Source organism: Galleria mellonella, unplaced genomic scaffold, assembly GCF_026898425.1.
Source record: "Galleria mellonella isolate WM207_F2 unplaced genomic scaffold, CSIRO_AGI_GalMel_v1 utg132, whole genome shotgun sequence".
Lineage (NCBI taxonomy): Eukaryota > Metazoa > Arthropoda > Insecta > Lepidoptera > Pyralidae > Galleria > Galleria mellonella.
Genome location: NW_026441989.1, coordinates 5,709,192 through 5,759,920, shown reverse-complemented (window position 1 = coordinate 5,759,920; position 50,729 = coordinate 5,709,192). Strand labels below are relative to the sequence as shown.

Sequence of the window (50,729 nt, the reverse complement as noted above, 5' to 3'; positions counted from 1 at the left end):
ATAATAAATTTCTGTCCATAACGCCATCTAGTAATAACAAAAGTATTAACGGAGTACATAATAATTTTGGTATGTACTCTAATCATCTTTATGGGTCTCTACAATAGGAGTAAGAACTCTCTATCTCAGATTTTTTTTATACAACTTAGAATGGCAAACAAGCTGACGGCCCACCTGATGGAAAATGGTAACCGTCGCCTATAGACATGAGCAGTAGCATGGACATAACAGAGTATACTGTTTCGCCCATGATACCCCCCCTGCGCTGCCATTCCCGAGGACTCAGGTGTTATTTCTCCGTACCCAGTAAATTCACGCCATATCCCACCCTTCAAACCGAAACACAGCCATGCCAACACAACTGCTTTACGGTTGAAACACGAATGGGACAGAGGTACCCAAGCAATCGACTTTTGTACAAAGTCTCCCTCTGGTTAGAATTAAATTAGGTAAGAATATAAAACTTAGGTGACTTCTTAATTCAATGGTATTTTATGATTATATATTATAAGTTATTTTTGCCAGTTTCGAACTATTTTTAATAAATCTTTTTAAACAATTCAACAATATAGTTATTGTTTATTGAATGTATCAACTGTATTTTCATTAAGTAACAAGAATTTTTGAAAGCACACAAGCATTGGTTTTGTAACGTGAAAGCTGTGACTATTTTTTTTTAACAGATTGTCATGTTTATAATTTTAAATTCGATTCGAAACTTCCAAAGGCATGCACTTGACCATTATTTATTATATTAGAGGTCACGACTCACGATTGCATTAATAAATTACCCTGGATTTGAATAACAGTTATTTATAAAAATACTTAACTAACGTTAGCTTAATAGGTAATCAAGGCATTTCTGATAATCTAAATTATCTTTAAAGTAGTACATTTGTTATACACTTGAGGCGAAAGATAAAAACAGGATTTAAAAATTTTACCATGAGGAAGCGATGATAGTCACAGTTGTATACCTACATAGAAATTTGATACTTTCAGACTTTTAATATTAAAAAAATACGCAATATATACATTTTTGTAGTTTTATAAAACTGTCTACTTAGGATTGTGTATAAATAAAATCCAAAAAAAAAACAAACGGTCTGCTGAACTCTATCCCACTGATGTTTCTGCCATCAATCAGTTGTATTGTTGTTTTTCTGTTTGAAAGGCAGTGATACTATAGAGTACGGAGGCATAACAATACATAAAATTTAATAATATAAATGGTTGGTCCAATTAGAGCAATCATAGAACAACGGCAATAGGCGCTTACATGGCTATTTCGGTATAGTGGATGGGAATTAGTAGGGAAATTACAGGCTACGGAGGAGTAATACCATGCTTTTCGAGAATGGTAATACATGAGGTGTACTATGAACGTAATAAATTAATTAGTGATATCGAATGTGCTAAGAGAATGAAGCAGTTGTGTTTGCATGGCTGTGTTTCGGTTTGAAGAGTATATGGCGTGAATTTACTGGGTACAGAGGAATAACACCTGAGTCCTCAGGAATGGCGTGGGGGGTATCATGGGCGAAACAGTATACTCTGTTATGTCCATGGTACTGCTCATATAGGCGACGGTTACCACTTTCCATCAGGTGGGCCGTCAGCTTGTTTGCCATTCTAAGTTGTATAAAAAAAAAAAAAAAGCATAAAATAACTAATATAGCAAATGTAGTACGGTATCAATAGTTTAGAATTTACTTAGGAGTAATTATAAACCGTAACGTTTATCTAAATCGATTATTGTAAATGATCGATTTATAATCATGATATTGCATTGACACGAAAAGAAAACGTCCAGTATAGTACCTCGTTTTCCTCTTTAAACCTCACCGGTGATTACGGTTGTAAGCGTATATCATTGTAAAGCAGATGTACACAATGTTCTATACTGTATACTGTTGGCACCTCTAATCACTATGATATATGAGACAACTCAGTGTAATGGAACATCTCAAAAGATTCTGATCATACATACGTATAACGGAACACGTTGAGATTAATGACGCTAATAACGTAAGCGTTTAAATCTAATCGACTCGCTTGTTCAGTTCCTTCACGATATTTGGCTGCTATCTACATTCCGATCTTGTTTTTGTGATCTAGACAAACACACTGTGTGATACATGTGGGCATTAAGCTAAGTAGGTACGCAGTACTCAATAAAACAGTTACTATTGACAACCTATGTCGAACGTACACGAACATCGGGTCGAATATAATATTTTACCGCCAAAAGATCATTGACCTTAAGGTTTTTGCGATGCGTTACTTGCCAACGTTGAGATTAACATTTACTTATTTATCCTTAGTCTTATACTTGGGCCTCGGTCGTAACCTAAACAAGAAATTTCAAGACCGTCATGAAACATAAAATTATGGTAATGATTCATTATGGTGCGGCCTAATCAACTGTAGAAATTATTAAAAAGTATATTTTGAATTTAGGTTCAATGAGCTTATCGATTTTAAAAAATGATTCAACAGGTCATCAAACCTTTGTAAGCTTGAATACTTAGGTAAGTATAACTAAATCGCATCGCTTAAAGTGGTATTAGTCGCATACAAGATCACCAGGCAACACGAGACTGTTTGATATCCCATCCCAAACATTATTTAGAGCTGTGGTTGATAACTGAAAAAATATTAAACCTTCATTTTCAGTATATTCTAAAATTTTTCAAACTTTCAACATACAAAATTTTATTGTTTTTGTCAATGTGTGTAGATAAAGTATGTCTTCTTTCCTACTGATGCATTGAGCTTGTTCCCTTCGTCTCCTTTTACAACGTACTACACGGCGATATATTTATATTTTGTCCTTACTCGTAAACTAATTTATATGTAAATATAAAATTTATTAATATATGGTATATGAAACTGAAAAAAAAGTATAAATATAAAAAAAAATTGTTGAAGAAATTTTACAATTTATTGATATTTTTAATATTAAAAAAAAGGAAAAAAAAATTAAATTTATTACATATTATTAGTCACATCACATGGTTTGGCAGCAAACTATTTATTCTGAGTTCACCGACCCGTGCGGTGCATGCGCGGTGAACAGTAAAAATTTTCATTTTTTATAATTTTTTTACATACATACAATGTAAATTTACAGAACCATAATATGTTGATTTCTATGGTACCACTCATGTTTAGCAGCCCTAGATCCCTCCGGTGGTGCGGGTACTCATGAATGGGTTATGGCGTACTTACCATCAGGTGAGCCGCATGCTGGTTTACCCATGTGTTCTAAAAAAACATAGGTACTACCTAATAAATTCTGTCTCTATCTATCCGTAAAAGATGAGATGTGATTTCGAGAGTGTTACAAGAATTATGGTTTGTTTTAATAGAAATTAATGAAAACGCAAACAAATAATGGATCTGATAATGAAACAGTCTGCTGATATCTAATAGTAGTATAATCCAAAAATCAATTAATTGTATTTGTAATGTTTAAACATTAACTAATTCTATTTGAAATGTTTCTGTGATAATTTTAACAAAACTTGGTTACCTTTACATTATCTTCTATTGAAATAGACTTTAACTCGTAACAGTACATAGTAATGAAATATATGAGCAGCCTAAGTTCAATAATGGACGACGAATAGTTTAAAAATAATAAAGAAAATGATTAAATATCTAATTACAGCAAACGTATATAATTTGACAGAGTCAGGTATATAGTCCTCACATTCATAAAATTCACTTATTATTACAATACACATAACATACCATACAGTACTTTTTAAAAAAAATACACAACATAACAATGACACAATATTTATTTTCTCAGTTGTTTTCGTGACTATAAAGATATAAATGACGTCTTGAATTTATTTTTATTAAATATTTTGCATATCTAATAGAGTCATATACGTAATATAACGTACTAATAGACATAGTAGGTAAAGAGATGACTAAACAGACTCATAAGTTATTGGGTTTATTTATCTATTACGTATATGTTACGGAAAAGACAGAAGGAAAAGTAAAATTTACGTATTAAATTGAATTGCCTCAATTTATTTATATTGTAAAAATTAACTTGATTTTAGTGTTTACTCAATAGACAGAAATGAACGTTAATTCTTTAAATTTTTAATGGATAATATTGAAATGATAAGCCCGCCTGCGCTATAAAGGATGATAGATGTGGATGAAAGCAGGTCAGTTGGCTCATCGGAATGAATTCATTAAAGAATTATTAGTCACTACCTAATCATTAAGAGGAACCGCATGGAAATCAACCAGATATTTTGCTAGCAAAGAGGTGGTTAGTCCCCATTATTAAAACTCCATTCTTTCCGCTTAGGTACTCTTTATTGTCAATTTCCAATCTCTACATTGTATAAAATAAAGTCAGTTTCCGTCATCTATATGGCTAGATCTTTTAGACTGCAAGCGGATTTTAATACAATTTTCATTAATATATAGAGTGATTCAAGAAAAAGGTTTATACGTATAACTTAATATTGTTTTGTGTTAATGTGGTAAAATATCACGATAATTGTTCAAGATGTCAGAAGAAATCAAGTTTATTGAGAGTATTCATCAAAAATGCTGAAATATAACAGATTAATGTATTATACATTTTTCCTCTTTGTTAGGACTACAAAAAAGTCTTCGATGGCATTCTATATTATACACATTTCCTTCTTTTTTTTATAACTATTTTAATGTTAAGAAAAATTATACAAATTAGTAATAGATGATGACAATATTTAGATGGATACAATAGTAATATCACTTCACACTGACACCACATTATTTCTACGATGCACCCATGCGGTCACATAATTTTTATTTACGCGCTCATTTTATTCAATTTATATGTTATTATATAACTTATTATTTATTTATTTAAAATTCATTAAACTATTTAGGTTATGTACACGTTACGCTAAAGATCCGGTGCTTAAAATAATGTAACTGAATACGATGGTTAGCTTTTCCCTAATACTCGTGGATAGGTGCCACTTAAAGGGACTGGGTAGCTAAAGAATACTGCTATCGATTACGAAGATTTTATTAATATGTTATTTGTGATAATGGTTGAATATAATCAATTTCTTATAATTTCCAATTGTTGTTAAAAAAAAGTAAACGCTGAGTTTCTTGCCCATTCTTCGTTACAGACATCGTATTTTGAATTAAGTGGCACAATCGTAAAACATTAAAATTTACTTGAATATTAATTGTTTCGATTTTATAACAAAAAAAATGTTATATTCTTTTCTTCGGTGATACAGATACTCTAAAATTTAACGTACATTTTATAAACTTATCTACATGTAAATCTATTATTATGTACTTATTTACTCAATAATAGATTTTTACCGTCTTTCAAAATTGTAAAATGTAAAATGAAAAATTTTATGTTTTATATAAAAAAAAATAAAACGTATTAAATTAAGGATTCATAATTCCTACCGAGATCTGTATTCAACTAAAAAAAAAGCTATTATTTGACATGACGACCATAAAAGGTCCATCTGATAAAAACGGCGAAGTTGCAATCTTCTGTCTTTGTTCTTTTTTATTATTTAAAAAGCATTAGCAAAAGAATCGACATTAAAAACTAAAAATAAAAAAAATATGAAAAACACATCGCTCCTGAATATAATTATAATACACGAAGGTATAACTCTAATCGTTTACTCATTCCATTCCACTCACTGAAGTAGACAACAAACCGCAGTGAAAGAAATCTCACCAATAATTCAATGTTTATACTGAAGTGCAATAAGTACTTCACTAGAGATAACTTATCAATTTAAAGCTTTAAAGCTTTATTATAGCCATAAATTATCGCAGTGTTTACTAATTTATAATCGTTGATAAACACCATACTTCATAATAAAATTAATGGAAGTTCATCGATCCGCCAAAAGATTCTTTGTTGCAGGCACGTGAATCCAGCAAAAATAAACACAAACAAATCAATGCCCTTACGAACAACTGAACCGAATAGTTGTTATATTTTAAAAAGCTCGTTTGTGTCGGACGGCGAATGTCAGTCGATTACAAAAGGAGAAAAAGCTCTGTTATTTTTTCAACCTAATATAAAGCGTCAGTGTAAAAATATTATAAAGGCGCGGAGTTAAGACGCCGAAGCATTTTGCAAAGCGACTCCTTGTGGGCCGCACATCCGCGCGGCGTGCCGTTCTGCTTACCCCTTTTACTCTCTAAACATTCTTTATTTTTATGATTTAATTTCGTGAATGTAGTAATAACATTAATAATTAAAAACATGATGATAGGTATTAAATTAATATTATTTTGCCTAAATATTTTGGCGTCGATTACCGGGAGTGTTTCCAATGTTCGCAATGGATTTTCCGCAAGGGATGGCGCACTCTACATTGATGATGCAGTTATTATAGATGGTAAGCCTTTTGGATAAGTGTTTTAAAAATATTTTTACTAAAAATTTTCTGTAAATATATATTATTCGGTGTATCAAGATCAAGAAGGAAATCGATAATTATTGCAATCACTAAACAATAACTCTACCGGCTACTACATATATAATCTAGTTACTCCAGCCTACAGTCTCATATTTGACATTTCAGAGGTATGCGACCAGTTTTTTTCAATTTACTATTGACCTACGCCGGTACCTAGAATGTACAAAATGTAATGAAGGTTGCGTGTAAACAATATCTTCCATATGAAGTTTCATGTAACTCGTACAAACGGATATTATGAACCTACCCGCATTGCATATTCTGAAACATTAACAATTTGGACAGTTATAACCAGCAATGATGTTGTGCATATGTTAATTTTTTTTAAATATTTGTATTACAATATATTTTCTTTGGATGAATGGTTTACTTTTTTAATACTTACCATATATTTAAAACTTTTAATAAAACATACTTTCCCATACGAGGAATTAATAGTCTGTGGGATTTTTACTTTTATTGATCTAATCTATATCCACAGTAGGTAATACTCGTTTGTTTACATCAAAACTTCAGGGAAAGAGTTTAGTATTCGTAAGGTGTGAACTCAAAACAATGGACGCCACATATGTCAATATGAGGTTTCGAGGCTAGAGAAAGTTAAAATTTGCAACTGAGATGTCCGGTCACGGTGAAAAATGCGAGCAGATATAAATTATTTTTTGACATATTTATTACACAAAATAATTAAATCATTATTAACTTTAAGACTTTCGCGTTGCATGATTTATAGTTAAGAGACAGGAATTAACGCGATCATTTTGATAAAATGTCATTTACCTACTTCTGTTTTTTTTTAGTTTGACTATAGTCAGCTCGTGACTGCGGCCAGTGTAACTTGTTTAATACGTCGATATGACTAAATAAATGTTTAGGTGTACTTCACTTTAATGACCGCATGTTAATTCCTGTCTCTTAAGTCCATAAATTAAAACATCAACTTTATTATTAAATATAAGATTAATGAATAAATTATAATGTCTGTGATACTTAGAAATACAATAGTAGAGACAATTTGAGCAAAGGTAAACTCTCTTCTAAAAGAGGTATATTCTAGTCAACCTAATACAGTAGCACAGAAAATATGAGTGAATTATTCACTTGATATATTATATAATTACGATCAATAAGATTATTTTAACAGTTCATTCCGTTATTATTAGAAGAAAATTTTCGTTCTTCAAGACGGAATAAGTTCATATTAAACACGTGGACTATTATTCGGAGAACTCTTATTGAATCGATTCAATGCAAATCCATCCGCCCACACGCCTTGCGACGCAAGCGACCGCATCAATCAAAGCATTGTCCATACAGCGGTGACGTCCAAGTGTACATTTTTTGTGACTCACTTCGAGGACATTAATTAGATCGGAGACTGGAGATTGAAGTGGAGTAATACTGCTGACATTTCCTTCCATTCGAACGCTGAACCCGGAATCCTAACAATTAATCGTACTTATCACCATGATCTGACAAGTATAATCTATATCTATAAATCTATAACTATCAATTAACAGTGCGTTACCTGCATTTAATATAATATTTTAATGTGAATAACAGTATTGATGTTTATAATGTAGCTTGTAGTAATATCTTTAAGTCTTATTTCTACAAATAAACAATCGAAACCGTTATAACTGTATTCGCAGTCAGGAAAATGTCATTTTATTAATTTTCTTCTTAAGAGAACAAACATTTATATTCATGAGTATGACTATTTGTATTAATCGGGAAGTATTATATTTATCTATCTACCTATATATCAATTTTGCGAGTATACAAAATACTCGATTTAGTTGTAGAATAAATAAATATAAAATTTTAAAAATCTTAATCTTTGTGAAGAATATATCTCATTTACAAAATCGATTAGTTGTAGTCATCATATATAAAAATCAAGTATATTATTATGATATTATCATCGCCGCTATGATAAAAAATAGGAATGAGCTTTATAATATATATACGAGTATGTCACAATAACGTAAATCACTAAATCGTGGTATTACAATAATTTCTTCTTAATTTATTTTGCAATTTATTTCACATTAACCGTAACTTTTTGTGTTAATAAAGATACAGACGAAACTAAAGTTCATAAATTGTAAATACATATTAATAGATTACTATATGAATGTAATTTGTAATTATATACATTTGCAATTGTATGGCAAGTATTACCTACTCAAAGCAATAAACAATGTTGTGAACAATAGATTGTCAATCAAAAACTATGAGTTTTGAAATACAACTCATACACAGCATTCTTATAGCAACAATTGATGCAAGGAATTAGGATAAAGTTATTGTTTTTATTTTTAATTATATATCGTTATTGTATCTCAGAATAATTGCTAGCATAGATAAGAGGAAAACATGTAAACCATACTTTATTAAACATAAAATTTTAACTCTACCATACTGGAAGCGTGTCATTATGTTAAATGTAACATATACCTATTTCTACAATATACTCTCTCCCAGACTGCGAACTCAAAGTAGATAAGCAAGATTATTCTCGAAATAGCAATTATTCTATTTAAGCCCTTACGGAATGTCCATTAATTAATTAATATTAATTTACAATAAAATCCCACAAAATAAAAAAGGAAAATAATTTTAAGAAGTTTAAAATGTGTTTATAAAATATTTAATTGCAAAGGGTTATATACAGCAAAACTTTCAGTGAGGTAATTTAACTGTAATTGTATTTTTTTAATGTGATTAACTATACACATATAAAAACAAAGCTGTGTATTCTATATTACAAACATTAAATAATATAATTGCTGCGCCCTTACAGGGTTAGTGTTGATATTGTACCTCTAATGCTAAAAGCTTCGTAGTTATTTACAATCATATGTGTGTATTATTATTATCGTATATGGTATATGTATAAATATATAATATTGTATAAATAGCTCACTTACTAAACGTATATTATGATTATTCAATAGACTTTTTATGTATCGACAATTATAGGTAACAAGTCAATCGATCATAACAATTAAAATCTACGAAGTTAAATACGTAGAACAGTTCTACATGAATATACAAAACACTATTATAAAAAGCTGTCCTATTATACACAACAAAATTATAATTATTTTAAATACTATATTTAAAGTCTAATTCAGAACTATTTTGTACTAGTTCTGAATTAGACTATACTTATTTATTTATTTACGAGTATTATAGATATACAACATCGTATACATCATTCGTTACCAATTAGTGCAGAAAAGTGAGGAATTGCCTAAATTTTTAATTTTAATTTATTGCCTCAATAAATTAAAATAAATTAAAATACAAATTCTTAAATAATAACACTAATTATAAATAGTCTCCCAACGCACCACACCGAGGCAGCATACCCAAGATACTGGCAGCATTACCTCTTTGAAATTAAAAATGGCAGATAATCTTAAATAGCAAAGATATAGTAAGTACTTTACAAAACTTTACTAGAAATGTATCTAAGACAATAAACACATTCGTAGCAGGCTATTGCGCGTGCTATCCCATATTTAGGACCGATACACAGTGATATAAGCATACCAAAGATTTGAGTGACGGACATACATTTTCAGTTTAGCTTCTGAGATCCTTGTTCACCGTTTTGAATACTTCGTCGCTTGACGCCATCCACTTATGCATTTCGTCATGCATCCTGATAGATGCCCTTTGCTTAAGCAATATTTCCTTTTTTTTAATTAAAAAAATGGAGGATATATATACTAAAGTTTTAGATGGTCGAAAAGTTACCGTGGTGAGAATAATGAAATTAATTACAAATAAGCAACTAACATAATTAATTAACTAGTTACAAATAAGTCCCTGTTAAAACATTTGTAAAATTCTAACTGCAGTTGCCAATCCGACTGGCTGCCAATTGCTTTCAGCCGTTAACTGTCCACTGCTGAACATAAGCCTCCCCTTTGAATAGTTTTGCTAGTAGTTGCCATGCTTGGCAGGTGGATCGGCAAGCGCAGTCTTTAGAGATATTTAAAGAGGGACGCTGCTGCCCATCCCTTACCCCCACCCCTTTAGTCGTCTCTTACGACACCCACGGAAAAAAAAGCGATGGTTCATTCTATGCCTGGACACACGGCCTACACAATGACTATAAACCACATTAATCTATATGACAATAGGAGACTGGCTTCATGCTATGTTGTATACTATATGCTGAACGAAAGATAGGCATGTTGTATGCACGTTCACCACAACAGCAACAATCGACAAATGCCTTTGACTATTAGAGTGACAAAGTCTTGAATAAGTTTTTTTTTTATCGATTTTTCCCCATTAAAATGCCAAAAGTACAACACAACATTCAAAATGTGATTATCTCGCAGTAGCTAGCCAGCTTAAAATCTGACTTGATTTTTAATGTATATTCCATCCCGACCGACAAAAGTTTATATGTCAATTTTGATACCAGGATTTTTGAATGGATGCTAATGGCACGATAATCGTTCTTTTTTTTATACAACTTAAAATGGCAAACAAGCTGACGGCCCATCTGATGGAAAGTGGTAACCGTCGCCTATAGACATGAGCAATACCATGGATATAACAGAGAATACTGTTTCGCCCATGATACCCCCCATGCGTTGCCATTCCTGAGGACTCAGGTGTTATTCCTCTGTACCCAGTAAATTCACGCCATATCCCACCCTTTAAACCGAAACACAGCCATGTAAACATAGTTATGTTTGCATGGCTGTGTTTCGCTTCACGGTTGAAACACGAATGGGACAGGGGTACCCAAGCAATCGACTTTTGTACAAAGTTTCCCTCTGGTATTCCCTCTTATACCATCGGTATATACTAGCAGAGCACTAGTGAATGTGATGTCAATTAGCCTATAGTGACGAAGTCATCAAGAATTAACCATGATGATGATAACCAGAGAGAATCGTATGGAATTTAAATATAATAAAAAATATCTTCAGTTAGATAAAGTTCTTTACTCGTTATTTTATGATTATACTTTTTGGTTCGGAATGTTATTATTTACTAGGAAAAATCCACAATAAACTCAACAATTTTCTTAAAAACTCTTTTAACATTATGTGTATTTATTTTAAACTAGCGGCCCTATTTTTACATTTTAAAAACTGGCTATTAAGGCTGCACACGTGACGGAAGTTTAAAAATGGAGTAACTTCTCCCGTTTTCCCAACATTTTCCTTCACTGCTCTGCTCCTATTGATCGTAGCGTGATGAAAAGTATACTATAACCTGCCCAGAAGTATAAAGAATAATTGTACCATATTTCGTTAAAATTCGTCGAGTAGTTTTTGTTTCTATAACGAACGTACAAACAGACAGACAAACAAAAATTTTACTGATTGCATTTTTGGCATCAGTATCGATTACTAATCACCCCCTAATAGTTATTTTGGAAATATATTTCATGTACAGAAGTGACCTTTCTACAGATTTATTATAAGTGTAGATTATTGCCACCGATCTACTGGCAAATCAATTTATGTATAAATGTTATGTCCTGAAGACTTATGCTAGTTAGAACTTGTTATATGAATGTACTTCTGAAACATTCCTGTCATAAGTATCTATTTGTATAAAACTAGTACATATTACGAATAGTCACTACTCACACACTACACATCATATACTGTATACAAAAAAAACGCGTTGAGATCTTTTATTCCCTTTTATTTATTCTTTTATTCAAAGCTATTGATTGTAATAAAAACTATTGTTTTTCGCACGTAAAATAGGCAAGTCTTCAAATTTTCTCTTCTCTAAATACCTGCACCAAAAAATATAATTATTAGGATATATACAATTTACCTTAAACTACTAATATTGAGAGTTAAAAAAATCTTGTGAAGCTTACATGCAAAACTAAAACGTTGCCAATATTTAGTTTTGTTTTTTAACTTTAGTAGAAGTCATTCAAATCTCCTTGCATTAGCAGCATCGATAAACGATTTTTTATACCTTTGTAGGTATTTTACTTGTTAATTTATAAGTCATGTGTCAGCCAACCACAGATTATTTAAATGCTGCACACACAATGCTTTTACAATTCGAATGCCATTGGGCAACAATAAAATCGTTACAGTAAACCTAAAGGGGACCGTTATTCAGGGATACCAGATATATAACTTGCATGTTAACGGTACACATGCTCATAATGCGTACCTGTTTGGCCTTAATAAACGTTAAATAAAAAATAAAGAAAAATTCAAATCATGCTTCATTATCAGTTCGTGAGATTATTTTGATTTCACTCGTACTGTAGTTACACGTGCCATTACGGCATTCTATCCTCCTTACGGAATTAACGCTATTAAGTAGGCAAAATATAATCATTTAGCTAAGCTTATCTTAACATTTTGACTAGGTTAAAACGACTATAGTCGTGACCAAAGTATTTATATTTAACCTATATTATCGCGTAAATTTTTAGAATCATGCAATTCGAAAGTCTTAATTTAACCTACTATTTTATATAATTAATAAGTTACATATTTTTTCATTTATTTATTCTTTATTGACCATATTACACAAAATGTCTAGTACAAAAGGCGGACTTAATACTATATAGCATTCTCTCCCAGTCGTTCTCTGGCAAAACAGAAATATTATTTTGTGTTATTCTGATTTGAAAAGTCGACAATTTACAGAGTTAAGTTTAAAATCTAGACACAAAATATTTAATATGATAGACTGAAATCGCAACAAGACGTCTGAATTTAACGGAGTTGTTTAGTTATTTAATGTGCATTGCAACAAAAAAAATCATACGGCTGCACAAATTTCAAAACGTTTTTATTTCAATCGGGGTAGTTAAGTTAATCGATAGTAAGTTTTGATTTAATTTATAAGATGAAAGTGTATACAAGCATCGATTTTTCATTATCTTTACAATGTAAACATAGATCCTATCCTTAATCTTTTAAATATACCTAAGAAATATTTGTTACAACTTGTCATTATCAAACAGGTCTTAAATTTATTTTTCGTTTTATAATGAAAAATAATAAATAAACCTTTTATAATAATGGTCTATTGTTATTAATATAATAGGCCAGTATTGTTAAAATACTAATGCTAACTCAGTAATATTTTCAATATATTTTTTTTATTTACAATTTGAATATATGAAATGAAAAGAAAAATGTGTTAAATTGAAAATTACCAAAATACATCATAGTTTAAATAGCCTACGCTACTTCGTATTAAAGAACGTTTGTATGAAATCTACGCAACCAGATAATTGAACTTGAAGATTTTACACCATAAACTAGGTATTTTATGCTCAATATCAATATTTTGGGCAGAGACACATTATTATTATTATTAATTAAAAATTTATAAGTATTAACTAAAAAGTATTATCTGAAAATTTAGTTGAATTGCGTTGCACTCGTAAATGCTTTATATTTAATACTCTATAGCACCCCATAGTAGTATTGCTAAACTATCAAACTAAAATTGTCGTTTTAGAAGTAAATTCAGGTAATGGTACCAATCTCACTATGAATTTACTTATGTATATTCATTCATTTTATTGTTTTAGTAAATTGCTAGCTAGGAATTGACAGAGATTTATTACCACTTTAGTCAATTTAAGATAATGCCTTAAATTACTTAGCTGTTACTTACTGTACTTTAGCTGATGTTGATTTCTGTTCTGAATGTTCGAAATAGTAACATAATTATTATTCATATATCGTAATGGATCACGTGACGGTGCGATTTATTTATGTACATACATAGTTAAGATATTTTTACATTTCGACCACAATTCCTTGGGGAATATTGTTGTATTTCAATATCATTGAAATTTGAATTATCTATACATATATTTATTTTTTATCCAAATAATAAATACATACTTTATTTATTTAGCTACAATACCTAATTTGCTTTTATATAATAGTCTAGCATTCGATCTAGTAATTTCTACTTTTTTTTATAAGAAATCATAAATATTTATCTATTTTGAGATACCATAAAATTAACTATAAGTAATTTTATACAAATGCGCGACTATAAAATCAACATAAATAAATAAGAGCAGTCGTCAAACAAGCTTTTGTAAGTATCAACTGGTTTCGATGAAATATTTACCTACATACCTTTTTTACCTGATACCTATCATTACGGTACCTACACGATAACAAACACTAAAGTAAACATAGGTAACTGTAATTGTAGTGTCATGTAATATAAAACCAACATATTATCTTTTAAATGTAAGAAAAATCTCGTTCGATTTTTTATATTTATCGAGAATGCTATGCTGTTTCGCGATCTACTGGAATTTATAATCATGAGCAGCTAAGACGCGAGCACAGCCATGATATTTCTATTCTTGAATGAATCTTTTACTTTTATCTTTTACTTGATATTGGCCTTTAATTTCATCTATATTTTTAAATATTATTATTTGGATGTTAAGCGATTATTCTACTAATTGTGAATCAATTTCTGTCCAATCATTTGTAGGTAATATGAGTAAAATGTTAAGTGTTACATTTATATTACATATAAAAAAAATCCTACTCCATTTAGAGAAAGACAGATAGATCATATCTGTCCAAAGAATAACAATATCTTATAGGTTTATATCAACGCACAGAACAACTATTATTATTATTTATTTATGCTATAGAAACGTAATTTTTTTACATACGAATACTTATCTATAGATTCCATGATGACCATTATATCAACTAATAAATGAATAAAAAATGTTCCTGAAAACAACCAAGGGTCAGCTTTTTCTGATTTTGAGAGGAATTTTATTCTATTTAAAATATTTACTGGAATATTTGTAAATAAGTATATAGTTATCAATTAAATATAATTTTCATTATTATTTCTTATTAATTATAACTTATTAAGATTTACATTATTAATTTATATACATATATATCAATGATAAAATCTGTCAACACATGCATACAAACTATTTGTCTTCAGAAAAACTATTCTAACTGAAAAGTTGATTTTAAAGAGTAGAAGTTTACCAAAAAAAAACTTTGTTCAAGAATATCAGGTCAAAATATTTCCGTGCAAAATATTATATATTATTAATATATAGGTATATTAATGTACATATAAACTATTAATATATATATATAGGCGACGGTTACCACTTTCCATCAGGTGGACCGTCAGCTTGTTTGTCATTCTAAGTTGTATAAAAATAAAATAAAAATAAATAACTGCCTACGACTAATATATATTATTATAATAATTTTTGTTTCCATCTTTGTTAACCATATTTATTGCAAATAAATATTATTATTATTAATGAACGTAGTCCCAAATAATACCCAGGTATATTCTTAGTCACCACTAAATATTCAGGGAGAAAGGGACTTTTAGTAACATTGTCTGAAAGTCCCATTGCTAACAATATACCACCCTATCAGGTCGACTTGGTTCTCTCTGGAAATCATCGTGGTTAATTCCTAATAAATTCATTACGATGGGCTAGCTTTCATCCTCAACTAAATGTTCAAAACTTACAAGTAAAAAATTTAACATAATTTTTTTTTTGAATAATAGAAAATTATATATCAATTAATATACATACACATTAATTATATATACTAACATTTCAGCTCCTGTGAGCCGAGTAAGACGCCATGAATCGAACGGCACTCGAGACGCGAAGCAAATGTTATTATTACAACTGAGACAGGTATGTGACTAATTAACTTATCTATATATTATCATAGGTCAGTAATAAAGTCAGTTGTACAAACCGGTATAAAGATGGAGTTATAAACAGTCGTAGGGATATTTTTAAAGCTGTTATATTTTAGACCCCATTAATACATAAAATAAAATCAATAAAATTGCATTAACTCTTATTCGCTATCGCCATTTTAAAATAATATAATACTAGTACAGTAATTGATTAATAATATTTAAAGGACGGATAGTTTAGTTTGTAGAAATCTAGTCTGACTTGGAAACTCCAAGATAAACCCAGTTTAAAAATTTTCTAATATGTTTTGATATTGATAAATAGTCCTCCGATGAGTCACGAGGCCGATGAGCCTTGTGTATTATAAAGGCGGTTTAATAATCTTGACAACAAAAAGTCACATCAATCACACGATAGTATCTATTTAAATAAATCACTAACAATATTGCCATATAACACTAATGTCATCTGGCACTAAATCCTCCCTGTAAACATATTTTAATGTGTGCAAAAGTATAAATAAATAAATAAATATTTCAAAAGTCAAAGTGAGTTCATTTTTTTGTTTAATAGCTCTTAATGTATTTACAGGTTAAAAATGAGCATAATTTTTGACATGGGCTATTTTCTATTTTAACATATTTTAGTCATACATACAAGGTCGTTCTTAAGAGCTAGTAACTTTATATGAGCACAAGTATGATTTTTTTACCACAAGAGTAAAGCAGGAAAATTGTTCTCGTAGTAAACGAAAAATTGGTTTGAAACAAAGCAAATCATTCCAATGTATATATGTCTACACCTACCTTTGTACCAAACAAGTAATGAAACTATTTCTATGAAATATTGATATCTGAAGTGGAACAACAACTTATACTTTTGTTGACATCAATCTAAAGTACTTGTGACCTCAAAATACTCTTTGAGATACGAAATGATAACGTTAAAGATTTTTTTTATTAACCGTTAATTATTCATTTCTGATTAATTATTAATGTTCCTCACTCATGGAGTTGTCACAAGAAATGGTCCTAAGCCCTCTGTATTCATCGTTTCACTGCAACACATTTAAATGAAAGATCGTACACTATCTTTGACTGTACGAAATCATCACTCCAAAAATTATCTTCCCTTTTGAACGTTCGATATTCGAGCTATTTGGCTAGCCCATTGACATTACTCCATGCTTATTCTTCCTTAACTCTCTTTTGATTCTGACACGAAGCGAAACACAATATTATTTCGATGTCCCAAGATTTTATACATATTATTTTTTATTTCTCAATAGTCAGACGGCGAGTTTGGCTTGGAATGTGAGACAACACTCGGAAAGAAGGGCACGTGTAAAAGCTTCAGAGACTGCTATCCCCTATTCAAAGTGGCTGATTTATCCGGATGGGATGGATGGGTCATGGGTCACTACGATACATGTAGCTATATTAACAATGACAACACGGAGGTAATTACTGTATCTCTCTACTTTTTCAATTCAAAATTATAAGACATTTTAAAACGCTAATTAAGACAACTAGATACACTGCTTTGGTGAAAATATATTTCCATGAACCTGATCTGATGATAAGGCTCTAAATTAACCCTAAAACTTTTTAATAAAACAATTCAACCCTATCAAGATAAGAGTAGTTTCATTTAGGTATCTCGATGATTAGTGGCTAGCAAAAGCAAAAAATGTTATAGGCAAATTACACTGAGAATGAAGGTACTATCCCTCCATATCTAATAATTTCACTACCCTTTAAACCTTGTTAAAAACACGAATGAAAACAAGTACCTATCCATTTGGACAAATTTTGTACTAACACGCGTCTGTATATGTGTCTAAATCTACGAGTATATGAACATGTTACGTGCTTCATTATATTTTTGGAGTACAAAACCGACTAGTAATTATTTGTCTTCCAGTGATTAGATTTTCAAATATGAACCAGGTATTTGGCGTATGCTGTACAGAACCAGTAGGCACGCCTCCGCAGCAGGAACCTGATGTTCAACGACTGGGTATCCTTCCACAAGCTCTCCCCATGTCAATACCGCCTATGCATTTATCTGGGTTAGTATAAACTACAATATTAAAAATATTTTTTTATATTATGAGAGTAGCCAACAAACTGCTAACCATTACATCAGAGACTAAACTTGCTAGTAATATTCATTCATTTTTTATTCATTATATTACGGAAAAATAATCTACTCGTATATAGCTACTATGTTTCGATAGCTAGATGAAACCAGTGTTATTGCTTACACAGAATGTATTCAAGACAACAAAGAAATGTTTATGGTACGAGTTTAGATATATATTTTAAGATAGAATAAAATACAATAAAACACATACAAGAAAATTGGTTAAGCCACGAAATTATTATTGTTATTCACGACTTTTCTGAATTGTCATCATTCACCCACACACATTTCTGAATAGCTTAGAATATCTAATAATTGGTTTGGGATTAGAAATCTAATTGTTCTACCGTCAAGATCTATCCAAGAAAATAACACTCACATATAATCATATGACTAGCTTTATTCCTAATAGTCAGATATTTGTTAATTACGTCTATAATATTGTCTTTTACCAGATTTTCAAATGGCATCCTACCTAATCTCTTCCAAAGTCACATTAACGTTCGTCAAATCCCAGCGCAGTGGCCGCCGACGCTGCCACCATTACCAACACATCCACCTGATCACACTGCGCCGACGCACCCACCCTCATTTGGTAATTATCAATATTTATCATCTACTTCTCACATTTTAATGAATGAAACAGTTGGTTTCCAGGAAGCACACATGAAGTTTGACCCTGCGGTATATAGCTAACAATGTCTAACTAAATGGTATTAAAAATAAAACGCTCTACTGCTATTTCATTAGTGGATAAACCAAGAAATGAAAATATGTAAGAATTTGAGACCTTTGATATTTAGTTCTTAGTTTATCACGCGACAACCTTAGCATGATCATAGATATATTCTATTTAATATAGAAATGTATAATGGCAACTTTGATGCCCATGTGAAAACTATTCGTAACTCAACTATGACTTGACTATCATTAAATATTTTTCAAAGAATATTTTTTGTGCAACTTAGAATAAATAAATATTATAATTTTATTAGTTGCAGGCGTCACTACGAAGCCTCCAAGTGCTTCGATTCCGGGCTCAACGACGTGGGCCACGAAACCGCCAAGTACTACAAAACAGGTATATATCTATATTAAATCGTTGAACGTTTTAAGTTTTATTACAGTAAATAAAATTAATATAAGAATCCTTTTAAATATGTTAATTTAAATAAGTTTACGTGTGTAATAGAAGGTGACAGTTATCCAATAAAAGCTCAGAATGGACAAAATACGAGTAAATAAAGGTGGTCTCGAGGGAAAGTAACTTTATTTTATACTATATATAGTAATTATACCATATATAGTATAAAACAAAGTCACTTTCCCTCGTCGGTACGCTTAAATATTTCAAACTATCCAACGGATTTTAATGCGGTTTTCATTAATAGATACAGTAATTCAAGAGGAAGGTTTATATGTATAATACATACATATATATTATAATATGTATATACTATATATAGTAAAGTTGTACAAAACCGTAGCGGGTTGCTAATAGAAAAAAATGTACTAAAAACACTCCAAGTAGTGTGGTAATATGTTACATTTAAATTTAATTCATATTCGACGTAACAAGCTGATGCAGAAAATGTAAGATTATGTGCTCTACTATCACACTAACATACATACTCATATCTACTAACACACAAACATACATACTCATGAAATTTTTGCATTATGCCCGGATCGAATCCGCTACCATCGGATGAAGCAGTATTTAAAACCGCTTTGCAACTAAGGTCGTCATAGACATAGTAAAAGTACTTTATAATGGAACCGCCTAGTCCAACGATACCTACATCGAAATTATTCACTCAGACACTATAAATACCTTATATATTGAAATTGGGTCTTAATATAACGGTTATTTATAGACTTGGCCTCCAATGTATCCGACACAACCAAGTAAACCACCGACTAGGCCACCTACTAAGCCACAGCCCGCCCATGACGGCAGTTGTGGGGTGAAAAATGGCGCTCAAGTAAGTTATTATTAGTCTTTTAAGTACATACTTAAGCTGTTTTAGAATAAAAATCGTCTTTATTTAAATAGATCTGTTTAAAAGCTCTTTTAAATCACCACTTATGGTTCTAACGCTGGGTTCGAAAAATTATCTTTTGAGAAGAACCCCCAAGGAACTCAACAGTATCTCTTTTTAAACAGATTTTTGAAAAAATGTTTAACTGACCAGCAATGTCCATTACGAGTTGCTGGTTATTTCATTGATAAAAAATTATGGTATTATTTTAAGAAATAAATAATTAATTTTATAATCACAAATTTAATATTTCTCCGTCAGACTTACCTTCAAGATGAGGAACGGATTGTCGGTGGTCACAATGCAGACTTGAATGAGTGGCCATGGATCGTAGCTCTTTTTAACTCAGGCCGTCAGTTCTGTGGTGGATCTTTAATAGATGACAGACATGTCTTATCCGCAGCGCATTGCGTCGCCCAGTAAGTAGAATGGCATAACACGATGTAATCGAAATTGGACTTAATAGCATGAGCCTCACCTCCAAACTCGTCTTCCACTTACAGCATGACATCGTGGGATGTGGCGCGTTTAACAGCAAGACTTGGAGATTATAACATCCACTCTAATGCAGAAACAAGACATATCGAAAGGAAAATAAAACGGGTAGTGAGACATCGCGGCTTCGACATGCGCACTTTGGTACATCAGCAAACCTAGTTTAATCACGTGATGGTTTTATTGAACTACTAGCTGTATTCCACGGCTTTGTCGGCGTAAATATCCTAATGATAAGTTAGGATGTAGTCTACCTGTGTAATAAATTTCATTCAAATCCGTTTTGTATTTTTTGCGTGAAAAAGTAACAAACATCAATCCTACGTTACAAACTTTCGCATTTATTATTTTAGCAGGTTTCTTATTTATATTATATCATTTTCAGTACAATGATGTTGCGGTATTAACTCTAGACCAAACTGTGCCTTTCACGAAAAATATTCATCCAGTTTGTCTGCCCAGTGGAGGGAAGGCTTACTCGGGCCTCATCGCTACCGTTATTGGTTGGGGAAGCCTTCGAGAGAGTTAGTATTTTATGTAATTTATTTAATTCATAATCACATTCAGATTTAAAAAGAAAATTAACTGATCAATTTCAAAATTGATATAATCCCACAGGCGGCCCCCAACCATCGATTTTACAAGAAGTGTCAATTCCAATTTGGGGTAACCCTGAATGCAGACAGAAATACGGCGCAGCAGCACCAGGCGGCATCGTCGACCACATGCTTTGCGCCGGTAAAGCCAGCATGGACTCATGCAGTGTAAGTTTATATAAATATTATAATACGCTTTAACGAACACTAAGAAATGTAACTAATAGAAAAGAAAATAAAGCCCACCCTAAGAACAAGGAATATCTTTGAATCCGCCTTTATTTTGAAAGTGCTCTTAAGCTCAATATAATAGTGCAGTGCGCTACCTAATCTTTTTTTTTCTCAATGTCCTTAAAGGTTGTCTGAAGAAACTGCTTAGTGATAAAGCCGCGTCTTAAGTCACTTCGCATTAAAATTTACTGTATTTACTATTTTTGTAACTGGTGTAATAAAGTGTAAATGAAATAAATAAATATAGGTAAACACATTGAAGTCGATTCTAAGGAACTATTTCTCTAAACTCTAATTCTAAAATTAAAATTTCTATTTGATGTCACGGCCAAATTTTTATTCCAAGAACCAATATGAACTAAATTTATAACAGATTTATTATTAACAATTTTTTTTACGATTGTTCATAAAACAGTAACTTATCGAAAAAAAACCAGGTTTAGAAATAACGCCTCAAAACCAACCCCATTGTAGAAAAAAAAACCATGTACTTGTCCAATCTTCAAATTGCAAACGCTATTTTATGTAATTGTGGAGTACAGGCCACATATATTATTTATAGCTATATATTATTATTTACCAAATTCGAAATTGACACGCATATCTATTGTTTTTTTTTTTGGCTTGCCTTCACGGCCCTAGTTTTCTAAGTTCCTTTGACTATACATATATTTCCAATTTCCATTCCTGGTTTCCTTTGTCGCCCACAGTAATTATTGTTTTTTTTAACAATTGTTCTAATATAAAATACTTTTTTAACAGGGTGACAGTGGCGGTCCGCTGATGGTAAATGAGGGAGGACGCTGGACACAAGTGGGCATTGTTTCTTGGGGCATAGGATGCGGCAAGGGACAATACCCGGGCGTTTACACGCGCATCACTGCTTTCTTGCCTTGGATACAAAAGAATTCGAAGTAAAGAAATAGGCGAGAAACACTAAGTTGATATATTTTTTATAAATGAAATTGCCATAAACTGATTGTGGCGGTCTGTGGATTTTGTATATATTTATATCAATTGTTTTGAGAAAGACAATTAAGCGTTCTTGCCTTTCTTAATAAATTGAAGAAACAAAATACGCCACAAATGTTCGATTAGCCATAAATATTTAAACTAAATTAAAGACACGGAAATGTGCCAATTTGTGAATAAAACATTTCATTACTTTACTTTTATTTATTAAATTCCCATAAATATAATTTAGCGTATAATATCATATGTACTTTAAAATAATAACACATATCATTAAAAATAAACCTTTAGTAGAACACTTTAAAATCAGTCTTTACATCTAAAGTTCATTATATTATTTTAAATCTTTTAGTAATAACAAAACATATTTAGTTAAATATTGATATATGGTTTTCACATAGATATCTAATACTATACAGCCCCCTTTATCTTCTTTAAACTAAATGTCAAAATTCGATACTTGTAACTGCTGCAGAATGTTGCGAGCTGTAGACAAAAAATTCTATGTGGGTAAAAAAATATGCCAAACACATCTTATTTTTAATGATCAGCAAGCCCGATTCCCCGCAACTTAATCAGAGAGAAATGAGTGCCAAGGGCCTACTGACCTGTCTTGCGTAATCTACTTTCATAACTAGTCTAATACATATACGCCCATTCTGGTGATGCGTAGCTATTGGCTAATTTTAGTTCAGAGAAATTCCCTATAGGTAGTATATTAAACTGACATGGTGGTATCATAATCGATTATAATTCTTAATAATATTATAAATGTGAAAGTGAGCTTATTTGTTTGTTACCTTATAGTACCTTAACGGTTTAACCAATCACTATGAAACTTGTTATACACGTACTAAATATATGGGACGGAGAAGGATATACTACTTTTTATCCCCGTCAGTAAACCACACCAGTAAGTCAATCAAACGGACGAATTTGCAAGTAAAAGTAGCTAGAAAATAAATCTTTTAAGTGAATAACACCAAACATATCTTACCAACAGTCATTTGTATGTTCTAACAACAAGGTATATCAGATGACCATCACAGCTCTATATCCAACTAATATTTTTACATCAAGATAGGAAATTAAAACATACAATGTACAGTATGTACCGTATTTAACACAAAATAACATAATAAAAACTAAATAATAATTACCTTGGAAATATCCTGTATCATGCAAATCATCGGGAGTGGGCACAAATGGTGGTTCAGCGCGCAATTGGTTGTCCCAGTCGACTCGTTGGAACAACGGCATGCGGCGTACCTCGGCTGCGGCTGGCCGCTCTTTAGGTTCCATGGTAAGTAGGCCTTCGATTGCAGCCACTGCCTCCGTTGACAGAGCTTCATCCGCCTCTGGCCATTCAATATCTAAAAATAATAATATTGAGTCAAATTCAAAACATATTTATTCAAATATACCTGTTTACAAACACTTTTAATCACTTAAGAACTTTCAATTAATTAAGAATACTGGGTTCAGAAAGTTGTTATCTGCTGAGAAGAACCGCAATTCAACAGTTACTCTTTTAAACAGATATTTAATGTGTAGCATTATGTGTATTTATTTTAATGTACTATATCTAAAATTACATGGTCACTAAAAAGCCCGTGTGTGATCCACTAACACCACACACATTTGTCATTGAATTAATCATTTAATGTATATATATATATATATATATATATATATATATATATATATATATATATATATATATATATATATAAAATAATAGACATTGTTTAATAACAGTTTTAAATTTATTAAAAGTTAGATCCAAAATATCGTTCGGTATATTTAATGCCTATTTCCATAAAAAAAAAAACCTATTAACTTTTTCTAAACGATACTTCGGAACAGCAAGTTTGTATCTAGTGTTAAGATTACTGAGATCGCTGCTTTTTTTAGGTTTTCCATTCTGACTATGCTTTATCGATTTTTATTGTTTATTATATACAGTTTATGGATATATATCTACTTGAAGGGAGCGGTAAAGTGGAGCACTGAGAGCGAGGTCTAACAGGAGTATCGTAGAAGCCTTACAACAGTAGAAGCAGTCTGTCTGCCTTACAAGAACTATTATATAGTATATTAACGAAATCGTAAAATAATAGGTATGTATAAGCACATACCTATCTTGTACTTCTTTTTTTATTGGATGAAATCGAGTGGTAACCCCGCCTGCGCTAATGGGATACGCTGGCGGGGCACCAGTGAAGGGTGATCGATGAGGATGAAAACAGGCTAGTTAGCCCATCATGATGAATTCATCAGGAATTAATCATGATAGTTTCCAGAGGGAACCGCAGTCTCCATTACTAACAATCCCTTCCCCCCCCCTATCTTGTACCGTGTAGTGCCATTATACGTGCCGTTGGTACAGATATAGGTTTTTTTTTTCTCGAGAATGTTAATTATTTTTTTTAGTTTTTGGTACTATTTTTTTTTTCTAAGAAAGAAATAAATTTTCTGAGATGAATACTCTAGTTTTTAAGAATTGAATTTCGTTATATAACATACTGTGTACTAAATGAACCGGGTTCATTTTTTCTCATCTGAATAAAAATTATACTATTTCTCAAGTTGGAGCAAATAATACACATCTATAAAATGTCATTAAAATCAGTTGAGTGATTTTGAAGGCCACATGATAAATAGAAAAATCACTCTTACTCACTTCTAGATAATATGTTTTTAAATACAGCTTGAGGAGTTTCGTCGTTGAATGGAGGCACACCAGTCATGAACTCGTACAGACAAACCCCTAAAGCCCACCAATCTACAGGAGGACCATGGCCTTCTCTGGAAGCAACAGCATTATATTATAACATAAATATTTTTTTATTGAAAGTATATTTTCAACAGTTAGTAACAAAATCATTAAAAAAAAAGCAATGAATAATAAAAGGATAGTTATAAAAGGAAACTAAGGAAACTAACTTCAAAAGTAATTCTGGTGCTAAATAGTCTGGAGTTCCTAAAATTCTCTGATCAGATATCTGGTTCCCTCGCCTCACACTTTTAGGCGTACGATAAGGTGTCTGTACGGTTGCCAGAGGAGTTTTGCATAAATCAGTAGGTGACCGTTCTCCCTAAAATATTATAGAAAGTAACCATTTACACAACAACCATATATTAAAACAAATATAGTGCTTACTTAATATTTTATAGGAAAATATCAAAACGAGTTTGTTTATTACATAAACAGCTGTATATATTTTATACAAATGCAAATATTGTCATGAAATTAAATATACAAGTATTTGAGATATAGAAAGTTTAGGCTATTTAGTAAGTAGGACTCAATCATTGAGGACGGAGGAGACCAGTAGCAGACTCGCGACTCCATTACTAGCATTATGCTATTAGGCCTATTAGGTCGACCTCCATGAAAGTCTCCACTGGCCTAACTTCACACACACACTTGGTGGGCACACCTAGTTAAAATACATTCTATTTACCTTGCTTAACCCTCTCATTGGAAATATTTCTAAACTTGTAGAAATATGTTTACTAAATATAATCGACTTCTTATTTGTGTCTGGAATTGACTGATCATCTTTTGGTAAGTTAAAACGGGTAGCTTTCTCTCTCTTTTTCGTTTCTTCTTTATTATTTGATACCGGCGTAGAGAATATGACTCCAACATTAAAATGATAACTGTCATCCTGAGAAACCCACCTAAAAATACAACTGTTATAATTTCTTAAAAATTATATTCAAACACAAAAAAAATATTTATTCATACCTTTTTTTCAAAACGCCCTTTATTGGATTTTTGCGTCTATCTGGAGTAGGATGTAACGACATGCGCTTTGGTGTATTTTGTGACAGTTCTAAAGCCATTATTTCTTGCGTCAACCCACTCTGATTTTCTTTAGACTCTGCTAGACTCATAACACCTGTAGGTGTATCACCATCACAGTCCAGTTTTCTCTTTCTTTTTTTAGCTCTGAAACTATAATTTATATAAGACATATAATTTTACAAAACTTCGTTGTTGATATATATAGTACAGTTACAAAAAATTATATACAAATATAATTTTTTGTAACTGTACTAACTTTTACCCGCAACTTCATTCACATGATCAGGATTTACTTACTGACCAGGATAAAAATTTGCCTATATCCTACCTCATCCCATATAGTATATGTATACCAAACTTCATAGTGATCAGTTAAGCTGTTAAGATGCTATAAGGTTACAATCTCACTTTCACATTTATAAGGATTCATCATACCTAGGTATCCTTTTCAAAGATTGGCCTCTGCATAGTGGTGATGTTGAGTTATCATGTTGAGAGTCTGATAAACCTGTAGATTCATCTACTGAAGACCCATTGTTACTGCTCAAGTCAGTAGTCGATTTATTACTTTTAGAGTTTGAACTATTTTTTGAACTCTCACATGTGTGATAAGAACTGTGTGATTCAGAACCAGAGCCTTGTATCTAAAACATGATTCAGACTAATTAATACATTTACTGCAATAAAAGACATTTACATAATAATTATCTGCAAAATATACATGAATACTTACAGAAACATCGTCTATATTAATACTCTCAGCACTCATGAAAGGATGTATTCCAGACAACTGTGAATGTTCCATTACATTTGAAGTATCTGTACCAGCTACAGCACTTAACTCATCTTTCAGTTTGCCTAATAAAACATTAATATTTAATTATTATATTTCACACACATTTAATAAAAACATAAATATATTTAATTACTTCAATTCAATAACTAATAATGCAATTTAATAGCTCCTAAATAATTGTTATAACCACTGCAAATAGTGTTCTTTGGAACCAATTTGTTAGTCCCCAATATATGGTTTAATATTTTACTATTAGAGTATAACAACTATTTTTCATTGCCAATAAAGTTCATTATAATTATCAATAGTAGAATACTTATCACAAGTAAATATATAATCATCATATGTAATTTTATAATTCTTGTGAAAACATATAATAGTTTCACTTCATTCATGATAACATGCAATTAGATTTTGTTTTGAAACTAATATAAACTCATTTGCTTGTCTGAGGGACCTCCTATAATAAATGTCCTAAGATCTATACTTGGCATATTTGTTTCTATAGGCACATTAATTATCAGCAAAGACATAAATTACATATAAAAATATATATAATATCAGTCAACCAAAGACCAATAAATATCAACATAAACTATTAATTAAATACGAATTTTGATTATTAGTATTCAATAAGTACTTTATATTTGCTTCTATGATTGTTATTATTTAAAAAATAATACTCCATTTTATTATTGTTTTTTTAACATCACCGTTATTTAAAAAACTAGAACACTATGCTTAAGGGATACAAAGCAAAACACAACATAAAAAGTATTTAAACATGCACAATCCCTACATAATTGTAATAGCATACTAGTCTCCTTAAGTTCATCAAGAAGGTTCTCACAGGCATCTGCAGAAATAACAGAATTTTGCATACTTTCCCCTCCACCAGAACCAAAAGACAGATGTGATGTCAAAGATAGGAGTTGGCCAGGGGTCCTCATGTTCAAACTCGGAGTTCGATTAACAAAATCTGATATTTCCAAATCTGAAAATTATATTATTATGTTACTCTTCCAATCTTCAACAATTCGATCAAGAAACATTTAGTTTGGAAGATTGGTGTGTAGTTATTATTTATTATTTCAATTAGGTAAGTTTTCTACAAGTTTAATTCTTCAGTATTTCCTTTTATTTTTATATCATGTTTGCCTCACAATGTGGGTGTCTCGGATAATAACCCTATGCTTTTGGGTTATTTGTCTGATGGAAGCACTGTTAAATTTTATATATACACACTATTGGTGAAGACCTATAAGCGACTTCATTGTTGTTGTGTTTATTTTTATGTAAATAAACCTTGGTTATTTTTTTTACAAATAAATAAATTAAATCTCTTAAAATTAACACAAAAAGTATTTGCTTTAATAACAATAAAAAATTTATTACCTCTATGTATTTCAATTTTTGATAAACCAAAGTCTGTAAGCTTGACATGACCTGACTTTGATATTAACATATTATCTGGTTTCAAGTCCCTGTGCACAATATTATGCTTATGTAAATAGTCCAGAGCTAATGTTACCTCAGCTACATAGAAAATAGCCATAGATTCTTCTAAAAATCCATAAACACCTAATAAAGACTTTAAATCACCACCAACCATATATTCCATGACCTGAAATTTACATTAAAATAAATATAAATATATATATATATATATATATATATATATATATATATATATATATATATATATATATATATATATATATATATATATATATATATATATATATATTTATATATATTTATATATATATATATATATATATATATTTATTATACCAGTCTTTGTAAATTTTATAAAATTTTCTTTAAATTCATAATTGATACATTTAAGTAACTGATATTTTAAAGATCTGAGGTATATACTGCTATAGTATCATATCCACTTAGAATATTATCATAAGAAAAAATACTACATATTTTTGCCAATTAATTTTAGGTTGAAAGAAAATAAGGCAATAAAAACATGTGAATCTAAACTTTTTTGTAACCATGTTAAAATATGATTTTTTTACAATTTGAATGGCAAAATCGAAGACTAAAAGTGGTATATGTTATCTATAGACATGGACAATGTAATGGACATAACAGAGTATACTGTATTGCCCATAATATCTTTTATGCATTGTATTACTATGACTATATCCTATAATTTCTCTGTCATATCCTAATTTTCATACAAAAAGAGTAACATGCAAATACAAGGTACCCAACAGATGACATTTGTACAGTCTCTCTCCAGTAATTTAATAATTATTATTGCCCCAACTTATTAAAAGTAACATTACTGGAAGAAATTGAGGGGTATGTTTGCATAACAGAGACTCTCACTGTTGGTTAGTATTGTTTGCCTATAAGTGCTATGCAATCAGACCTGTTGCCTAGTTCCTATGAGTATTATAGCCTAAGGGCTATATTATTATTTTACAGGATTAAACTTTACACTTACTAGATATACTGATGATACAGATTGTAATGAATAAAATAAATGCACACAAAATGGACTTCTAGATAAAGCCAGCGCATTTCGTTCAGTTACAACTTGTGCTACCATATTTTTATTTATCATATCGGATTTCTTCATAACTTTAATCGCATACATTTGTTCTTTGTTATTCTTCTTATGAGCAAGAAATACTTTGCCGAACGCACCACGGCTGATAGGTTTTATAATAGTGAAATCATGAATATCCGGAGGCTGAAATTATTGTTAAAAAGACGTAAATATAAATAAAGAAAAATATACTTATAACTAATAGGTAGGTAAATACCTAATTACCTTGGTAACAACATTTTCATTTATTGCATTAATTTTCTCTAAAATTGTATGGCAAATTGAACCATCTCCCACTTTTGAATCATCAGTAGCCATTGTAAATAATAACACAAATGCCAAAATTAAATGAAGTTATTTTATTATTTAGTAAATCATTATCAGTTTGATTGAAAAAATATAAATATACATAAAGAAATAAAAACTTATAACCAGAACATTCAAAAGCAACGGCGACAAGAGAAAATATTTATTTTACGATTTTTACGTCACTATCCAGTCCTGTGTCACTAATGTCAAATGTCAGGCAAAATTTAAGTAACAATGTCAAAACAAGATATGGAATTATATAAAAGAATATGAAGAATATGATAATTAGATGTAAAGATGTGCGGACCGGATGTGAGCAAAATTGAAATGGGTGTTTTAATGTGAAATAAAATTTTTGTAGGAACGAAATGTATAAATATCGAACCAGGTGACCCGGCATGAATAATATTAAATTTTGATTGATGGCCTTCTTTGAGGAACACGACATTCGGCGTGACTGATAGCGAACTCGATATGGGTGAACCCCATCATTGAAATTGCTGATGAGTTCTTTGTTGTCAGCTAAGATGCTGTAAAAACTCGCTGAAGAAACTCTAATGTAAAGCCTGAATTTAATATGTTAATTATCAAAATCTATTTTAAAACTAGTGTTAGTATTTATTAATAGGTTAATATAATTTTTTTTACAAAAAAATGTAATTGTTGTTTGAGACCCTATTAATGTATATTAATACTAGTCTTAGGATGAATTTCATTAATTAATATACTGTATACTTATATCGTAGTCACGTTACGTAAGTATATTTTGAAATTAAAATAACATACCTAAGAAGTTACAATATCAAAAAACTGTTTGAAATATTTCACCATATGATGAACTAAAAGCTAATGATTTTAATTAAATATATAAAATAGGAAAATAAAATGTTTGAAAAAAAAATAATTGTATCAAAATGGACAGGAAAATAAAATTTTATAAAATAAAATGAACAAACTATTAATATTCATAATTTAATTGTATAAGTAACACGACAGAAATTTTGAATCTAACAATATGCTCTAATAAAATTAATCATCAATTCTGCAGGATTTGACACATTGACTAAAAGCTTGAACAGCTGCTGAACACATTAAAGGCTGATGCGGATTGTCTTCATAACATTGTAAAATCTGCAAATTTAAGCATGTTTTACCTATGTACCAAATTATTATTTGTGTACCAAATTTAGTGTAGGCATATTTTCCTGTCCACGATTAACGGCGCGATACGAGGCGGCATATTAGGTTTTTTAATGTGCCACTTCAATACCCTGTATAGGTATATTTAAGTGGGAGTAGATAAGAAGCCGTACCCATCATAGACTTTTCTGGTGCTTGATGTTTATGGTCAAGTCATAAGTCTAAAAATACATATGCGCCTACTTAAAGAATCCAGGGTCCTACTGGTTAATAATCATAAATATGCCAATAATGCCGCGTCATGCCTCGCCTTTATTGCGCGGTTCAAACTTTATTTAATACTACTACTATAGTAAATTAATTCTGTACTTTTGCTCGCCATTCAAAACATGGTTTCATTTTGTGTATTCTGTCATGAGTTACTTTAAGTGGTTCGAATATTTGATTAGTATTTTCTATAGTTTTCTCGTATTCCGATTCGATAATTTTATTAATCGAATTATGTTCCTTTTTAAGATGATCTAATCTGCGAGTCCAGTAATCATTTTCATTGTACCCATGTGTCTCAATAGTTTGATTTTTTAAAATGGATTCATTTTCTGTTTCCTGTAATAGATCAAAATATTATGTACTTTCATACAGGTGCATAAAACGTTTCATAATACTCGTAATAATAATATGTGGGTTCAATTTCGACTATCTGAATATTAGGTATTATTCAAGTGAAATCAATTATTAATTTATTGCATCGCCGCGGCTCTTTCGCTTATTAGAAAACAGCTAGATAAAAATGGATAAAAAATTACTAATTTATTTAGCATTAGATGTCTAGATTATTTTATATAAAAATGAATAAGATTTAGATTCGATTCGAGTACATTAAACCTCTATGAAAAATTGCATTCAAATAAATTCTATTTATGAGTTATACTGCTACAGCTACAGCTGAAGCAGCTGTGTTTGCATGGCTGTGTTTCGGAATTTATCGGTACAGAGGAATGACACCTGAATCCTCAGGAATGGTAACACATGGTGGGTATCATGGGCGAAACAGTATATTCTGTTATGTCCATGGTATAGGCGACGGTTACCACTTTCCTTCAGGTGGGCCGTCAGCTTGTTTGCCATTCTAAGTTGTATAAAAAAAAAAAAAGCTAAGCATATACATACACAATAAGAGTTCTGCGACAGAGAATATTTCTTTTTATTCGTATTTATTTTTTACTCGTAGACTAACTAAATTACAGAAAGAACTTACATCGACTATATTTTCAATTTCTGCGAATGTGTTATCTTCGATAGATTTATGAACAGTTATTACAGGAATAATAGCAAATGTATTGTCAAAACTAATGCGTCGAGTATCTTTTGTACTTATGGTTCCCATTTCGAAAAGCAAATTATGTATTAAAAATACGCTTTCGTATTATGATTTTATTAGCTTATTTACTACGAAGAATTTATTGCATTTACAAATGGAATAAAATAGAATATTCTATACAAAAGTCTTTAAACGGGCATTTGTCATGTAACATTTGCTCCATGAAAATAAGTTTTTTTTTATCTACAATAAATGTCTAAATTTGTAGTTTATACTCGTAGGTGTATTATGTTTTCAACTAACTTCAAAAAGGTATAAATATTAAAGATTTATTAAAATCATGGACTTAGTATAACGTACTTCGTACACTTTATAATCTAAAATTAAAATATTGACATAGGTAGTTGTTTCTCTTTTATTGTAAAATCATTGTTTTCCATGTCTTGTTTAGGAAAGAAAATTAACACCTTTGTTCGTAGTTTTGCAGTTTCAATTTCAAAAATTAATTTAAAATTACATGTAAACAAGGACTTACATTTTCATTTTGTAGAGAGTTTAAAATCATTTTAATTATTATATAAAATTGTGAACATCGATATATAGAAATTTTGAATTTACAAATAGATTTATAAGAAAATATACTATACGTAATCTATGTGTACGTAATCCGTTAATGTTTCAAGATTAGAGCCCATACTGAGCGTCATGAAGCAAACCATCAATTTGTCGTCTAATATATATGTTAAGAATAGTTTCAAAAGTCTTAGCAAAGACAACCAGTACCGCGATTGGCCTGAATTTAGAAACATTCGGCTCCAGATCTTCTTTTGGAACCGAAGTAAGCTTGGGCAGCTTCCAACAGTTGGATATTTAGAATGGGTTAAAGAGAGATTATAAAGATACAACAGCGGGGCAGTGAACATCGGCAAACAATCTTTTACCAAAAATACAGAAATACCGTCAGGTCCAACTGAAGCCCGCAACTTAAGATGCCCCATCGTTGTCTTCAAGTCCCGTTTATTTATCACACCGAGAGTCATAGATCGTGCTACTATGCAAGAATGGGCAGCACATGCAGTATCTACAGAATTTAGATATGACCCCTTAGATCTAAACACAGAACCAAAATATCGGCCAAAAGCGTTAGCCACAGCCTGATCAGGTATTACTTTATTATTGTACGTGTAATTATGTATATTTCATTTAAAAGTAGACTTTCTTATTTCCTACATATTCCCAGAATTTAATAGGATCTTAAATTATGTCATACTGTATACTTTGTAAATATTGCCGATAAACATTGTTTATCAATTTTTTTACGTACCACCTATAATATTTAAACATTTCTTTATCATATTATTTCCTTCTATGTAATTCCTTGTTCTTACTGCAAAATTTGTCATTGACAAATAATTGACATATCAAACATTTTCTATACAATAGCCTATTATGAAATGGAAAAAATAGCAAATGATGATCTATCTTTCGTCCTCTTTTTATTAATTATATTTACATAAGAAGAAAATAGACAACCATATGATTAACAGTTTTTTTATCATTACTGCTACGTAATTCCTTGTTCTTAGGTTCAAAAAATTCAAAGCTGGTAACACTAGTTCCTGTTTTTAATTTCCTTTTTAATTAGACTTTTTATTATATCTGTATTATTTGTCAATTTCGTTCTACATATTAAACTATTTTTGCATTAATTTGACTGATTTTTAGTGGATGTAGTGTAGTAATATTGTATTGTATTTCTTGAATTTGTGTGTAAACGGCGAATCGAGTAATGGAAAGTAACTATAGCTCATAGAGGGGAAAAAATATTAGAAACATGTCTCTGTATGATGATCTTGACACAATCAAAGCTCGTACTACTGAGAAAGTCGCTGGATGGTCTTCGGGAATAAAATTACTACAATCACAATTGCAACTTAAGAAAGCTGCAGTAACACAACCCAAAAGAGAAGCGTTGCGACGATCAGCACAGGTTAGTTGCAGTACTAATAATTAAATAATTTCCATAGTTCATTGGTTTTAGTAACTATTACCTGTCATCACACATACAGATAAGTGTAGTAAGCATATTAGTTTTATATACGAGTTATCAACCAGATGGACGACCTTTTTTTTGTAATATATGAAAATGAAATGGTGATCATGCTTACGTTATCGGTATACACAGATGGGGTATCATTCATATCAAGAATGATAGATGAGGATGAAGCAAGTCAGTTGGTCTATCTAATGAATTCAACAATAATTAATCACGATGGTTTCTAGGGAGAATCACTTGGAGGTGATCTTGATAGGGTATATTGTTTACAATGTAGCTGTTATACAAATAAAATTAAGTATAGGGTATAGAAGCATAACACCTTAAAACATGTTAGTACTTAGGAATGGCAATGCATACAAGGTATCATGGGTGACACAGTATACTCTGTTATGTCAATGAAACAGTTTATGTTTATAGACAATGGTTACCATTTTTCATCAGGGGGGCTGTCAGCTTGTTTGCCATTTAACATTGGATAAAAAAATCCTTTTTCCAGTGGATTTGGATAATATTTACTATAATTATTAGTATATAGTTGTAATAACTGAAGTTTACTGTATTAACTAGACTTGAAATATTTCACATGTTTCCTACATGTGAAATACATGTACATTATGAAATATTATATTTTAAGTGAATTTATATGTCATTCCACCAGCAGTCTGTATGAAGTGACTTATGTTTCATATAGATTGCTACAAAACTCTAAATGAAATCATAGATAATTACTATATTTGAATTTATTCATGAGTCATCAGTGAAGTAAAATTGTGGCAGATGGCAGACTTATCAATACAGAACTAGTGAGTAGACTATATCACATTGCATTAGAATTTCTATTTATTCACTCTTATCATAAAAATTGTAATTCATATTTCACTTTTCAATGGCAAATAGTAGTGAGCGTAACCTTAAGTAATTATGAGTTAAAATCACTTTTATGGTTTGTTATGGGTGATATCACTATTAATTAAAATGATAATTTTACTAAATGAAAATGAATTAAATATAGCAATGATTTCCATTCCTAGTTCAACCAAAGATTTTGTATAACCCTAGAACTCCAGAGAGTATAGTAGTAATGCCAAAATAAGTTTATTATTTCAAGGAGTATATTATATTATTTATATGTTTTATATTAATTTTATTTTATATTAATAAAAAATATAATTTTATTAATTTAATAAATTAAATTATTGTTTATTAAGAACTTAGTATTTCACTTCTTTTACTGATACATTGGGGCATATTTTGATTTTGCCATTTCTTTAAATCTATTTCTTAACCCAATATTTTAAAAGTTTTAGAAAATTACTATTTTATGGGCCATAACAAACCAAATTTATAATAATTTTAAATGAAAAGTATATGAGATTCAGTTTATATTAGTAGTCCTTAGAATAAAAATTTTGCTCTGATTTCAATTAAAATTTTTTTTAAAATAAGTTTAGAGAATTGGTGTCTCAGAATCAACATGATTATGGATTCATTCTAGCTTGAAATATAAAACTATTAGTACTAACTATTTTTTTTATTACTATCTGTATTTTTATTAATACAATGTGTTTACTTCATCAAGGTATTGACTCCAGTAATAGATTTGAAAAGTAAACAAAAAGATGATGATGAGTCCAATTCAAATAGTCCAAATCTTCAGCCAAAAACATTGACAGCTTCACTGAATGTTCGAGATTTTGATTGGAATGTGGCCAATGAATATGATCCTATGTGGCCAAATGATTATGAAAAAGTTGCTAAAGGTAAAAATAAATTTAATTTGAAAAAATTAGATTTTCTTTTATTTTTTTATTAATTTTAATATTGTTGTGAAATATGTTAAAGGGCTTATTAATATTTGGTATTTAATCTATTGATTTGTTTATTAGTAATTTTAATATTTATAATTTTTTTTACTAAATGTGCTAAAAACTTACTTTATGTGAATTATATTAATGTGGTATTTGACAAAATGATTTCAGAAATGCAAGCAAAGAGATTGCAACTTGATAGTAATGACAGAAATGAAACAAGATCAGATAGAAAGCGTAAAAGTAGATTTGGAGACGATGAGGATGCCATTCCAGAGAAGACACTTATACCTATGGTAATATTATTGAACATATTGAACATCATATTTCTCTGTTACATATTTTTAGTAAGAACAATGGTGCCCCACATAAATACTACTTTTGATTTACGGCTCTCTCCATGTGAATCAAAATAAAAAGTATCCTAATTTTGGATGTTTCTTAGATTGTACATATTCAGTAACAGATATTCAGTTATCTTTCCTTTCGTGATTGTGGATACATACTGTCATGTATATTGATGTGGGTACTTTTATACTTTGTTAAATAATAAAGTGTACTAATGTAGGTAGAACATGTTCCAACATGACATAAACTGATTCAAGCTACACAGCACGTTTTATTTCACAATATCATATAATTAGAACATATTAGTGGCGACGAAGTGTAAAAAGTAATAAAATGGACGTAAAAGCAGTGAAATTCGATGAGTTTAATCCGCAAACAGACAATTGGGATATTTATTTTGACCGTTTAAAATTTTGTTTCGAGGCTAATGGCGTCATAACAGACTCGTCTAAAAGAGCTAACTTCTTCACAGTGTGTGGTTCGCGGGTGTTTGAAACTTTATTGGCATTAATCACACCCAGAAAAGCTAGCGAAGTGACATTCAATGAAATAGAAATTGTTTTGACTAAACACTACAGTCCAAGACCAAATGAAATATCAGTGTCGTTCCAGTTTTATAAACGTGATCAAAAACATGATGAATCTGCGGCAGACTATATAGCTCAATTAAGAAAACTTAGCTCTGGCTGCAATTTCGTTGACTTAGAGCGAATGCTTCGCGACCGGCTCGTATGTGGTATGCGTGACGGACGGTTACAGTATGAACTTTTAAAACGAGATAAGTTACGTTATCAAGATGTAGTGGATGCTATGCTATCATCAGAAAGTGCGGGACGGGATGTCCGCATGATTCAAGTATCTGCCAGCGTGACCGCGGATACTACTGTCGCGCCTGTCCTCTCTCGAACGACTTACACTACATCACCGTCGGGTTCAGAGCCGATGGATATTAATGCAGTTCAGTCAAGAGCGTCCATTCGTTTTTGTTATCGTTGTGGCGACCGTCATAATGGAGAGTGTCGATTTTTAAATGCTATTTGTCGATACTGTAAGAAAAAAGGGCACCTGGAGAAAATTTGTATTAGTAAAAAGAAGAATAAACATAATAATGTAAATTTTACGGAAGAAACAAATGATTGTTTAAATGGAATCTATTGTATATCAAATATGGGTCGCACACCGCCATTTGAAGTGATGCCATTCCTTGCTGGAATTCCAGTTTGTATGCAAGTGGATACAGGAGCAAGTTATTCTATAGTAAATGAGCAAACATGGCATACAGTACATAAACAGATGCCACAAAATGCACTACAGCCTACTTCACTAATCCTACGCACATGGACAGAGACTCCAGTCCAACTACTTGGCCAAGTTACACTACCAGTGCGTTATAGAAACATCGCAAAAAACTTGTGTGTGATTGTAGCCAAAGGTAAAGGACCGAACCTACTCGGTCGAGATTGGCTCGCTCCTCTGAACTTGACTATGAATATCAATTTTGTGTCAAATACTGAACAAAATGGAATAGACACGATATTATCTAAACATAAAGAAGTTTTCAAAGATGGACTCGGTACCTACCGCGGACAACCAGTTACTATACACATAAAGCCAGGGGCAACTCCAAAGTTCCTTAAGGCTCGTCAAGTACCATTTGCTTTAAAACAAAGAATAGAAATGGAGATTGATAGATTAGAAAATGAAGGAGTATTACGCCAAACATCCTTTTCTGAATGGGCTACACCAGTAGTGCCAATAATAAAAAAGTCAGGAGAAATAAGATTGTGTGGAGATTACCGCAGTACTGTTAATGAAGCCACCGAGTCAGATACCTATCCTATGCCCACAGCAAATGAAGTCTTTGCTGCGGTCGCGGGTGGAAAATACTTTACAACTTTAGATTTGGATAGAGCATACACACAAGTTACCGTAGACGATGAAACATCTAAACTCCTAACTTTGAATACCTGCAAGGGTCTGTATACCGTACATCGCCTCGCTTTCGGAGTTAAGGCATGTCCTGGAATTTTTCAACGATTAATGACATCTTTGTTGGGTGGCATCGCCGGTGTTGCAGTTCTAATTGATGACATAATCGTCTGTGGCCATACTTTGCTGGAAATGCAAGAAAGACTTGATAAGGTACTTGGGCGAATCGAACGTGCAGGACTTCGATTGAATAAAAATAAATGCAGGTTCGCTCAAGAAAGAGTTGAGTTTCTAGGTTTTGTTATAGATGCTAAGGGTATCCATCCAGCACCAAGCAAAGTAGAATCCATTACTAACACCCCTAAACCTAAAAACAAACGAGAACTACAAGCTTATCTCTATAATTTTTATGAGAGGTTGTATACCTCATAAAGCGACGCTACTAGAGCCATTGCATCGTTTATTAGACACACGTCAGGAGTGGAAATGGACAGAACAAGAACAAAACGCGTTTGACACGGCTAATCGATTATTGACTTTTGATTTAACACTAGTGCACTATGATATAACTAAACCTATAATACTTACTTGTGATAGTTCAGAATATGGCGTTGGAGCAGTATTGTCACATGTAAAGGATAATGACGAATTTCCTATAGCAATGGCATCCAGAACTTTACATCCTCATGAGCGGCGTTATTCACAGCTGGATAAAGAAGCTACTTCAATTATGTTTGGGATAACCAAATTTCAAAATTACCTCACAGGAAGAAAATTCTCTATAATAACTGATCATAAACCATTGCTCGGTATATTTAATCCTAAAAAGCCTATGCCTAATATGATTTCACCTCGTTTAACTAGAATAGCAATTGCTTTGACATCTCACGACTATGAGATAAAATATAAGCCAGGTCCTGAAATAGGTAATGCAGATTGTTTAAGCCGATGGCCACAGCCAGCCAATGAAGTTTAGTACCGTGGAACCTCAACATCAGCTGGGAGAAGTACTTTTAATGGCTGAAACACCAGAAGATTTTCCATACAATTCAGAGCACATAGCCAGGGAACGAATAGAGATAAAATCTTGTCAAAAGTTAGTTATTATATACAACGTGGGTGGCCAGCTAAAGAAACTGATGCAGATATACGCCCATTCTGGTTACATCGCACAGAGCTGTCACTGCAAGAAAATTGTATTCTACTAGGATGTCGGGTTGTAGTACCTAGTACTCTCCGTCCTGCAACTCTACGAATGTTACATAAAACACATACAGGTATTGTCCAAACCAAAGCACTGGCCAGAAGCTATGTGTGGTGGCCACACTTAAACGAAGACATAGAATCACTAGTGAGTGGTTGTACCAAGTGCCTTGAAAATCGACATATGCCTCCTAAAACTACACACGAATGGATTACACCTTCAAGGCCATGGTCAAGAATTCATATAGACTTTGCGGGGCCATATCACAATAAATATTTTCTAATTATAGTCGATGCATATTCTCGTTGGCCAGAAGTGTTTATGGTGAACAATACAACAACGACCACTGTGATTCGGTTGCTTAGAACGACTTTTGCAACCCATGGCCTTTGTGAAGTTTTAGTGTCTGATAATGGCACATCATTTGTATCAGGCGAAATTAAGGAATTTCTGCAGGCAAATAATATACGTCACGTTACTACTGCACCTTATCATCCAGCGACCAATGGTTTAGCGGAACGAATGGTCCAGACAGTTAAAGATAAACTAAAAAAAATGGATCATTTATCCTGGGACATTAGAATTCCAAATTTGTTATTAGGTTTCTTTGTCAAAATGCTCAGCTACGAATAAAAGTCCAGCTGAACTATTAATGAACAGACATTTGAGGACATTGCTGGATACAATTCATCCAGACAGTTTGAAACATAAAAAAACAGAGTGGCAGATTGACCACAATCAACATAAATCACACAGAGAAACTAATGAGGGAAAACTATTTTTATTAATACAATGTGTTTACAGATAATGTACAGAAATTACAACAATCAAGGCCCCAAATGGTTACCAGGCGTAGTATTACAGAAGAATGGACCGTCTAATTATAAAATTGAGACAGCTAATGGTAAAGCAATCAATCGTCATATTGATCAGTTGATTAGATACAGATCAAGAAAGGAGGAAGGAGAAGAAGGAATTGCTGGTACATCTGAATCATTGGAAGTTTCCAATAACACAGATAATAATGTTAAGAACCATCAACAAGAACAACAGGAAAGTAACAGCCAAGAGTCTGAGAGGATTATTGAAATACCAGATTCTGAAAAATGGGTTGAGATATTGGGAATCCCACCAACTTTGAATTGGCTATTAGCTACAGGCAAAATAAAAAATAAGTTAAATGTGCATTCTAAAACTCCTTATGAGAGACCACAAGATCTTAAAGACAATCTGTACTTATTCTAAGTGTCATTATATTTTTATATTAGTATTATATATGTCTAAAATGTAATCATAATATCTTTCTATATTTATAATTGATTTAACTATCTTAGAGGGGAGGTATGTCATGTATATTGATGTGGGTACTTTTATACTTTGTTAAATAATAAAGTGTACTAATGTAGGTAGAACATGTTCCAACATGACATAAACTGATTCAAGCTACACAGCACGTTTTATTTCACAATATCATATAATTAGAACATATTACATACATACTTCTGTTATATAAGGAGCGCAATTAGGTGATTTAATAAATGTTGTTTGTCTATTAACAAATTAATACTATTTCTATATCCAGTATTTTATTGTTACAGCAACCTGAAGAAGAAGAAGCTGAAGAGATATCAAAGCGTGCTGCTGGTGCTGCTATAGCACCACCACCATCTTTAACAGTGGAAACACCATCACCACCACCACCACCACCTGTAGTACCAGCAGCCACTCCTTCCCCTGGTTTTTCTTTAGGTGGTTATGGTGCCAGTTCAGTAGCTGCGAAAATTATGGCAAAATATGGCTTCAAGGTAATTAACAAATAACACTGTTGTACCCAATAATATGTGAAATGTTAATTAACACATGTAGTAGTTGAGAACTATTTTGAGGTGATAGATAAATCTGTGTATATTTCATTGTAGGAAGGTCAAGGTTTGGGTAAAAAAGAACAAGGAATGTCAGTAGCTCTGCAGGTAGAAAAAACTTCAAAAAGGGGTGGCCGAATCATACATGAGAAAGATGGAAATGTAATGCCACCTCCTGGTTTTGCTGTTCCTGCACCTCCTGGTCCAGGTTATTATACTACATATATATACATTAGCTGTGTTAATTTATGTAAGAAGTTCTACATTAAAAGTTAAACTGCACTTACAAGCCAGTGGATGGGATTCAGTGCACCTTAATCTCATTTCTTTCCATACAACAACAGGTGTTTGGTGCATGGTCTTTTTGTTAAACAGTTTGTTTTACAATATTAAAAATATTCTTAAAACCTTATAATTGCCAAGTGGCCAGTTGTTTAGTCAATGTTGTTGAGTGGTTTACTTTTTGGTAAGATATCTTCATTAAGAATAGAGTTTATCATTGTTGATACTAAAACCTTATTTTAATTGTGTTTTCTGGAAGATAAATATACTATATTTAATTTGTGTTACATATTTTATTTTTATTTATTTATTACATAGTCATAACATGCTTATACATAACATAGATACAAAATAAACTACCATTGTTTAGTTTACATATGAAATACTAATGTGTTTAATAAAAAATGCTTCATTTCTTACAGATTCACCTACTGCTACTTCCAATTCACCCCAGCTTTCTAAACAGGAACCATCAATCACCGAGATAATGAAGTCACCAAGTAAAGTGGTTTTATTGCGAGTAAGTATAAGTAACTAGTGCTTACAATACCTTATCTATTACTCTTTATAGCATTCAAACTTTAGTTTACTGAGGTGTATATTGTATTAATACAAATTTAAAAAACCAATAATAGTTGTCAAATTTAGCAGAAAAAGCGCACACACACACGCGCGCACACACGCGCACGCAAATTCTAGTACCTAAGTAAGTGAATTTGATGGTGTTTTGAATTTTCATATACATAATTTGTTACAGAACATGGTAGGTCCAGGTGATGTTGACGAGGAATTAGAACCTGAAGTTAAAGATGAATGCAATACTAAATATGGAGATGTTATAAAAGTATTGATTTTCGAAATGCCCAATGCTCCTGCAGATGAGGCTGTAAGAATATTTGTGGAATTCAAACGAATTGAAAGCGCCATAAAAGCAGTTGTTGATTTAAATGGAAGATTCTTTGGTGGTCGTCAGGTCAAAGCAGGCTTCTATGATGTAGAGAAATTTAATTGTTTACAATTAACAGAATAAACTTATTGACTTAAAATTAATATTTTATTTGCGTCAAAAGAAAATAATTCCCAACAATACTTTTCCTTTTCTTAGGGTATAATTACAGCGTTAAGTTATTGATTAATGATACGCGGCAGAGACTTATTAATCAAAGTTTGCAATATATGGGATTACAAGTTATCTTTTATAAAAATAAAGAGAACAAAATTAAATGTCTTATGTAAAAAAAACTTATTACTCAATTAAGGACTTGTTGGACTAAAAAATAATTCTATTTTATAAGCACATACATAATATTTTATCATTAGTATTTAAAAAAAATACTATAAATATTAAAATGATGCATGCCATTGTTTTGGCAAAAAACACGCCTGTTCCTAACATATTATTACTCTGTATATCGTATTTTCAACAAATAAATTATCTACACTAATATTATAAAGAGAAAAACTTTGTTTGGTTGTAATGAATAGGCTCAAAAACTACTGGACCGTTTTTAAAAATTCTTTCATCATCACCATTCGAAAGCTACATTATCTACGAGTAAAATAGGCTAAATTTTATTTTGGATAAAAATAGGGTTCCATAAAATATTTGGGTTTATCGGACACAAGGTGTAAAAAATCAACCAGAAAAGTTACTTATTTTGCGTACGCTACCTAAACTATAAAAAATAAAACCATAAAATGTTCTAATTAATTGTAGATCTTATAAATATCTACAAAAAAGTCCGCGACACACTATACCTATGTCGAGTGAGGCACAGCAACCATTTTTTTTTTTTAAAACTTGAATTTTTTTGGAATACATTTAAACGCATTTATTTTACTCATCCTATTAATCCTTATCAAAATAAAATTTCATCACTAAGTACAGTTTATGTAGATAATATTTGGTCTTTGAATAATTAAAATTGGACGTTTAGGTCTAGCGCGCGAGGCGTGTTAAATAAAACTTCAAAATTTTCACCGCACCAGTATGGTATAGGTAAGTAAGTTTTAACTTTTAGGACATAGGTGTTTTGAAAAGTAACTCCTACGAGGGTAAAAATGGTACACGAAGTGAAGCGAGGGCGGGTCCACTATGCTTAATATAGCACAGAAACACTGATAATTTTAGAGGTTTCTAATGTGATGTCGTAAATTAACGCATTTTTTACGCTTAGCATTGCACCCGTGCGAAGCCAGGGCGGGTCGCTATAATCTACACAAATATTATAAAGAGGAAACATTTGTTTTTTTGTTTGTAACGAATAGGCTCCGAAACTACTGGACCGATTTTAAAAATTCTTTCACCAATCGATAGCATCATCCTTTGACCATTTATGTCGAGCAAGTCGGAAGAAAAATTGTATAAAATTCGCTTATCTTGTGCACACTGACTAAATAGTTGCTTATAATGAAAAACAATGTTCTAAGTTTTTAAAATACTCATTGAGATCTAAAAGTCCGCGATAGCATATATCTAACTATTACGGTTAGATCACAATAATCACTTTTCTTTCTAAAATTACGAATAACCACACTGGTCGCCGTCTGGGTGGTATTTTCATACTCCAGTATTAATCTTTATCCAAATAAATCTATCGAGTTATTTCAAAAAATTGCATATTGCGATAACCAAGATACACGCGGGAGAAGCCGCGGGCGAAAGCTAGTTGTTATTATAATACATAATCTAGTAATGTAAAATTTGTCATTGACAATAATTGACATATCAAACGTTTTCTATACATCAGCCTGCCATAAATTTAGAAAAATGACAACTGATGGTGTATCTTTCATCCTTTTTTTACTAATTATATTTCCATAAGAAGAAAGGCGGCAACTATATGATTTACAGTTTTTATTTTATCCTTCCTTCTATGTAATTCCTTGTTCTCAGGGTTATACAGCCTTATACATTTTCTATACACTAGCCTGCTATGAATTGACAAAAATAGCAACTAATGGTGTATCATTAGTCGTCTTTTTACTAATTATATTTGTATAAGAAGAAAGTAGTCAACCACATGATTTACAGTTTTTATTTTATCATTCCTTCTATATAATTCCTTGTTCTGAGGTTTTTGTCTAATGTCACCATGGTGTGCCAATTTGGCAGTTGAGAGCTGTACGTCACATTTGTTTGATAGACATATTCTCTCAAATCTATGATAGATACCTAGATACGATTCGAATTTGATATCATATATATTTCATTTTAGAAATTATTGCATTTTAATTATTTTATAGTGTCATTGCTACAGAGTAAATTTTATGTAATTTACAATATTTAATTTCTTTTTATATTAAGATATCAAGTAAACAATTAGATTAAAAATGTCTCATTTGTAAACAAAACGAAATTGGTGTTCTAGTTCAACACCATATTTTGTTAAATTTGTAACCATTATATTGATTTGTGATATTATAAATGGCTTTTTATTCGTGCAATCGTTATAGACTAATAGTTTTAATACTTCTAATTTTGATTTTATGGCAATGTTTCCGATTATTGCCTCAAACTGCGACTGATATAACCAAGGTAATTTTAACAATAAATAACTTAGTAATGCAAAAATGAAATAAATTGTGACAGTTTATAAGTGGCAAATATAGTTTAGATTGTATGCCAATTATTTCTATAAATATAATTGAGTACATATTATTTTTTATGTTTATCTTTGCAAAAGAAAGTTTTTTTTTTATGTTAATGCTGTTTAAACCATTTTAAATATCAAGAACTTGAATAGTCAGTCTTTTTTTGCTAGTTTTGTATTGTATGTACTGTCTTAAATTTGTTAAGTTGATAAAAGAGTAGGAATTGAATTTAATAGAACAAATTATCAAGATAACAATAGTATATGTGTCACCAATCTAATACTAAAATGGATATCCAAATAAGATAGTAATTAAGATTTTCTACATAAACAATTACAACTTAGTTTTGTTAATATGTACATTTATGTTTTATAATAGAAATATTTTTTTATTATAATATCAGCCTTTAATATGCTAAACATAGGCCTCCCCCATAAGGGGGATTTTACCAGTTCTTGCCACAATTAGCAGGCAGGTGAGCAACCACAATTAGACTTTGGTAATGTTTTAAGATGGACATTGCTGCCTATCCCTAGACTATTATGTTCCCTTATTTGCCTCTTACAACACAAATGGGAAATAAAGGAATAATCCATTCTATGCCACCAAACAGGATCACATCATAAATAATTTATAATTATTTTCAGACTAATATAGAGGAATTAGAAGATGATAAGTATAATAGACACAAGCAGGACAAGGTTAAAGTTAGAGTGTACTATGAGGCTTTATGTCCTGATTCTAAACATTTTTTTATTCGACATTTAAGTCCAGTCACAGAAAAACTATCAGACTTTGTAGATGTAACTTTAATCCCATATGGAAAAGCAACAGTGAGTATTGTTGAGTAATATAGCTTTTTTAAGAGGAGAATATCTATAGAATAATATTTATTTTAGTATGTACTAAATGGGCATTTTAATTAGTCTTCTTTGATGAACTATTTTGTTGTTGTATGGCATTTACTGACATTAATGTTAATTTATTAGTATCAATCTACAAGTTAATAATTCGTTTTTCTACACTATGTTATTGGTTATAATATATATATGTTATTATGTTCAGATACTATATATGTAATTTATGTATGTATTATTTACAGACAACAGAGCAGAATGGTCACTATTACTTTAAATGTCAACATGGTGAAGAGGAATGCTATGCAAATAAGATTCATGCATGTTCTATTCAAGCAGTGGGCAACATGACCACAGCTGTGAAAATTACAGAGTGTATGATATCTGATAATATGGATGCTGATGCTGCTCTTTTACGGGTAATTTTAATAAATTACAGTCTAGATATATATTCTATTAGATATGGTTTTTGATATATATATATAAAAAGTTTCACTACATATAACAGTGTTGGTTAAAAATGAGTTCAAATTGTGCCTTCAGTCACTTCTTTAGGGTTTTTTGTATATCATTAAATTATCTTCAATATTGATTTTTTACAGTGTATGTTATGGACAGAATCACATGCCTATAAATGCTGAATTTAAGACATCTATATGTTTATACAACATAAGTTGTATAGGTTTATAAAAACCTGTATTTTGTCAATAAGATATATTGTTTCCACATGTCTGAACTCTGTATTTTTATCAACACCTAGTCTCAATATTTTTTACTATTCTTCTGATTGTATCTTGATAAGATGTGTTTTAAGATAATGCAATATCTCAAGAAGCATGATAAAGAGTACAAGTAAGAGGGCTGATTTATAAGTCCCATAATAATGAATGAAGCAGTAATACTAGTATATGAGTATATACTAGTATATTAGTATATAAGTATGTTTGGACAATACAATGTTTTGAGAATACATGCATGAAATTTTATATGGATATTTGTATTAGTATTGCTTTGGCAATTGTTTAGACTGGACAAGCCATTCTTTGGCTATTAAAATGGAAAAAATGAATTTCAAGTGTTCAACAAAACATTTCTTTTTATCCTCATTTTGCTAACAAAAAGTAATGACAATAGTAATCCTCTCTGGAAGAAAGACCTGTTTCACTATAATGATAGTCCCACCCATTTTGTCACCATTGCAGCGGTCAAGATGGTGGTACACCACAAAATCTACTTTTTATACAAGGGCTGTCCCAAACAACCAAAGAAAACAGTAAAAAATTGCGAAAATGTTTTTCAACATATTTCCTTTCAGCTCGATACTACACTTTTCACAACGATATTCACTGTCAAGCTTCTCAAAATAGCTATTAACCGCAGACTCTACCTCTTCATTGTTGGCAAATTTTTGCTGCCCAGCCATTTTTTCAAATTTGGAAAAAGAAAATAATCCGAGGGAGCCAGATCTGGCGAATAGGATGCGTGAGGAAGCAAATCGAACTACAAATTATTGATCTTAGCCATCGCAATGACGCACGTGTGGGGAGTGGTGTATTGTCGTGATGAAATAATACTTTGTTTTTCATCAGATTGGGCCATTTTTCCTTGATTTCTTCACTCAAACGCTACAATAAGGCTGCATAATATGCGCCCTTGATTGTTTTTCCTTTTTCGAGATAATCAATAAATATTTATCCACGCGCATCCCAGAAAACGGATGTCAAGACCTTGCCAGCTACTGAACTGTCTGCTTTCTTTGGAGCTGATTCTCCCTTTTCCGTCCACTGATTTGACTGATCTTTGGTCTCAGGTGTAAAATGATGGACCCATGATTCGTCCGTGGTTATGAATCGACACAAAAACTCGGCTTTATTGCTGCGAAACATTGCCAAATACTCGATGGAAAGATCTTCACGATGCTGTTTGTACTCTATTGTGAGCAAACGTGGCACCCATTTTGCGCACAGCTTTCTTTTATTCAATATTTTCGGTTAAAATGTAATGCACAGCACTTTTTAAAATGCCTGCCATGTCTGCTCTCTTGCGTACTTTTAGTGACGGTCATCCAATACCATTTTGTGGATTTTCATGTGTTCATCTTGGCAGCTCGTATGACTTCGCTTAAACTCAGCTACCCAGTATTAGATCGTTGTAAACGAAGGAGCAGACAGCAGATTGTGTCACAACGATGCCCGATTTTTTCCATATTTACAAATTCACTGAGAGTGTTCACTGTGGATGGCTCTAAAAAATATTAATTGACTTACTGTTATGAATTTTTCACATTAAATTGTTAAAAGGTGGTATTGTCAATCGCAATTTTTTTTTTTTTAAACTACCTGTATTCATAAGTCATGTCGGGTACTCTTGGGAATACTCTCATATTTCTATCTTCCTTATCCACCATATTCTCCTCAGCTAGCTCCAAGAAATTTTTTCCTATTTCCAAACATGAAAAAATGGCTTGGTGATGAAGATTTTTAGGTTAACTTTAAAACTTAAGCATAATTTAAGGGCTCCAAGGCCCTTAAAGATTACTATAGAGAGAGGATCAAAAAATTCCAGCAACACACCAAGTGTATAGCTCTAAAAGGAGATGACATTGAAAAATAAATGTCATTCATTTGAAAAAGTAAATTTTTGTTTCATATTTACCAGTCTTATCAATCCACCCTTATACACAAGCATTTCATTAATAGATAGACTGTAACACATGAAATTAATAGAAAATAAGGTGAAAGTAAAGGCTGAAAGTGCATATAGAATGAGATGTAAATAAAGATAAATGAGGCTTTTACATTGGTTCTTTCTGCTACTAACATAAGAGTTTAAAAACCAATTTAAATGAATTTATTTTAAAATTTTTATATTTTTATACAATGTTTTAGTGTGCAAAGCAAATGAAGATTAACCCAGATCCTATCAGCAACTGTGCTACGAGTGAACATGGTTCAGCATTACTGAAAAAGTATGGAGATGATACACACATTTTAAAACCAACTTTCATACCTACTATAATTTTGAATGGTTCAAAGGACAATCAGGCTGCAATATTGAAAAATTTCCTTCTTGAAGTATGTAAATTGATTGATATGCCACTGCCTCCTCCATGCTTGTGACAAATTATATCCAATACTCCAAATAAACAATTTCATTCAAATACACTATAAATAATGTTTTCCCCTCAGAACACATCTGTGTTTTTCCTAAACTGAATTATGTACAACTGTGTATGTAAATTAAGCTCAAATATAGTATTGCTCATTGTGTAATTTTGTTAATATAACAATGTGATATATATACATAGACATAGTTTTAAATAATACTGTAAGAGTAGTAAACTAAAAAAGTTTAGATCCTTGGTCACTATAATTTCTACATGAAATTGATATCTTGGAATGATAAGGAAAATTTAATAGATACAGTTGGTATCTTCTAATTTATTTACCACAGATGGGAATTTGCTATAAATGGACAGTTCCTATATCCTATTATATGTTAAATACAGTTTTAATGTAAATTGAGTTACTTGATTCATCTACTGGTATTTAAATGTATGTCTGTGTATATATATATATAATGTTAATAATATATAATGCATTTCTATAACTTTTATTACTATTTCGTATTTATATTTAATTTTACAAATTGTACAAAGGCCCTAAGTACGAAAGGGGACTTTTTGTCTGCAGATAAAATTACTGTTATGTAAGATGTGTACTTGTAAAACATGTATGCGTTGTAGCATACTATCAGCCCACAAACGTTGTTTTATTATGACGGACAAAAATGTAATTGTCTTTTTTCAGACAAGGTAAATACAAAGCCAATTTTTTTCTGCGGACTAAATATCCTTCGACTGTTTAGGTCATTATTGTTTATAGAAAGTAATGTATTGTACTTATCAATTGAATAAAATGTAAGAAATCGTCAAGTAGCTTGAATCATAATGTACGGTAGAAGATATATCACTAAAAAACATGGAAAATTTATGCAGATAAGTAGACAAATTAATTTATTAAGTCACAAAACCAAAATGATTTAAATATTCCATAAACACGAGGCTGACCACTAATTGTAAATTAATGAATAATTTGTTATTAATTAAGATTAATAATGTATTGCGAGATTTTTTTTTGTCGTTTGATGATATTCATGG

At 31.2% G+C, this 50,729-nt stretch overlaps 5 protein-coding genes across 9 annotated transcripts in view; 3 read left to right on the top strand and 2 right to left on the bottom strand.

Annotated features, from left to right (window-relative positions):
- The first annotated feature begins 6,116 nt into the window (after positions 1-6,116).
- On the top strand, positions 6,117-22,875 carry LOC113518171 (proclotting enzyme-like). 2 transcript variants are annotated; one of them, XM_052903056.1, is made up of 12 exons: positions 6,117-6,410; positions 16,109-16,188; positions 17,486-17,656; positions 18,147-18,268; positions 18,798-18,937; positions 19,344-19,423; positions 20,220-20,327; positions 20,646-20,803; positions 20,888-21,023; positions 21,265-21,403; positions 21,498-21,643; positions 22,469-22,875. In XM_052903056.1, the coding sequence occupies exons 1-12, from the start codon at positions 6,275-6,277 to the stop codon at positions 22,622-22,624; spliced, it is 1,572 nt and encodes a 523-aa protein (XP_052759016.1). In that variant the 5' UTR covers positions 6,117-6,274; the 3' UTR covers positions 22,625-22,875. The 2 variants fall into 2 exon arrangements, with proteins under 2 accessions (XP_052759016.1, XP_026758758.1); XM_026902957.3 differs by having other exon boundaries at positions 6,118-6,410; positions 19,338-19,423.
- A 29-nt stretch (positions 22,876-22,904) lies between these two features.
- LOC113518301 (serine/threonine-protein kinase greatwall) lies at positions 22,905-30,749 on the bottom strand. 4 transcript variants are annotated; one of them, XM_031913183.2, is made up of 12 exons: positions 30,083-30,749; positions 29,753-30,001; positions 28,684-28,912; positions 28,088-28,282; positions 27,226-27,350; positions 26,928-27,136; positions 26,433-26,642; positions 26,146-26,365; positions 25,625-25,776; positions 25,362-25,486; positions 23,839-24,051; positions 22,905-23,164 (listed from the first exon to the last, which is right to left on the bottom strand). In XM_031913183.2, exons 1-12 carry the CDS (start codon positions 30,173-30,175, stop codon positions 23,118-23,120), a joined length of 2,067 nt encoding a protein of 688 aa, XP_031769043.1. In that variant the 5' UTR covers positions 30,176-30,749; the 3' UTR covers positions 22,905-23,117. The 4 variants fall into 4 exon arrangements, with proteins under 4 accessions (XP_031769043.1, XP_026758956.1, XP_026758958.1 ...); XM_026903155.3 differs by having other exon boundaries at positions 28,106-28,282; XM_026903157.3 differs by having other exon boundaries at positions 28,139-28,282; positions 30,083-30,748.
- A 367-nt stretch (positions 30,750-31,116) lies between these two features.
- LOC113518302 (uncharacterized) lies at positions 31,117-32,833 on the bottom strand. Its single transcript, XM_052903057.1, has 2 exons — positions 32,565-32,833; positions 31,117-31,912 (listed from the first exon to the last, which is right to left on the bottom strand). Exons 1-2 carry the CDS (start codon positions 32,691-32,693, stop codon positions 31,664-31,666), a joined length of 378 nt encoding a protein of 125 aa, XP_052759017.1. The 5' UTR covers positions 32,694-32,833; the 3' UTR covers positions 31,117-31,663.
- Positions 32,834-34,250: 1,417 nt separating this feature from the next.
- LOC113518113 (splicing factor 45) lies at positions 34,251-43,169 on the top strand. The gene is made up of 7 exons (XM_026902883.3): positions 34,251-34,617; positions 36,266-36,446; positions 36,666-36,790; positions 41,574-41,780; positions 41,895-42,045; positions 42,542-42,639; positions 42,877-43,169. The coding sequence occupies exons 1-7, from the start codon at positions 34,462-34,464 to the stop codon at positions 43,147-43,149; spliced, it is 1,191 nt and encodes a 396-aa protein (XP_026758684.2). The 5' UTR covers positions 34,251-34,461; the 3' UTR covers positions 43,150-43,169.
- Positions 43,170-45,292: 2,123 nt separating this feature from the next.
- Positions 45,293-50,729, top strand: part of LOC113518179 (GILT-like protein 1) — a 6,113-nt gene continuing 676 nt past the window's right edge. Inside the window, exons 1-4 of the mRNA XM_026902976.3 lie at positions 45,293-45,657; positions 46,361-46,546; positions 46,816-46,989; positions 49,459-50,729. The exon at positions 49,459-50,729 is cut by the window's right edge and continues 676 nt beyond it. Of these exons, the coding sequence (XP_026758777.1) occupies positions 45,547-45,657; positions 46,361-46,546; positions 46,816-46,989; positions 49,459-49,689 (702 nt within the window). The 5' untranslated portion in view covers positions 45,293-45,546 and the 3' untranslated portion in view covers positions 49,690-50,729. The remainder of the gene's footprint in view (positions 45,658-46,360; positions 46,547-46,815; positions 46,990-49,458) is intronic.

Coding starts and splice junctions, on each gene's coding strand:
- LOC113518171 (XM_026902957.3), top strand. CDS start 6,275: ATGATGATAGGTATTAAATTAATATTATTTTGCCTAAATATTTTGGCG. Junction 17,657..18,146: donor TTAACAATGACAACACGGAG/GTAATTACTGTA, acceptor AATATGAACCAG/GTATTTGGCGTATGCTGTAC. Junction 18,938..19,337: donor GACGCACCCACCCTCATTTG/GTAATTATCAAT, acceptor TAATTTTATTAG/TTGCAGGCGTCACTACGAAG.
- LOC113518301 (XM_031913183.2), bottom strand. CDS start 30,175: ATGGCTACTGATGATTCAAAAGTGGGAGATGGTTCAATTTGCCATACA. Junction 26,643..26,927: donor TCTTTGAAAAGGATACCTAG/GTATGATGAATC, acceptor TATAAATTATAG/TTTCAGAGCTAAAAAAAGAA. Junction 25,777..26,145: donor CAATGAGAGGGTTAAGCAAG/GTAAATAGAATG, acceptor ATAATATTTTAG/GGAGAACGGTCACCTACTGA.
- LOC113518113 (XM_026902883.3), top strand. CDS start 34,462: ATGTCTCTGTATGATGATCTTGACACAATCAAAGCTCGTACTACTGAG. Junction 36,791..41,573: donor AGAAGACACTTATACCTATG/GTAATATTATTG, acceptor TTATTGTTACAG/CAACCTGAAGAAGAAGAAGC. Junction 41,781..41,894: donor TGGCAAAATATGGCTTCAAG/GTAATTAACAAA, acceptor ATTTCATTGTAG/GAAGGTCAAGGTTTGGGTAA.
- LOC113518302 (XM_052903057.1), bottom strand. CDS start 32,693: ATGGGAACCATAAGTACAAAAGATACTCGACGCATTAGTTTTGACAAT. Junction 31,913..32,564: donor AAATTGAAAATATAGTCGAT/GTAAGTTCTTTC, acceptor GATCTATTACAG/GAAACAGAAAATGAATCCAT.